The sequence below is a fragment of the Gavia stellata genome, chromosome 1 (genome assembly GCF_030936135.1).
Source record: "Gavia stellata isolate bGavSte3 chromosome 1, bGavSte3.hap2, whole genome shotgun sequence".
In the NCBI taxonomy this organism is placed as follows: domain Eukaryota; kingdom Metazoa; phylum Chordata; class Aves; order Gaviiformes; family Gaviidae; genus Gavia; species Gavia stellata.
This window is the reverse complement of record NC_082594.1, coordinates 21,408-93,068: the sequence shown is the minus strand read 5'-3', so window position 1 is coordinate 93,068 and position 71,661 is coordinate 21,408. Positions and strand designations below refer to the sequence as shown.

The window sequence follows — 71,661 nt, the reverse complement described above, 5'->3', positions numbered from 1 at the left end:
AGAAAGTAAGTTTGGTTTACGAGTCAACTTAATGATTCTTAAATATCTAAAATTAACTCAGGCCACTGTGAGGCACTGTAAGATGGAAGAAGGGACAGGTAACCCAGGAGGAATATAGAGATGTTATCCAAGCAAGCAGATACTGGGTAGGGAAAACGAAAGCCCACCTGGAGTCAAACCTGGCGAGAGATGTGAAGTGCAACAGGAGAGGCTTCTGCAGGTGTTTCAGCAGCAACAGGAAAACTAACGAAAATGTGGGTCCAGTGCTAAATGGGGCAAGCACACTGGTGACAAAGGACGTGGAAAAGCAGCCTTCAGGAATCCCAGGCCCCTAAGACCAAAGGGAAACTCTGGAGCAAAGAAGACTTACCCTCAGTGGCGGAGGGTCAGTTTAGGGACTACTTTGAGCAGACTGGGCTTCTACAAGTCCGTGGGACCTGAAAGAATGCACTCAAGTGGTGAGGGAGCTGGATGACATCACTGCGAGGCCACTCTCGATTATCTTTGAAAGGTCATGGTGACTGGGGAGGTTCCTGAGGACTGGAAGAAAGCAAGTATCACTCCTATCTTCAAGAAGGGCAAAAAGGAAGATGCAGGGAACTACAGGCCAGTCAGCCTCACCTCAGTTTTATCATAGACAGAGAATTATATAGACATGCCCCATTTTTTCCACCTTTCCTTATTGCATCACCTACCTTATTGACACTGTCAGTAGAGCACATCAGAGAGGTTTTATAGTATTGCCTAATGAACTTCTGGAAGGTGTTTAGATTTTGTAAGGAAAGCAGTTATAAACTCTATAAACTGGAAATTGTATCTTGTCTGCTTTGTGTGCCTGTGACCCAAAGGCAATTTAGTGGCTGCCAAAGACTTCCATCATCAATCACAGATAGGATCCTTTCACGTTCATCAAAGAGAATATCATAGAGGAGAAGAGGATCTTAAAATCTGAAATGTTAAATCTAAAATCACAGTGAGGCTTGTGAAAAAAAAATTGAAGGGGAAACTAACACTCTGGCTTTAAAATCTGTGACTCCATGCAACAGCTGTGGGACTAACATTGTCTGCAGTTACAGAAAGTATCATGCAATTTAAATGGAAGGATGAAAAAAACATCCTGTACAGGTGTTCTTAAAGGTGATGTGAGAAGTGTTTAACCCATCTGGTTGTTGGAAGTGTTCAACATCAGGTTGGATGGGGCTTTGAGCAACCTGATGTAGTGAAAGATGTCCCTGCCCATGACAAGGGGTGTTGGATTAGATGATTTTTAACACGTCCCATCCAATTCAAAACATTCTATGATTCTATGATTCTATGACCCTGTGATTATCCTCCCTGATGTTAGTGTACCGGATGACTTGTCCCCTTAGTGTTGGGTGACAATGACAGAGTGTCTTGTGCTGATGGAAAGACAGTAAGCAATCATAGAATCCTAGAATAATTGAGGTTGAAGGGGACATCTGAAGAACTAGTCAAATCCCTCCACTCAAGGCAGTGTCAACTACAGCAGGTTGCTCAGGACTGTGTCCAGTTTTGTTCTGAATATCTCCAAGACAGGAGACTACACAACATCCCTGAGCAACCTGATGCAGTGTTTCACCACACCCCCACCCCCACCGCCCCCCCCCAGGACACAGTCTTGTTGTATGTTTAACAGAATCTCGTGTTTCAATTTGACAGTGTCAATGAGGTGGAATACCTTAAGGAACAGTGGAAAAAGTGGGTTATGTCCATATAATAATTCTCTGTAATAAATGAAGAAGTGAAGGAAAAACAGGAAATAGAGAAGTGAAGGAAATAATGCTGAAAAATGAGGAAGTTCATAATAGTCTTCCGTTTTACTAAGATTTGTTTCATAAACTGGAATTGGGTACTTCCAAACCAGAATATATATTGTCTTCGTAAGAGGGACTGAATCATAAAATTAAAGTTGGAAGGGACACCTAGAGATCTAGTCCATCTCCCCTGCTCAAAGCAGGGACAACTAGAGCCTTACTAAAGTGGAGTCAAACAACATCCACTGCTCTCCCTTCCTACACCAAGTCATCTCATTGTAGAAGGCTCTCAGGTTAGTTAAGCATGATTTTCTCTTCATAAATCTTTGCTGACAAATCCTGATCACCTTCTTGCCTTCTTGTGTTTGGAAATGGTTTTCAAGAAGATTTGCTCCATCACCTTCCCAGGGACTGAGACGAGGCTGACCAGCCTGTAGTTCCCTGGATCCTCCTTTTTGCCCTTCTTGAAGACAGGAGTGATATTTGCTTTCTTCCAGTCCTTAGGAACCTCCCCCAGTCACCATGACCTTAGCGCAACATAGAGTATAACAACCAAGCAACCAATGAAATGAATGTTGAAGAGAGCAATGGGCTTTAGTTGGCTTCAACCCATGTATCCCTTCCCCAGCAATTGGAGATGCCCAGTATTGTGACAGTGAGCATATAGACTCTGGTAATGGGAATCATGTTTGTATTGAGATTCAACTGCACATTGCAATTGCTATATTATGCTTGTGTTGTGATTTCAGTACACTGCCGTACCACTCTGCTAAATCAAATCCCATGTAATGCCAAGTATCTTCAAATAAGTAAATATGCTACCAAACATTAAACCATCCTCATACGGAATTTCTAAAAGAACCTGGTCAGAGAGTATTGGACCCTGACAACTGACCAAACAAAACAGAAATGGTTTTCCTGAACTGATGGCCCAATATAAAGTAAGGGATATAAACAATGTGGATTGATCTGAAACCCCAAAGATATGCAGCATTTGCATTTCACCCTGCAGCAATGCAAGTTGGTAATACTAGCTTGAACTGCTACTTGTGCGTGAAGAGCACTCTCAGAAATCACAGTCTGTTGCTACTTGGGACCAGTAACAGACAAGAGCATTCCACATACATCCCATTATCCCAATTATCTACATGATGTGTTCTTGATTTCCAGCTTCCTCCTCATCTCAGATACAGAATCACTGAAATATCACCACAGCAGTTACCAACAGCCGTCTTACAGCCAATACTGCCCTCTCGAACATTGCAAGTTTTCACATTGTTGGTGGATTCTAGCATGTTAGCTAAGGTGTCTCTTGGTATAGTTTTTGAAGCTACAGCACTCTCTAATGCAGTGGTACAGTACTTCAGCACTCTGAATGCCATTCCATGTTGTAACAGTCTATAATTTCAATCAATGTTTTATGTTTGTTTTATTGTTTTTAAACTGAGGCCCAATATCATGCTTTCAGTGGCTAAGGCACCAGACTTCCCTGGATGAATAACTACTTGAAAAAGATAATAGAGATAAACTTAGAACCTATAGAAATGGAAAAGAGGCTGATTTCTACACCTGAGAAGCATGGTGTCAAAAGCACAGGTTCTAGTAGTAATAAGGATATGGAAATGCTCATTTCTCACATGGAAACAATTAGAATTTAATTTTAATTTGGTTCTTACATTGCCTCTGCATCCCAGAATGGAAAGAATGGGCATACATAACTGCAGCAATTGATAATGGAAGCAATTTTTAACCAATTCTACCACATTAGAGGTGAAATATTTGGTAAATATCTAATGCAGTACCTACATTTAGGAAGAGATTTCTTAAAAAGTATTTGAACAATTACAGGTCTGTTAGCTTGACTGTAACAGAATGCAAAACTGTCCTGGATGGAATCTTATAAAACAGAACAATTCAGCTCAAAAGCAGGATACAAACTTTTAACAGCCCAAGTAATTAACATTATGAACAACTTAACTTAACTAATGATGTTGTGAATTTCTGGTCATTGGTAACTCCTGCATCAAAATGTGTTTGTGTGTGGTTTTGCTTTGTTTTGGTTTTTTTTGCCAAATGCATGTTAGTAAGTCAAGGAAAAGATAATTCAGGGAATTTTTAAGGCATATGTTTTACAAGATGACAGACTGATTCACAGTACTGTTTTACGAATGCTAGTAACTGTATCCCAGATTAATTTGAATCCTACTTTTCTGAAGATAAAACCCATGGTTACACTGAAATTAGACTGTAGATCATATAACTGCAAGACATAATTAAACAAGAGGGTCAACAAGATTCAAGGATTGGAGGTTTTCAACGATAAGAATATTCAGTGTTACATTACCATGGATTGCAAAAAAAAAAAGCTTTACTTATGGGAACATGTCTGCTTTTGGCATAAGTCAAATGTGTATCCTGCAAATAGAAAAGGAGGCAATTGGGAAGGGGAAATAAATAGATAATTTCTAAGTGACATAATTCCTAGGTCATGTAAAACTGAAGCCAAGGGAAAAAGAAAGACTAAAAGCCTCTCAGCACTAAAGATAACAAAAATGGTACACTTTTGTTTTTGAAGCAAACTAAGAACAAAAGAAATCCAGCATAGGGCAGTCTGTTACATGGAGATAGTAAAACTGTTAATGATGCCAAGAAAGAATAGTTGGTCAAAATTCTCTTCTGTATGTGTGAGATACAAGATGAAAACATTAGAAGGTAATAAACAGTAGTCTAGCAATAATACCTGTTTTTTTCAAATCAACAGGCCAAATTGATTTGCACCTATGAGTCTAAAGAAGCTCACTGAGATCTATGGTTCACTGATCCTGCATGAGCATGAGGCTTGGACAAGATGACTTCCAAAGGCCCCTTCCAACCTCAACCATTCTGTGATTCTGTGGTTCTGTGGTTACTATAGAATGGTTTGGGTTGAAACGGACCTTTAAAGATCATCTAGCCCAGCCTCCTTGCCATAGGCAGGGACATCTTTCACTAGAACAGGTTGCTCAAAGCCCCATCCAACCTGACCTTGAACACTTCCAGGGATGGGGCATCCACAACTTCTTGGGGCAACCTGTTCCAGTGTCTCACCACTCATATAGTAAAGAATTTCTTCCTTATGTCCAATCTAGATCTGCCCTCTTTTAGTTTAAAACCATTACCCCTTGTCCTGTCACTACAGGCCGTGGTAAAAAGTGTCTCTCAGTAATTCTTATAAGCCCTCTCTAAGTATTGAAAGGCCACAGTAAGGTGTCCTTGGAGCCTTCTCCAGGCTAAACAACCCCAACTCTCTCAACCTTTCTTCATAGGAGAGGTGATCCAGCCCTCTAATCATTTTCGTGGCCCTCCTCTGGGCCCACTCTAACAGGTCCATGTCTGTCTTGTGCTGAGGACCCCAGAACTGGACGCACTACTCCAGGTGGGGTCTCACCAGAGCAGAGTAGACGGGGAAAATCACCCCCCTCAACCTGGATATTGTATCCTTGACCAGGATATGATTGGTTTTCTGGGCTGCAAGCACACATTGCCGGCTCATGTCCAATTTTTCATCCACCAGTATCCCCAAGTCCTTCTCTGCAGGGCTGCTGTCAATCCATTCATCCACCAGTCTGTATTGATACTGGTGACTGCCCCAACCCAGGTTACGTGGTTCTTTAATGAAGGCAAAATAAGATTTTAAGCAACTTAAGCATTCTCCATTCATCATGGATCTGACAAACCTGAAAAAGCGGTCAAAGTGAAAACATGTAAGCAGGGGTCACAATAGTAGAGCAATCAGAAAAGTCCAGATTTTTTTTGACTCTGTTAGATGATTACTCACCCCTGTAATTCCAATGGCAGTTTGAGTATAATTTCTAACTCTTCAGAAGTGTATTGCCATAGCAAGTGTAACTCAGTGAAGCTGTGCTGATTTCATTAAAACAAACATTTTGTCCAAGAAATGGTTGAAGCTTAACTTTCAGGGGTTCTTTCTCCCCCACCATCCTCAAAAATCAGTATTATTTCGACCGTGTAGGCCTATATTTACACAGTAAGCATCTTTCTGTGATTCAATACAGACATCTTTCTGGTTTTTTTCTGGAAGATGAGATGTCTTATGAAAGAAGAACTTCACAATGTTTCTCAGGAGCTCATGTGTTTGTGTTATACAAAAGGGATAGCTGGCAAACTCTTGGAGTGTCGCAAGTTCTTACATCTATCTATCTATTGCATTCTAAAATTGCAGGCAAAAAAAACCCACCAGTAAACCAACAATACAGAATCACAGAATCACAGAATTACTAAGGTTGGAAAAGACCTGTAAGATCATGAAGTCCAACCATAAAAAAAAAAAAAACCCAAAACCCACATACACCCACAAAAAACCAAAACCACCCACAAACCACAAAACACACCACAACCCACACCAAAACAACCCACCCACACCACACAGCACCATGCCCATCAAGCCACATCCCACAATGCCACATCCACACGCTCCTTGAATACCTCCAGGGAGGGTGACTCTACCACCTCCCTGGGCAGCCTGTTCCAATGTTTCACCACTCTCTCAGTAAAGAACTTTTTCCTAATATCACAGAGTCACAGAATCATTAAGGTTGGAAAAGACCTGTAAGATCATCAAGTCCAACCACCACCCCAACCCCACCATGCCCACTAAACCATGTCCCGCAGTGCCACGGCCACACGTTCCTGGAACACCTCCAGGGATGGTGACTCCACCACCTCCCTGGGCAGCCTCTGCCAGTGCTTCACCACTCTCTCAGGAAAGACATTTTTCCTAATATCCAGCCTGAACCTCCCCTGGTGCAACGTGAGGCCATTTCCTCTTGTCCTGTCACTAGTCACTTGGGAGAAGAGACCAACACCCACCTCTCTGCAACCTCATTTCAGGTAGTTGTAGAGAGCGATGAGGTCTCCCCTCAGCCTCCTCTTCTCCAGACTGAACACCCCCAGCTCCCTCAGCCGCTCCTCATCAGACTTGTGCTCCAGACCCCTCACCAGCTTCATCGCCCTTCTCTGGACACGCTCCAGCACCTCAATGTCCTTCTTGGAGTGAGGGGCCCAAAACTGAACACAGTATTCGAGGTGCAGCCTCACCAGAGCTGAGTACAGGGGCACAATGACCTCCCTACTGCTGCTGGCCACACTCCTTCTGATACAGGCCAGGATGCTGTTGGCCTTCTTGGCCACCTGGGCACACTGCTGGCTCATATTCAGCCGGCTGTCAATCAACACCCTCAGGTCCTTTTCTGCAGGGGAGCTTTCCAGCCACTCGTCCCCAAGCCTGTAGCGTTGTCTGGGGTTGTTGTGTCCAAAGTGTAGAACCCGGCACTTGGCCTTATTGAACCTCATACAACTGGCCTCGGCCCATCGATCCAGCCTGTCCAGATCCCTCTGCAGAGCCTTCCTATCCTCAAGCAGATCAACACTCCCTCCCAACTTGATGTCATCTGCAAACTTGCTGAGGGTGCACTCTATCCCCTCATCCAGATCATCAATAAAGATATTAAACAAGACCGGTCCCAAAACTGAGCCCTGGGGGACTCTGCTTGTGACCGGCCGCCAGCTGGATTTCACTCCATTCACCACAACTCTCCGGGCTCGGCCATCCAGCCAGTTTTTTACCCAGCGAAGAGTGTACCTGTCTAAACCACGGGCCGCCAGCTTCTCCAGGAGAATACTGTGGGGAACAGTGTCAAAGGCTTTGCTGAAGTCCAGGTAGACAACATCAACAGCCTTCCCCTCACCCACTCGGCGGGTCACCTGGCCATAGAAGGAGATCAGGTTGGTCAAGCAGGACCTGCCTTTCCTGAACCCGTGCTGGCTGGGCCTGATCCCTTGGGTATCCTGCACGTGTCCCGTGAGCGCCCTCAAGATGAGCCTCTCCATAATCTTCCCCGGCACCGAGGTCAGGCTGACAGGCCTGTAGTTCCCCAGATCCTCCTTCCGGCCCTTCTTATAGATGGGCGTCACATTGGCAATCTTCCAGTCCCCCCAAAGGGCTGTCATGTTCCCCATCAGCATCCAAAAGAGGAAAAAAAAGCCTTAGAAAAAGTACTGACAAAGCTAAGATATGTGTATACAGTGGTGGTGTGTACGTGTGTGTGTGTTTATATATAAAAATTATAAATGTATGTATACAAATGTATATTATTCTAATATATATTTTATGTATTATAACATATACATTAGAATAATCATGGTATGTTAGACGAAAGTTCCATCTAGCCTAGTATCCTCTCTTTGACAGCACATACCTAGAAAAACATGAGAAAAGAGGAAGCATATCATGACACTTCCCCAGAATGCCACTAGCAGCTTTGTAAACAGACTAGGACACCTTTTCTTGCTTTTATGAGAAAGTGAAATATAGTTTCGTTCTATCTTAATTTCTGAAACAACCAAATCACTGAGTATTTGGGCATAAATTTTCTCACATTGAAAGGTTTTCTTTCATTATTGTCATCAGTTTAAGAAATGCCCACTACATGTGTATAGAGGGGTGTGAAATTCATACCCCATAAATGAAGACATCAGTCCAAAAGGTAAAACATCCAATGGGTCTATTCTTGATCTGGAGGCTTTGAGCTGCTACTGTGCAGGGGGAGGGCAAGCTGTAATTTTGTGGGTATATCCTGATCATCACTGAGGGATGCTCAGCTAAACTCTGATGATGCTGCAGGTATTACAGTGGTTTCTTTGCAGCGGTTTACAGAAGCATTTGCTAGAGACAGAAAAATGCACACTGGCCAGCGAATGATGCTTACTGTTAATGTATGGCTTTGCTGTTGCCAGTTCAGATGCTTTTGAGCGTCATCCTGTAGCAAGTCACCTTCTGCTTCTCCACAGTCCTTCCCTTTGCAAGCGACTCTTCTCTAACACTCCTTGTTTCTCTCTCTGTTCTTGTGACCTAATTCCTCTTGTTATAATTCCTCTGTGAATCTTAACTGCATGGGTCTTTCTTTTTCTTAGAACGCAGCTCTCCAAAAGTTGCCTGTTAGCATGATGCAGAGTAAGGTTAATTTTTACATACTCGGGTATTGATCTACTGGGAGGCATGGCACTTAAGGGCTCTCCTGCTTCTCCTCTTACTAAGGCTGACTTGTGCACCTGACTTGAATATTATGTGCCACTGTTACAATTGTGAGGCTCTTCATCTAATGTGAGCGTGGCTGAGAAAATGGGTTGGTAGTAAGAAGGCAGAATAGTGGATGGCCGTCAGTGTTCATTTAGGATACATTTCTGTGTGAAGCATCTCTCTCCAGGCTTGGACACCCAGGGAGACAGCTTGCTTATGCTTTTGCTTCCTAAGATATGCTATGTAAGCTGGATGCTTCCTGATGTCATCGGGCCCCGGCATCCTCTACTTTTTTCTTCCATGCACATTGAAAAAGATGCTTGAGACTAGACTGAAGTCTTCAGCACTCTTCTTTCCTATTCTAGATAGGCATGTTTGCTGCACCAATCACCTTTAATGCTGAAAGAGGACTCACAAATGCTTTCAATGCTTTTTTTGCCTTAGTCTTTAATGCTAATGATAGACCTTGGGCTGCCTGGTCCTCTGAGTTGGAGGACCACGACCGTGGGAGCAGTGACTTTCTATTTCTGGACACTGAAATTGTAAGGTGCCAGTTGTATCAGCTGAATGTTTGTAAGCCCATGGGGCCTGATGGGATTCATCCCAGCGTACTGAAGGAGTTAGCAGATGTTACAGCAGGACCCCTCTCAATCATCTATCAAAGGTCTTGTGAGGCTGGGGAGGTCCCCACTGACTGGAAGCTAGACATTATTCCAGTTTACAAGAAGGGCATGAGGGAAGACCCAGGAAACGACAGACCTGTTAGTCTAACCTCAGTACCTGGAAAAATTACAGAGAAGAACATACTGGGTGCTACTGAAAGGCATTTAAAGGACAATGCAATTATCAGGCACAGTCAACATGGGTTCACAAAGCAAAAGTCCTGTCTAATTTGATACCCTTCTATGACAAGGTCACCCACCCAGTGGATGAAGGGAAGTAGATGTTGATGTAGTTTTGCTGGATTTTAGTAAGGCTTTTGATACTGTTCTTCACAGTATCCTTCTGGTCAAGTTGTCCAACTGTGAGATGAGCAAGTACACGGTGTGCTGGGTGATGAACTGGCTGGATGGCAGGACTCAAAGGGTTGTAGTGAATGGGGCTACATCTGGCTGGTGACCGGTCACCAGCGGTGTTCCTCAGGGCTCAATCCTAGGGCCAGTTCTGTTCAATATTTTTGAACATGAGTTTGAACATTTTTTTCAATGAGTTGAATGCACCATTAGCAAGTCTGCCGATGATACTAAACTGGGAGGTGCTGTTGAATTTCTTGAGGGACATGAAGCCTCGCAGAGGGATCTAGATAGATTGGAGCATTGGGCAAGCATCAATGGCATGAAATTTAACAAAAACAAAAGCCCGATTCTGCCGCTGGGATGGAGTAATGCTGGACACAAGTATAAACTGGGAGAGGAGTGGCTTGAGAGCAGCCCTGCAGGAAGGGACCTGAGGGTGCTGGCTGGCAGCAGGCTCAACAGGAGGCAGCAGGGTGCCCTCACAGCCAAGAGGGCAAACCGCATCCTAGGGCATCTCAAACACAGCATAATCAGCTGATCAGGAGAGGTGATTATCCTGCTGTATTTAGTGATGGTGCACCCTCACCTTGAGAACTTTGTGCAGTTCTGGGCCCCACAATTTAAGAAGGATGTGAAGGTACTCGAATGGGTCCGGAGGAGGGCATCAAAGCTGACGAAGGGCCTGGAAGACATGTCCTCTGAGGAGCGGCTAAGGCCTCTGGGTTTGTCTAGTTTGGAGAAAAGGAGTCTGAGGGGCAACTTCATTGCTCTCTACAGCTTCCTGAGGAGGGGATGTGGAGAAGGAGGTGCTGCTCTCTTCTTCCTGGTATCCAGAGACAGGACATGTGGGGACGGTTCCAAACTGCATCAGGGGAGGTTTAGACTGGACATTAGGAAGCATTTCTGTACGGAAAGGGTGGTCAAACACTGAAACAGATTTCCTAGAGAGGTGGTCAATGCCCCATGCTTGTCAGTGTTTAAGAGGCATTTGGACAATGCCCTTAATGCCTTAATGCTTTAACTTTTGGTTAGCCCTGAAGTGGTCAGGCAGTTGGACTAGATGATAGTCGTAGGTTCCTTCCAAGTAGGTCTATTCTATTCTAATATAGAATAAGAATAATATTTTCTGGTTTCATTACTCTCAAAGGTGAAAGACTCTTCTTAGCACTTACCCAGGTCTGTCCCATCCAGTGTCCCGATCTGCACTTAGAGAGACAACATATCCAACATCACTCACCTAAGAAACATTGGGACGTGCAGTGGCTTTAGCGTCCTCTGCCACAGCCATGTGACAGAATGAACAATATGCAGCTTTTAGAACTCTGTAATTCTGAGAAACGTTATCCCTCACCTACATTACACACAACTACAGGTCTTCTGTTTTATGCTTACTATTAAACCTTTATTTCTCAACTAAAGAAGCAAAATATAAGGTTTAAGCGTCATTTACAGAGAATTAACACATCTGACAGCACTTGCTTTGTGCCTGAGTGATTTTGTGCGTCGCAGGTTTTATGTCTCACTCACATTGTATGATGTAGCCTTGGAGTCTGAGGTCCAGAGCCCACTGTGCTGCAAACTCACTATTCATTGTAAAAATACCATCTACAAACTTCATCTTCCCTTCTAGAGCAAATGATGAAAGAGTCACATAAATTCTTTGAAATGCTGCACTTGAAATCCTCAGAACGTGTTACCTGGGATTACAATACCAGAATAAAGTAGGTAAGAAATCTCTGCATTTGTGATGGGGAGAAGAAAGAGGAGAAGAATGAAAGCAAGGCAAAGAGAAAGAAGAGGTTATTTCTTGTTCCTTTCCTGTGGGAGGAAGCAGAGAGCTCTTGGAAAGAAAGAACTGAAAGCAGGAGGAGGAAAGAGTTTGAGGAATGAGCTAAAACAGGCTAAAGAAACCTGAAATTGAGGACAAGGGAGTAAGTAAAACTTTGAACCTTCCCATTTTATCTAGGAAGATCGCAAAATGAAAGCAGGAGGAAAGGCAGTGAAGTGGCAGAATTCAGACTGTTTACTGGAGTTTTTTAATACCAGTGCAGGAGGTGAAAGAGATCTCGGGAATGTGTAAGTGCTGAGGACTTTCAGGGTTGAGCTTGTAATGGAAGAGAAGGGGAAAATGAATCAAGGGTAGAGGACAACGGAGTATGAAGAGAATTAGCCAGTGCAGAAGTGTAAGCGATGACTGTAAGCAGAAGAAGAGAAAGAGACAGAAGTTGAAAGAAGAGAGAAAGGCTGCCAGGGTGGACCTGGTGACAGCAACACTGAAAAGCACAACACAGCACTGCTCTGAAGAAGAAAAGGGAAGGAAGCAGAGTAGGGGAAGAGGGAGCAATGGAAAAGCAGCAGTGCAGCATTCCTCCACAGCCTGACCCGACTCAAGCAACATGATCCATCAGGAGTTTAGACCTTGAGAAATGGCATCGAAGTCTCTGAAGGACTCAGGACATAGACAGGGAGGCCATGAAGATGCCAGGGTCAGATCCATTTTTTTACAGAGGGCGTTTCAGAAACAGCAGGAGAAGGCAAGGTGATGTCAAAATCAGAAACATGACCTGGTGAGCAAGCAGACAAGATGGAAGGAAATATTAATCAAACTAAGGGGGAGGGAAGGAAGTAGCAGCTCTTGCAATAGGGATGCAAGGATTTAGATTTATGCTTACAATGGGAAAGCAAAAACAAGGCAGAGAAAGGATCTAGCAAATGTAATGTGAACCACTAACAGATAAGTGTAATGAAGATGGAGAATTAGCATCAGCAAGACAGGAGGAATAAAAAATTATGAATGGCACATAAACAAGAACTCTCCCTCAAAGCATTTGAAAAATGCTGAGCAGATAATTTTCATAGCAGGACCCCAAAGTGCTGGACTGTACCAGGCTTCTCTGGAGGAAAAGAGGATGATCACAAGGCAAGGCACAAAAATGAAGACAAGAACATCTTCCACATGTTTGTGACATTCCCTGCTAGGTTATGAACAGCAGTAGTCTAAGCTGTACATTAGTCCTTAGGACAGGTTAGAAGGACAAACCCAGAGTGCCATTCTCCTTAGTACAATGTCACCTCAAGCAGAGTTGAGAGATGGGACAAAGGTGAGAAAAGCCTATTGTGCTTCCCTTTCATTTCTAATTGGTATCTGCTTTACTCTATTGCTCCGAGTCTGGCAGAGGGAGTCCTCTTCTCTTGGGAAGAGCTCCATTCCGGATCTTGAAGAATTGGTCTCATCCTCCAACAAGGACCCCTTTCCCATGGGGTGAGAAGATGCTCCATTCCTGCAGCCCTTCTCACTGTAATAGACTGGACTGGGACTGCACTGTGCATCAACTCCTGCAACTGCAAGCCTGGCTGCTCTGCACTGATGGGAGATAATTAAAACCTTCCTTGGTACTGCTTTCTCCACTCAGAATAGAAAGTGCCTCCCTCTCCATTATGAAACCCATTCCCAGCCCAGAACAAAGGCTAGAAGTTTCTGGCAAGTTCAGCTCTCACCACAAGAAAGCAGGGGCCAGCATAATTTATATTGTTTCCTCCCTTGCCATCTATGTGTGGGGCCCCAAAGTGCTACAAACAAGGCCAAATTCATGGACCAGAGACTCCCTGGAGACTGGCTAGATGTCTGTGTTAGGTTATGAGTTCCTGGGAGCAGAAATAATAGCAGGATGAAGTTGAGAGAAGGGGAAGTTGCAGAACTGGGGGCTAGGACACTGGATAGATACGTTCCCTTTGCTAGTCATGTTCATCTGAGCCTCCTAGGAAGAAATTGGTGAATGTGATTCTGGTTTTAACATCATGTGGATGAGGAATTCTAACTTGGGGAAAGCAACACTATGTCTGCTGGCAAACATGGCAATATAATACTGGTCATCCTTGAAACATCAGGAAATTGGAAAGAAATAACGTCACCTGCCAGAGGAACACAGAAGGCATCACATACCTGGGACCCTGACAAAATTTACTCACAGTCCAAATACAGATTGGACTTCAATTTGTGTAAGTCCTGTTGTAGTTGCATACTGGTTAATGTTACAACCATTTTAAAACTGAAGAGACTCTGTGCCTTCAATCTCTGAATATAGGGGAGACCTCAAACCAGAACTCCTTTCAACTTGTAACCAGAATGGGTTTGAAATGCTGATACCAGAACACTGACATGCCAGTAATCATTATACTAATGAAATACACATATGTAATATCAATCCTTCTTTGCAGTTGGACTAGATGATTGTTGTAGGTCCCTTCCAACTGAACTATTCTACTCTGTTCTATTCTATTCTATGATACTTTCCTTTTCATATACTCTTCAAAATACCTTTTGGTCTAGCTATTTCATCAAACTGAGAACTGATACTCTATTGGTCATCTAACGCAATCAATAAATCCTTTAATTCCTGCTTTCCAGGACACAGCCACCAGTCTGTAACCATGAACTGCTCTGTGGAAGTCTCCTAGAAACAATCCTGCTGGCTGACAGTCATCCATTGTAAAATACAGCAACAGAGTTTAGGTCAAAAGTTGATGAATTACTGCTCAGTGTTTAACCAACTTTTAATGTACTACTGACAAATGCCTTACAGAAATCCCTTTTCTACCTCTGATGTGCCAAAATTCTTTTTTTTCCCTCATGCTTCCCCCCTTGGAGGTATGAAATTTGGTCTTATCCCCATTTTACAGACAGGGAATTGAGACAGAGATTTGAGGAGGAAATAATATAAGAGCCAGATTTTAGAAGGCTTTCAAGTCACCAAAGAAACTATGAAACAGCCAGCATACAATTTTTGCATTTGGAGAGAAGAGCAAGGCAGGGTCTTTATCTCTAAAAACAAAGGGACTTCTGAGAGGCTTGAGTCTGCTGATTAAAGCAGCTGGAGAAGCAGCACCCCCATACACAGGCAGAAATGTTACTTTTGAAACTTCCCTCAATGAAAGTTAAAGACTGCCATCTTGTTCATACCTCTGTGAAAAAAATCCACATTGGACAATAACTCAAACTGGGGTTCATTCAACCTGTTCAGAGAGAAAAAGCAAATTGAGATGGTGTGATAAGGTCTTTGACTAGCACAAACATAAGTGTAATACAGCATAAAGTGCCCTATCCGTTTATCAGAAGCATCATGGGTGCTTTATCCCAATCCATGCTTATTCACAAAATGTAGAGAATCACTGAATGTAAATGCAACAGGTACGTTTGGTAATGTGCTACTTAAAATGGGGAAAGCAGCAGGTAGTACAGGAAATCTGCGGTGGATAAGGAGATGAAGAGTACCTCCCACCAAGCAGATGAAAGGCAGAGTGGGGTTCGGTATCACTTGATGTGAAGCGTATGACCATCCTCCTGCAAGGAGATGACTTCAAGACATTTTTTGGAAAGCTCTGGTAGTTTTTCAGAAAGAGGTGATCATAGCAGTGCCTATAGTCAAACTCTTGTCCTTCAACATGGAATGGACAATGTAATTTAATGAAGTTCTGAATTATTAACAAGGAGATTTTAAAAGACCACAATATTACGTGCAAATAAAACAGGGAAGCAAACCTCCTAGGATAGCAACATATCTCCACTGGTGGTATTCCAAACAGACATATAATTATCTTGCTCAGAAATGTATATTGGTTGTATAGTTAATGGCAATTATCACCCTCTCTTACAATGTGTGGTCAACCCTTCCACTATTTTGCCCAGGGCTGATACTGCATTAAGTGTCCAACAATTTCACAAGACATGTCATTTTCATCCTATAAATACCAGTGCACTGGTAATTCCCCAAGATCCTTTGGTCCAAAATCTCTGCAAAACGGAAACAAAGGAAAAACAAAACCACACCTCAACATTCTTTGTCCTCACCTCTCCTCAGCTGGTTTTTTTCCCCCTGCATGTTGATTCACAAATCTAAGTTGATTATAATACCAGCGCAAATGTTATCCCTCCAGGTTAGTATTTTAGCCATATCCTTACCTCAGTTCCCCATTCTCTACTGCACAGTCTCTACAAGGCAATAAACCAAACCACTTCTTTTATCTTTTAAAAGTCCTCACAACTGTTTCCTGCACTTCCTAACTTCTGTGACAAGACATAGGATGATTGTTTCTTCTCTCCACTTCCAACATCACTGCCAGTAGTATCTAAGGATATCTTCTAAACTTCCTTTCCATCACTCTTTTTGAAGGAGAAAAGATGCCACTAAACACCAAAGAAAGAGAAAATCACAGTATCTTCCTTGACAGTGACGGATTTTTTTTGGAGATGTTTACATGCTTAACAATGACTAAGAATGTTCCCGCGAATGTGTTCAAAGTGTTCAAAGTCAGGTTGGATGGGGCTTTAAGCAACCTGATCTAGTGAAAAATGTCCCTGCCCATGGCAGGGTGGGTGGACTAGATGATCTTTAAGGGTCTCCCCCAACCCAAACCATTCTATGATTCTGTGATTGTATCTTCTTTTGTTAATCACAGCCTCTTTGATGACACAGATGTATTTTGTGAAGTATTTAGGTTGTACACTCAAGACTTCCGTGTGCATATGACTTACAAGTTTTGTTGTTTATCTCTAAATTTTGCTGCACTGGCCTTAGCCTGACAAGGCCTTGCCTGTCACTGAGGCCTCTCTGTGGTATTACATTACAATAAAATGATCAAGATCTGAGACTCATACCATATGTTCTCCTGGATCCAGTTCTTACCACATTGTCCTAGATTGGCAGATGAATCCACCCCTCCACTCTTGCAGTGACTGGGAGCAACAGGACAATATCAGTAGCATTAGAACCAAATATTTTGGGTAGCAATATTTTTAAGGCTCAATCCTACTGCTTAGCACCACACAGATCTGTAACCCTCTTATCATTCCTAGAACTGTTTCCCAGGTGCAAGCTGATACAGAGACCGTGCTTCAACTGATAACCTTCAGCATGCATTCAAGTGGTTAGGAAAGCAGAACAGGTAAGGGAAATGCTTGTAGTAGATCAGAAGCTCAGGTTTTGTGTTGCTGAGTCAGCCCACAGAAAGACACAAACTTCTTTGGCCCACCTTAAATTGAAGCCAGAGTCTTGATACTGTGGATACAGAGTACCCTTCTGTGGGAAACAATACCTCCCATTTCATCTCTTCTCTTGTTTAGTGGCGCAGGTGTCTCACCTTCCACGCTGGGTAGGCTGGCTGCGCTTCTTTCTCTGGAGCACTCCCTGTTGCTCATTTGGGGTTCTCTGACGTCAACTCTGAGGTCAGGCAGGCAGGGCCACGCCTGTCCCTTGCCGCTCCCAAACACAAAAGACTATAGATAGCTGCTGCAGCAAATGCTTTTCATTATGTTCTCCCCTCTCCTTAGACCGCCCGCCCAGTTGGGGGTGGGAGCAGCATGGGGCCCCTAGATGCCTGTGCTGCTCTGCTATGTGTTTTCTGTTATTTGGGGTGAGTTGTGCATTCCTCACAAGCTTTGAATGTCGTGCAGAGCCCCAGGGGAATCCTCAGAGGAGTGGGAGGAGAGACCAGGAAGGGGAAGGTTGCCCATGCACACCAGGGAAGAGGCATCCCCTCCCCCATGTCAGCCTGTGAAGATGTCCAAACCAGAGGGAAGTGCCGGGTCTATGACAGCATGCCCTCCGCACACAGCATGCATCCCCTCTCAGAAATGTATTTAAAAGCTTTCTACTTCCCACTAGCAGAACTTGCTTAGCTAGCCTTAGTTTGGCGAAACACAGACCAAGAGGTGATAAATCTGTCTGCTTGTACACTTGGAGTCAGTGCCAGAAAGGTAGAGGAACAATTTCAGATTAAGACTAACTGTGAATCAAGGATAAATGGATATAAATTGGCCATTAATACATGCGACAAGAAATCTGGAGGAGATTTCTATTACAGCCAGCAGGCTCCAAAACATCCTTCCAAACTGAGAAGGACAAAACCCCATCTGCTTCTAAACTACAGCGTGATAAAATTATGAGTGATTACAGGATTTTATATCTGTGACAGCTAGGGACTGGACACGCAGACCCAAGAATAGCCGCACAACACCTTCTCATCCTTTACCAAGGAAATCCGATATAGAGACCTCCTTCCTGCAGCACACATGCGGTGCCTTGTACCAAGGACAGGAAACTAACCTCCCAGCCCCATGCCCTTCGCTCCCCAAACTATTTGGGTCTGTGTTATTGTGTTAAATCCAAGATGCCCAGTTCATGTTTCAGTGACTTCTCACAGAGTTTGCGCAGAAGAGTTATGGATATAGAAACATAGGACTGGAAAGGATTTCCTGGGACGGCTGGATGCAGTGAGTTCAGAGGCCACCCTCCAACTTGCTGCATGTGTTTTGTTCCACCATAATTCTCAGGATGGTAGTATAATTGGAAATCCTGCAGGATCTGAAGTGCCAACAGGATGGGCTAGCATTTCCTGTAAGTCTTAACCTGTAACTAAATCAAAACATCATTTCCAGATCCCAGAGACGTGACAAGATCAACAAAATGATGAAGAAGCAGCTAAGAAAAGGGAACCTCGAGGAAAAAGAAGCCTTGGTCTCTGCAGAAACTGTGCATACATCTAGAATACAAATAGAAACATAGGAGCTACTATAATGTACTGTATCCTGCTCTATAACTGCAGCAGCTAGGACTTCAGGTATGCCAGGAATCACCTAAAAGGCAACCCTAATAAAACACACCTCAGAGAAAAAATTTCATGTGGTTGTTGATAAAATGCTAGCACTGGGCTGAGGATTGAGCTTTACGGGTCCCAGTTAGAAATATGCATACTGACCATTCTCCAAAAAAGTGACATTTTGAGATTGCAACTTCTTTAATGCACAATATAATCATTTGTGGCGTGCCAGATGTGTAGAGACACTGAACAGGAAGTAAGCGTAGTGCTCGTGACATCTTACATAGCTCAGGCTACCACGGCTCCTCTACAACTCCTAGTACAAATCCTAAAGAGAAATAATGTGGACCATTCACCTCCTCTATCACAGATACTCCCATGGCCCTGCCTGTTTGTCCTCAACACCACCAGCTGGTGAACCCCCAAGCAGCCATGTCCCAAAACGCACGCAGTCACCAGTGCCAGCTCTGCTCTAAACTGCAGAACAGGGAACAGAGGATGGGCAGAACTACTGTGGGTCCTGCCGCACAGAGCTCTGCACCGCTCCACTGAGCTCTGCACCCCGCCGGGGAACTCTGCGTCATGCCCCGGGCAGCTCCGCACCCCGCCAGGGAGATGGGCACCCTGCCCCGGGGAGCCCCGCACCCTCCGGGCAGCTCCGCACCCTGCTCCTGACGCAGCGCTTCTCCCCCCGCCCCTCCGCTTACCGCGCAGAGGCTGCCCGTTGCCATGGCGACGTGGTCCTGGCTCTGCCCCGCAACCGGGCCCAGGTGCAGGACTGCGCTCGCGGGTCCGCCGGGTGCCGCGGCGGCAGCGCTGGGAGCGGGGCGGCCAGGACGGGACCCCGGGGACCGGGATCCCAGGGGCGGCCAGGCCGGGGTCCCACGCCGGGGCGGCCAGTCCAGGCCGGTCGCCCGGGGGCGGGACCAGCATTGAGGGGGCGGGCGGAGCGGGCCCGCCAGGGGGCGCGCTCCGCTGGTAGCGCCCCGCCGCTGACGCTCCCCGGCCGGGCGTCGCGCGTCACTGCCTGTGCCCGGCGGTGCGCTCTCGCTTCCCGTCGCTGCGGCACGGCGACCCGGTGCGCGGAGGATGGGCCGCGGGCGTCCGGGCGCCCCGCGCCCCGCCGCCGTGAGTGATCCCCGGCGGGGCACCACCGCCCCTCCGCGCGGGAGACCCGCCGGGTGCCTCTGCGCAGGCGGGGCCCCGGTCCGGGTGGCGGGGCCTGGGTGGGCTTCGGGGGACGAGGGGAGGCAAACGCGTGGGCGGAGGCTGGGACGCGAACGGGGTTCGGCGGCGCCGACGGGAACTGCCCTTCCTTCCCCTCGGAGCCCCCTGGGCGCTGCCTGGCCCCGCCGTCCCACGCCGGTAGGCCCGGGCGCCTCTCGGCCCGCGGTGGCGGCTGGAAGCGCCGGCGCCGCGGCCTTGCGCCAGCGCTGTCTCCTTGTCCCGGCAGGTCCAGGGCACCGGCGGCAGCAGCGCCGTCAGCAAGTGCTCGGCGGCGGCGCGTGGCTACATCCAGGACCGGTTCCTGCGGCTCCTGGTGGGGCCGCGGCGGCGACGGCGAGCGCCGCTTGTCCACCGGTGAGGAGCGGGTGCTGCGCGGGGCCCGTGGCTCCTGTGGCTGTCGAGCCCCGGTGCCTCCGCCTCCTCTCAGGCTGCAGAAGGACCCTGGTGATTCCCCGGGCCTCTTGAGTTGTCTCTTCTGTTTAAGGCACAGCTTTTTAAAATGCGTTTTAAGGAAAGTATGCATAGTGACTGAGTGGCAACTTGCAGAGCACTGTCTCTCAGTAATGTAACCTTTTTAGACCATTAGTGTCATTTTACATGGCTTATGGGCAAAAATTGTAAGCTTTGTCCCAAGTACGTCACCAGCCTGGTTCCTGACTCCAGTATTCAATGCTGCTGAAAACTACTGTAGATAAGACTTGAAAACTAGCATACTAAAAATGATAGCACGTCAATAGTTTTCTCATTAATTGTCAAGAACATTGCAATTTCAGTAAGGTATTTGGTGGCTCAGGGAAATAATACTATCTTTTGAATCAGGTGTCTGACCAGTAGGTCTTCTCTGGAGCTTTGCAGGACACAAGCGTGAATGTTTTAATGTGTATGTGTAGAGGGTTGTATGCTGATATGGTAGTGGAGTTTACATAATATGAGGCTAATAGTTTAATGCAATCAGAATGACTGTGAATTGCCAAAGAAATTTCACTGAGGAAAAAAACAAGCGGTATTCAAGCAGAAGCTCTTGCAGGCCTACGAAGGCAAGTGTTGCTCATCAGGTCAGGAAGCTAAGCCCGTGTTGACTTGTCACATGACATTGGCATGCCAAACTAAATTCATAGAGTTATGTATTGCAGTCGTCAACACCGTAATAATGAATTTTGGGACATCTTAGAATGTCTAGTGAAATCTGTAGTCCCTGTGAGACATGGGGATGATAACATGCTTGTTAAAGAGGGTGATAGGAACTGGTAAGCCTGTTGGGGACATGATGAAACTAACTAAAAGAGAATGCCAAGGAAAAAGACACCAGTCCCTGCCAGGCTAGGCAAATGATAAACACTTTCCAGGAGTTAGACTGACTTAGTTCCATTCATTCAAAAAACAGAGAATGAAATTCCTCTCCTGACTTTGCTTCTCTTCCCTTTTTCATTCCCCTCTCACTGCATTTGCACACCCTGTCATTCATTTTGTTATACCCAATAGCCCCTTGTAAGTAAAGGAGTTAATTTCATATTGTTATGGCATGTGATTTGGGGCAGGAACTCAGGTATTGGCCACCCACATTGCAGGGGAGCATCCTAACTGTCTGGATTCATACTTTTTCATCCAGTGAATATTTATTTATGCAAAACGGAACAGGTCCAGCTAGGATATCTACACATTTTCTCTGGGTTATCCATAGTCTTGTTGGTTAATACACTTACTGAATACAGGAGATCTGTATTTAGTAACAAGCTCTAGATATGACAAAATCATCAGACATCTCCCAGTGCAGGTCTATAAATGTGGGGTTGTTGGATAGAAGCTGAGAGAGAAAAAATAAGTTTTTAGAAATGTGGGATGCCAGTGCTAGAGAAATAGGGTTCCTGCACAGTGATTACAACTGAATTTCATTCCACAGGGGTTATTACATCCGCGCCCGTGCTGTAGATCACTGTGTTCAAGACTTTCTGCTGAAGACCCAGAGCCACCCTAGAACACAGGTGCATTTTCTTTGTCTGGGTGTACTGGCAGTTTCAACTATATGTGTGAAAAGTCCTTTTGGTATCTTGGCACTGCAGTAGCTTATTAGTGCATCTGTTGTGATCCTTTCCTATAAGAGCACCGAGAATCTGACTGGCACTACTGTGGCTGTCCATTTGTCACTTTGACAGAAATGTCTGTGAGGGGGGCGATACCTACACAAAATTCTTCTACCTCTTGCAGGAGATTGCCTGATTTTGTCACTCTACAGATGATGTTATTGAATATTTTTCACACCTAGATGCTCAGGATGCTGCTAGAGTTGATTATAACTTTTTCTGATACTTTCTCTGCAGATGCTGTCTTTAGGTGCTGGCTTTGACTCCTTATACTTCCGTTTGAAGGACATGGGTCTTCTGCATCACACTGTGGTATATGAGGTGGATTTCCCAAATGTGGCATGCCAGAAAGCTACTCTGATCAAAAGAACGAAAGAGTTGTCAGCACTGGTGGGAGATACTGGAGGGGAAGGATTAGGTATGATATGTATGGAAGGTTTTCTAGATACTAAATGTTTAGAAGAAGCAAGCATAGCTTCAGCCTTTAAAAAGTGAGATATGATAGTAGAGGAACTACTGTAGATAAAAAGCATGTTCATTTTCTGAAAAATTTTGGAACAAATAAATCATTAGTAAGCAGTGGGAGATAACAAGATGATGTATAGCTGCCAGAATGGATTTTTTTCAGGAGCAGATTGAATCAAACCAAGTTCAGTTTCTTTCTGTTACAATTTCTGAAGTACTGTGACCAGCTTTGGGCTCAGTAGTACAAAGACAGTGGCAAACTGCAGCATGTCCAGTGAGAGGTCACAAGAATGATGTAGTGGTGGAGCACATAGCATAGGAGGGGAGGCTGAGAGAACTGCGTTTGTTCAGCCTTAAGAAGAGGAGGTTGGGAGGGAGGTGAGTCTTACTGCAGTCTTCAACTACCTAATGGGAGAGTGTAGAAAAGATGGAGCCAGACTTTTCTTGGAGGCACTAAGCAAACAGTCAAGGGGCAATGGTTTCAAGTTGCAACAAAAGAAATTCCAGTTACGTATAATGAAAATGTTGGGGTTTTTTTCCTGCCATGTGAATAGTTAAAAATGGGAACAGATTGCCCAGAAAGGGGGTGGAATCTCCAGCCTTGGAGATAGTTGGAGCTTGACTGGACAAAGTCTTGAGCAACTTGATACAGGTAACTCTGTTGTGAGCAAGGAGTTGGACTAGATGACCTTCAAAGGCCCCTTTCAACCTAAATTATACTGTGATTTATGGGCTTTATGGGTAGGAGAGAAGGTGTGACTCTTAGGTGTCTTGACTGTAATAAAACATTAGGTTACCTGACTTTTTTTTCCTCTCCAAGGTAGGAAGAAATGAGCTTTATGAAACTGCTGTAGAATATAAGCAGAGGTGAAAGGATTATTACGCCAACTAAGTACTAAGGGGCAGTTCAGTGGCAAGATAGAGGAATGTAAAGTATGGGATTCACTAGAGGTTTCTCCTGCATCTGATTTCCTTCAAGGTTTCCATTAATGTCTTAGATGATATGCTATAGAAGGTGAAAATGTAAAAAAAACAGCAGGAAACTGGGAGAGTTGCAATATGGTGGATGAGAGTAGGTTTTTGACAAAGTACATGAACGGTCTGGAAAATGTGAAATGAAATACTCTAGGGACATATGTAAGTCGCTACATTTAGACTGTAATAATCAATTTAAATACAGATGGAAGACAGCTACAGAACTAGGTGCAGAGCACAAGTCCCTGGCTCTTGTGAGCCATTGAACAAATCTTAGTGAGTAGCTCTTCCATGAGCTTGTTCAGTTTCCTCTTGAATCCATCCATGTTTTTAGTATTGGCAGCATCCTGTGGCAAAGAATTTTATCCATACCAATAATCTTCAAGTACTTCACTTAACAGGCATGTGTCAAAAAGTTGGGAATACCCTATTCTCTGTGTCCAGATGGCAGGAAGTGATGGATAGACAAGTTAGTTGTTAGAAGCAATTAACAGGGAACACTGGGATGGGCTTCTGAAGAAGGCCATTTTGCCTCCAGTAATGGGTGCCTTTGAGAACAGTGTAGATTAACAGTACTCAGGACAGGTATAATTGTTGGATTGCACTGGTACAGAGACATAGAGTAGGTGATTTCTAAAGGTACTTCACTGTTTTCTTTGTTTAGGATTTGGTTTTGGTTGAAACAGGTCAACAAGCTATAGCTTATGATATTCCTATGGAGTACAGAGGTATGCCATGATAATGCTTGCAAATCATAAATTGGAACTTATTTCTGAGAACGGTGATCTGTGAGGCTTGTCCTGGTGTTTGCAGAGAGCTAGCATGTGCTGGTTCAGGATTCAATGCCCTATTACAGAAATGAAATCTATTTAAAAAACAAGCAAACAAACCAGCCCCAAAATACTTGAGAATGGTTTTATGGTTGTGAGGCAAACCATTCAGATTCTATCAAAGCAATGGTTCTTTCTTAGCTTAAACTGAAAGTTCTATAAATGAGACCCCTTAAAATTTGATTCTGAATTATAGTGGTGGTTCTATAAAAATGTTGTTAAAGTAAACATAAAGTTTTGTTGTTATAGTAAATGTGATAATTCTATGAGAAATCTGTAGGTGAAATTTGCATTAGGAATAATGGAGTTTTAGATCCGCATTTAATGGGTTGCTTCTTGACACTATCCCTTTATGTTCATTTAGTGATGGGGATTTTCTTGTACATGTCCTAAAGAAATTGAGTTGATGGGCACAGACTTGTGAGTGATTGCCTGTGGGGTTGATTTTCCTGTTTGCCCCTTTTGGTCTCAGTATTGCATCAGCACTGTAGTGAGATTGTATAACTTTTGTCTCCCAGGAGTCATTACCTTTTCTGGAGAGGATTATAAATTACTGGGAGTGGATTTATCAGAACTGTCTGAGCTGGAGAGAGCCCTGGAGGAAGCAGGACTGGACAATGAAATCCCTACCCTCTTCATAGCAGAGGTCGTGCTCACCTACATGGAAAATAGCAGGTCAGTTGAATTATCCTGTGTTAGCTAGGTGGTAAAATGAAAAGAACAAGTTTCTTTGTATGTACGTCACCTGGAGCTGGGAGACCTGCTGTCTTATAACTAAAGCCTCGGGAATTCTGTGGAAGTCCCAAACAGCTTCTTACATAGTAATTGTGATGGGGTAATTGATGTCCACATGACATCCTAAAAGGAAGGAAAAAAAGAAGAAGAAGAAAAACCTCAAAGGAGTGATTTTGATTTTTTTGTTCTTCTCATTCTTCTCATCCCCTGAATCCTCTGCACAGATCGGGTAGGTGATGTTCGTAACTCACCAGCACAGGATTCTCTTTTGCGTATTACCTCTGTCAGGATGCCTTAATGGTTTTAATGATGTTGCAGGAAGATGCATTGCATCTGCCATATGGTAGGTGGGCCCTCAGTTATTTAATTTCTTACGCACAATCTGCCTGACAGGTCAGATGCCTTGATTCAGTGGGCAGCAGAGCATTTCTCTCAGGCATGCTTTCTGCTGTATGAGCAGATGCACCCAGAGGACCCCTTTGGACGTGTCATGCAGCAGCATTTTAGCCAGCTGAACTCTGCACTTCGTTCTTTGGCACACTACCCTGATTGTGAGGCACAGCAGAGGCGCTTTTTTGAAAAGGTAAGTACCTGCAGCTCTAGGACACACAGGAAGCATGATTTACCTGGGAAAGACTGTAGTAGTAAATAATTTTGGAAGTCATCAGCTGTGTCAGTTGCGGGTTGAAGCAAACAGGCCCAAGGCTGAGACACTGCCTTCTCTAGTAGTGTGACTAGTCATTTGAAGGTCCTTCCAACTAACTTGCAGACTACTTTCTGGTATGGGATTAAGGCAAGACGGGTTCCTCTGAGACTTTTGATATAATAAATTAAGTTCTTAAGAGCTTTACAGGTAAGAGATCTATCCTCACCAGATTCTGGGCTGCTGTTGTTCCAGCTAGACAGTCTTAAAGACTCATGCGGGTGTTTAATTTAGGGTCTTTGTTTTCTTGTGGGAAGTGAGTCTCTATCCTTCTAGAGGCAATAATTTTGAGGGATTTCTGTTTTAGGGCTGGACTGAGTGCAGTGTCATGGATATGAATGAGTTTTTCACCTGTTGTACTCCAGAAGATGAGCAGCAAAGAGTGCAGGCTCTGGAGCCTTTTGATGAATATGAGGTAACCCTCCTTTATTCTGAACACCAGTGACCTGGCTTTGATATGATAAGGTATCTGCAGTTTCCTATGGTCACAGTTCTGTACAAGAGCTGCTGAGGCATAGGTGTTCATGTAGGCAGAAAGAATCTTCAATCAGACTTAGTCAATGCAGAGCCTGCAGGGAGCTCCATGTGAAGCTGGGGCAAGTAGCACTGGAAGAAGATTCTCTTTGGTGTTAAAAAAGCTTCTTGTTCCTTCCTCAGTGAGTGGTCTCTCAGGGAGACAGTCTTAGTATAGCAAACTAGCTGGTGGTGTAAAAGATGTTGTAGGTGCTGAAAGTTTGCATGGGTTCAAGGGGCAATTATTTTAATGAAAGAGAAGTCCATTGAGGATTACTGAATATATAAAAATACACCTGATGCAAGGTTCCTGACTGCAAATGGTTGGGAGCATTCCTGGGGGACGTAGATGCACTTGTCCTGCTCTCTTGCATTTTCGTGGGCTATTACTGTTTGTCATTGTTGGATATGGGTTACTAGTTACAGATATTTTTTGGTCTGACTTTGTACAGCCATTCCTACATTAACAATTGAAATTTAACTATGATTCTATTCTTTGCCTTTTTAATGTTAGATGCTGGCAAAGTTTGCAACTATTTGAAGTCTAGAAGAGAAGATAAGTCAAAGATACTGAGTAACTTTGAGATAAATATCGTGTAGGATACTAGCTAGAAGTTTCCCTTTCAATTTTGTGGTTTTCTGTGTATAATTCTCTCTAGAAATCTACCAGTACTACCTGCAGTATGAAAATAATTTAATGTGCTTGCATTTATTTTGCCAACATGCAGGATCTGCTCTGCTACATGAATGCAGAAGTGATGACGGAAAGATGCTGACAGATTTGCAAAGTGGTGTAGAAATGTCTATGAGAGTTATTGTAGATCAAGGCAATTGCTCATACAGTGAGAAAGTAAAGACTTTTTATCATTTGCCTTATAGAGGAGTTTAACAGGTACACAAGTCCAAGCTGAAAAATGTGGATAGGAGTAAGATATGTGATAACAGAGAGCTCTACAATTAGACTTTGAGATTAAGATAAAGTAAGATCCAGGTCTTACTGGAAACAAGCTTGATCGAATTAGATAAGAAATATAAAATACACACTTAGTGCTGAGGGCGACTAATTTTTAGAATAATTTGCCTAGGGACAAATAGTGGATTCTTCCATTTTCAGTATTTACATTAATTTTTGGATATCACTTTTCAAAAGATGCTTTTTACTTCTGGTAGAAGTTGGGGCAATGATGCTAATATTGTGGTTTCTTGTGCCTTTTAAATTCATGTTTATGCCTTCTAGTCACGTAGTTCCCTGAGTATTTCCCACCCCATGGGAATGAACATACTCAATTCCCTAATGTCCATAAAAGCCAGGGTGGACTGTAGTATTGCTGCTGACTTCCTATATAGTCCTCTTGCCTGTGCTTCTGCCTCTGAGTGATTCCAAGGCCAGACTGGGAATCATACTTGGATCATCGGCCAGCAAAGACAGTGTTGCACCTTTGAGTATTTGCAATTTCTTTGGGATCACTTATATTCCATGACCTTTAAGAAACCTTAATCCCCCTGGTATACAGCCCTCCCTCTTTTCTATGATCAGAACTGGGAAGCATAAAGGGAAGCTGATTAAAAAAAAAAAAAAGTTCCTCATTCAACATATAATTAAGCTATGGAACTCCTTGCCACAGCATGTTAGAGATGATGAAGGTTTATGTGAGTTAAAAGAGCAACTGGATAGGTTCATGGATGAGAAATCCATCAACGATTGTTCAATACAAAGACACAGTTTCTTGCTTAGAAAATCCCTGAGCTGTAAATTTTTGAATGTTGGGGTGAGGAAGGTATTTACATACTTACTGTTTCTCAGATTCAACTTTAGTCTTCTGATTTTGGCCACTGTTGGAAACAGTGCTAGGCTAGATTGGTCTTTGATTTGATCACCCTGGCCATTCCTTACTACTGCTTGCTCTAAGATTTTAAGTGGGATTGATTGTTTTTGTTTTTTTATTTTGGGCTTGCTACAGGAATGGCATCTGAAATGTTCTCATTACTTTGTCTTGACTGCATCGAAGGGGATGGAACCTTCCTGGACTCCATTGTTATCCAATATGACAGGTACATACTGACTAGTTTTCGTAGTAGTCTTTTTATCTCATGCAGGCTTCTCTGAGAGATTTTAGGAGACGGTAAAACCCTGGAAGGGACAGATGGGATACTCCATCCTTCTAACAATGGTTCTGCTGTCCATAGCGAGGCCAGGGCCACGTCCTGACTCTGGTGGTTCAGATCAGTTTTATTCTTTCAGTTTATTGAACCTTCCAGTCTGAACAGCTCTTCCTTCTGTTTATACATGGGGCCTTCCAGTGCATGGCTGCAATGCCAGTCTACCCTGCTCCTCCTCCTCTTTTTGGGATCCCACAGGCTCTCCCTTTTCAATTTATTCCCGCTTGCCTCTGTATGTGGCTATCTGAGTCATTCTATCCTTCCAGCTCCCAAAAGGTTGTTACGTTTTACTTACTGCACTATCAAAATACTGTCCAGCAGAGCACTCAGGAGCGTGTCACAAAGTTTGTGCTTTGTTTTGTTATCCCCTGTGGGTGGAATTGTACATGTAGTATTTCTGTTTCTGAAATGCTTTTAAACTGTATGTCGCTTTTTTTAGATGGGAGAAAAGTGTTTTTAGATGGGAGAAAAGTGGTACAGCTGGGGAAAAGCCAAGACCGAGGCTGTGTTTCCGTGATAAGGACTTGGTGGCAGTAGTAGTCTAAGAAATTCCTTCTTTTGGCTGCTTGCTTCCTTTTTCAGAGTGGAAAGCAGAAGGTTATTTTTAACCTGTTTCACATCACTAGTCTTGTTCACAGTATAGCACCACAAGTAGTTCTTTCTGCAATTGAAAGTCAAAATCTGTGTTCTGGGGAGCAGAAAAAGCAGCTGGAAAAGGATAAGGGAGGATGGCATTCCATAAGCCAACAAGACCACTGAATGCATTGTGTGTGTCTTGATTAGACCTGAAAACATGTAGTGAAATCAAAGCTAAATGACTGTGGGTGTGGTTAAATATATTGTGTGATTGTCACTGGTCCTTATGGTCCTAAACCTTAAAGGCTCCTAAACACGAAGGATCTATCCTTAAGTTTTAAAAAAAATCTGACATTTGCTTAACTGACATGAATACAGTGAAGACACTTCATTCTTTGGAGACAGGAACAGGGTCATTCTGCTGCTCTCTCTGTTGTACTCAAAACTGATAGCAAGAGCCTTCAAAGTCTGGTAAATTATCCATGCTTAGATAATTTTTTACTGGAAATGGCAAAAGGTATGTCTCAAATACCAGTATGTGCCCCCAACTATCCTTTTAAATAGATTTGGGTCCCTGTTCAAGAGAGTGCAAGTACTAAATCTTCCAAACAGAGCATCGTAAGTATATTTTCTGAAATGAAAACAACTCCTCCGTCTTAAAAAGATCCATCTGTAGGAAGACATTTAAGCCCAAGGAGATGAAGTTTTTGACTTCATCAAGCACTAGAAAGTAGGGTCTTTTACTAAACAACATTCAGTACAGGCAATTTTCCTGGGTATGCCATACAGAAAACAGCGTGAGAGCTGCTTCTCCTCCACCTCATCATGCCTTATAACCCAAGAATGAGGCACCCAATTAAAACAAAGAAGGCGCAAATTCAAAACTGATTAAAAGAAACAATTTGTACAGCACGTAGAGCCCTGTGTTGAAAGCTTGTTTCATACTAAGGTTAGAGAGAAGATATTTAGATAACTGAAAATATTCTCTTACAGTAGGACTGTTTGAATTAATAGAGATTATTCATCATGCTTTAGAACTTCATTTCAATGCTTTTGTGAAGGTAGGATCAAAGTCTAGCAAGAAACTTTGAAATCCAACTTCCATGTGTTTGTCCTTTTTCTGCTGTTCTTTGCTATTTAAGTAGCCAAATACTGTCTTTGTCAGAAAGGTACTCCTTTTAAAGGTATTCCAGTGATTCCTATCTTGCTACAGCAGTTTAGGACACTGCAGTCTCTTAGCCAGTTTTACTTCACCCCATTAAAGCACTCTCAGAACTGTGTCAGGAGTTGAGGGAGCAATAAGCAGAAGTTGAAAGTTGGCACAGGGGTAGTTTAAACCATTACAGCTTGATTTCTAGGGCATGTCAGATTGTCTGTGTGCTCTGTCAACTTGCTTCACAATTTGTTCTTCTTGAAAAGCTGAACACACTTGCTTAATCTCATTTAAAGTGCAGTCTTTGGTTCTTGTTTGTGTGTAAGTTCTTTGGTTCTCTTTGGCTTACAGTTCCTCATCGTGATGGTCCTGTCAGGATGGCTGGGAGTATCACTGCAGCAGTGTGTGCAATGCAGTCTGAAATTTGTGGCCTGAGACGTTACGGTCACCACTCTGTTCTTATAAAACCCAATGTGATTCTCACCACTGGAGGCTTTGGGGAGGAGGATGGACAGCACTGCCGTATGAGAAATTCTCATGTGCTAATTAAGCATGCAGGCTCCTGGAAAGCTGGCTGTGTGAAAAAGGAAAATCCTGATAAAAGATGGGGTGAGTTCCCATACTGACGTCAAGCGTAAGGAAGACGTTCTTGTGCTAACAACAAAATAATGTCTAGTGGAAAAGTGATGTCATGGTGCAATTATGCTGGCAAAGAGATTTGAAGGTTCTGAGTGCTAAGTGCCAGGTCCTGCACTCGGGTCACAACAACCCCATGCAACGCTATAGGCTTGGAGAAGAGTGGCTGGAAAGCTGACCAATGGAAAAGGACCTGGGGGTATTGGTAAACAGCCAGCTGACAATGAGCTGGCAGTGTGCCCAGGTGGCCAAGAAGGCCAACGGCATCCTGGCTTGTATCAGAAATAGTGTGGCCAGCAGCACTACGGAAGTGATCATCCTCCTGTACTCGGCACTGGAGAGGCCGCACCTCAAATACTGTGTTCAGTTTTGGGCCCCTCGCTACAAGAAGGACATTGAGGTACTGGAGCGTGTCCAGAGAAGGGCAATGAAGCTGGTGAAGGGTCCAGAGAACAAGTCTTATGAGGAGCAGCTGAGGAAACTGGGGTTGTTCAGTCTGGAGAAAAGGAGGCTGAGGGGAGACCTTATCGCTCTCTACAGCTACCTGAAAGGAGGTTGTGGTGAGGTGGGTGTCAGGCTCTTTTCCCAAGTAACAAGTGATATGAGGAAATGGCCTCAAGTTGCGCCATTGGAGGTTTAAGTTGAATACTAGGAAAAAGTTCTTCACTGAAAGGGTTGTCAGGCATTGGAACATGCTGCCCAGGGAAGTGGTTGAGTCACCATGCCTGGAGGTGTTTAAAAGATGTGTAGACATGGTGCTTAGGGACATGGTTTAGTGGCGGACTTGGCAGTGTTAGGGTTACGGTTGGACTCGATGATCTTAAACGTCTTTTCCAACCTGAATGATTCTATGATTCTATAAATTTCCTGGGAGAAAGATTGGCGTGAACCGTGATGTTTTGTATCTCTGCAGATGAGCGGTTGTACCATACTGTGTCACGTCTCTCGAACAGTCTGGCCCTGGTGGTAGGAGGACGAACATCCCCATCAAGTGCAGGCTTGGGAATGTTGTGGGTAAAGTTAACTGAAACCTGTAATGCCTCGGACCCAGATGACATTACAGTGGAGCTTGTAAGTCTGCAGCCTGCTGCTGAACCAGCTGCTTTGCGCTGGAGACACACTACAACTGAAGTAATATTCAAAGGTAAAAAGCCTGGAAAGAGTGCAAATGGCTGTAGGTTCGCGGAGGTATACAAATTCCATAATATATGAGGCAGTCCTGTCCAGACAGTGAGTTCTAAAAGGCAAATCGTCATGATACAGCCTTACTTTTTATGTAGTACAGGCTACACAGTTAATATTGGTGCATTGTATTCCTTTGTCTGAAATAATAGCTTTTTGCTGAACATTTTGGAAGGTATATGATCTTGATAGATTCATTATCACTTTAGAGAATCCAATTACATTTTGTAAAGATTTTGTTCCAGTGGTGATCATTTTCCCCCTGGCGTAAAGACTTAAGGCTTAAACTTCATTTGAATGTGTTTTTCTTATCGTATCTACCCAGTTCTTGTTGTGCCTTTTTTGTTTGTCAAGTCCAAAAGTATTTATGAGAGGCTTTACTAAATCTGACAAAAGGGAAAGATGGAGCAGTCTCAGCTGAGTTTCCTGAACTGAGCAACTGAATTGGTTGATCCAACAATTGAGCAGGATTTCAATTATCTGTGCCATTAATACATGGTCGATTCGTTACAGAACCTATACAACAGATACCTTGTGATAATAACTTTTAGTATAGATGAGCTGCGACCTTGTTAGTTTTCTAGATGCAGGGCAGGAATCAAAAAAAATATATGATTGTATAGTGCCGAAAAAAGCTCATAATGCATTTTTGAAAGTGCTACAATATACACTTGCAACTGCAATTTGGTTGGCTCCCCTCTCACAAACACACCTACCAACAAATGAAAAGAATTGTTTTCAGCTGTTCCTATTTAAGGTGCAAGATGTGGCCAGACAGGCATACTGACCAGCAACCTGTTTACATGTGACTAACCCTTTTTATCCTTTTATCCTTCTCTCTTCCTGTGTTTGTACCTCCCCAAATCACCTAAATCCATCGGTTTTCTTGCCTCTGGTTCCTCTCCTGAGCATCCCATAAGAAGTGTTATGCAAACGCCAAATGCTTTTCCCCTTATGATGTGTCACATACCCCTAAGCAGTATCCCCTCGAAGGTGCTCCAGAGAGTTGCTCCTGTTCGCTCATTTTGATGGGTTTCACAGCTGGACAACAGGGCTGACAGTTCTCCTGGGACAGCCCTGGGAGGAGCCGGGACAGATTGTCTGATTCTATAAGCAAGTAATTGGGGTTCTCTTGCCTGCACACCTGCCACTGCCTCTCTGAGCTCCTCATGTGCATGAGGAAATGAGCCTTTTATAGCTTGATTGCTGTCCTGGGATGGGTCTGGAAGTAGCTGAGGCTAGATATTATTTGGGTTCTCCTACCTTGTTTCACCTCTGTGCTCCTCTGTAGGTGTGCAGGTGAGCTTTCTAGTACATAACCTAGCACTGCTAGTGAGTGAAGCTTTGTAATGATAAACAGATGCTTAAAAGAAAAGCAAAGCAAATGTTAAGAAGTCTTAGTGTTAAGAATTACTAGTAAAGGAACAAAAAACAGAATGGAGAATACTGTTCTGCCATTATGTAAATCATAGAATCATAGGATGGTTTGGGTTGGAAGGGACCTTTAAAGATCATCTAGCTCCAACCCCCCTGCCATGGGCAGGGACATCTTTCACTAGATCAGGTTGCTCAAAGCCCCATCCAACCTGACATTGAACACTTCCAGGGATGGGGCATCCACAACTTCTCTGGACAACCTGCTTCTGTGTCTCACCACTCATATAGTAAAGAATTTCTTCCTTACGTCCAATCTAAATCTACCCTCTTTTAGTTTAAAACCATTACCCCTTCTCTTGTCACTAAAGGACCTGGTAAAAAGTCTCTCTCAGTCTTATAAGACCCGTCTAAGTATTGAAAGGCCACAGTAAGGTCTCCCTGAAGCCTTCTCTTTCTTCTCCAGGCTAAACAATTCCAAGTGTTCCAGGCTTTCCTCATAGGAGAGGTGTTCCAGCCCTCTGATAATTTTCATGGACTTCCTCTGGGCCCACTCTAACAGGTCCATGTCTGTCTTGTGCTGGGGACCCCAGAGCTGGACGGAGTACTCCAGGTGGGGTCTCACCAGAGTCCCTTGACCTGCTGGCCACACTTCTTTTTTTGCAGCTCAGGATATGATTTGCTTTCTGGGCTGCAAGTGCAACATTGCTGGCTCATATCTAATTTTTCATCTACCAGTATCCCCAAGTCCTTCTCTGCATGGTTGCTCTCAATCCCTTCATCCTCCAGTCTGTACTGATACTGGGGATTGCCCCGACCCGGGTGCAGGACCTTGCACTTGGCCTTGTTGAACTTCATGAGTTTCATATTGGCCCACTTCTCAAGCCTGTCAGTAGAAAAGAAATCAAAAGAAGCTTTGAGATCTCTTCTTGACACTTGAAATATGATAATTTCCAATTTCGTATACCACATAATCCCCAGTGGTAAGTAGAATTGAAACCTAGGGACATAATCTGTTCTAGAAGACTGATTATTTGAGATAGTTTATGGCTAAAGTTACTCATGCTTGATCACACCAGAACGTAGTTTCACAACTTCCTCTCTGAAGGATAATATTTTAATTATGCAGCATTATGGAGCAGGATCCCTAGCTCTTTATCCAGGAGAAGTGCCCCAGAACAAACGTTACTTTTCTAGTAGCAATTGACAAATATTCAGTAGTTCTGAGTAGGTGTAGAATCAAGCCCTGCAGTGGCACGATGAAGGTTTGTCTAGTAAAAGACATTGACTGTAAGGGGCAAAAACTTCAGCAGTTGTTAGCAAGTCAGTGGTGGGACTTAGTGCAATTCAGAAGGTGAAAGCTGTCCTTTCTTAAGCTGTTTCATTCTCCACTAGCTGGCAGGGAGATATTGAAGGGGAACACCAGGGGAATTGTTAAACAATTGCTAGTCTAGTCTGGAGCATACTTTGAATTTGTGGAGCAGTGTTTAATTAACGCCATAATGTAGTTTAGAGTTCAGTCTCCCAGTCTAAATTTTATATCAAAGAAGCAAATGCTAAATGGGTAAATAAATTTTTATAAGTAATACATTGGTTTTTGTCTTTGTCAGACTGTATTGTATCATCTTACTTTTGCCTTGATTTTGCTTTGTAGCTGAGGTAAGTGACCAACGCTTGTGTTATTTGCACAGTCCATTATGAAGCAATGACATGACAGGGGACAGTGCAGTTAATTCCCAGCCCTGACATCTACCCGAAGTACTTTTGCATCTTTTGTACCTCCTTTTTGAGGCTTCTCCAGATTAACTCCTACACACTTAAATTACTGTTATCTCCCTTTTGTATGAACAAATACACAGTCTTGTTGTCTTACAAGGATTTATCTGTTTTCTTGGGATAAATAGGTGTCATTGTGTTGCTATGATTTATATACTTAGGGTTTTCTCGGTTTATTAGTTTTACAGGTGTAATCTTTCCATTGCCTAAATTTTCATTCCTTAAGTCCATTAGGTATATTAAAAAACCATGTTTTCTCCTTTGGCTTTTGAGACTATAGGGTGTGATTTCTATTCAGACCTTAAACATTCAGAAACTACATAATATAAATGGATGATGGGGGTCTTCTGAATGACCACAAACCTGAAGAATACTGCTTCTTAGTAAAAATATTTAGTCTTCTGTGTGTCTTATAAAAGATCTAGATACAAGAGTAATTCCTGTATCTATGAAACAATTTCTTGCATTTATTGCTAAAGTCTGGAAATGTTCGTCAGGTTGCAGGATGTCTTAATATAAATAGTGCATAAAACGTCTGCCTGACTGCATTAATTTCTGTCTTTGGTCAGCTTCCCTTATATGCAAACAGAAATTTTTGCTTTTGTGACATACCAAATTCTGACTTCTCTTTCACCTGGTTGTCTTTTTCTGTAGGTGAGAAGTACCTGTTCCTGTATGGTGGCCGCTCTGCTATGGAGCCTGTGCTAGGGGATTGGTATTTCCTGCACACTCAAGAACTTTCCTGTACTGTGGTAAGAATTTAGGGAGGCCCTGGGGAATAGAAATGGCCTTCACTTCATAGGTGCATGCTGCTGTATTGGAAGCCCAACTAAATCACAGTGGAATTACCGTATTGAAGCGGGTGGCATTGGCAGTACTGTCATACTCTACGGTGATTAGAGTTAGAGCTAACTTCTAAACACCTTGCTATTTAGTGGAATACAGTCTTCACAGAAGAGTTGGGGTTGGGCAGGACATCTGGAGATCATCTAGTCCAGCACCCTTGCTTAAAGCAGGTCTAACTAGAACAGGTTGTTTAGGACATTGTCCAGTTGGATTTTGAATATCTCCAAAGATGGAAACTCCACAACCTCTTTGGGCAACCTATTCCAGTGCTTGACCACCCTCATAGTAAAATGTGAGGGGTTTTTATGTTTAAGTGGATTTTTTTGTATTTCAATTTGTTCCCATTGCCTCTTGTCCTGTCGCTGGATACTACGGAGAACATTCTGTTTCTGTCTTCTTTCATCTCTCCCATTAGGCATTTATACATGTTGATAAGATTTCCCTGTGAGTATTCGCAGCTACTGAGGCAAGCAGCTCTGGTGCAGGCACGATCCGCAGCGGAGGCTCTAGCGCCGTGTACAGGGGGGTTTCGTGAGCCAGGGAAACCTCAGGGGAGTGCAGAGGTGGGGCCAGGAGCAGCCATGGCCAAGCCCCCCCACCTATAAAAGAAACCCCTAAGGAGCGCTGGTGACCAGGAGCTCTGCGACCAGGGCAGGCAAACAGGACATGGCATGTCAGCCAGGGCATGGCACGGCCCTTTGCGTGGCAGTTTGTGCAGAAGGGTGCTGTAAGTTTGCTGGCTCGAACAGGGAGCAATGGTATCTACCTAGCAGAAGGCTATATCCACAACTGGTGAAGCTTCCCAGGCAGATCTCTGATGAGAACATGCTGCTAGCCAGGTGTCAGGCTGCAGGGTGTACCCTACTTCTATACCAGTACCGGACAGCCGTAGTGAGTACACCTGTGGGAGGTGCGCCCAGGTAGAGAAACTCTTGAACTTAGTGGCAGAGCTCTGGGAGGAGGTCAGTAGGTTGAGAAGCATCAGGGAGTCTGAGAAGGAGATTGTCTACTGGAACCACACCCTACCTTCCATGGAACAGACCTGTCAGGCAGACAGGACACATGATACGGAGGATTCACTATCCTCTCTCTGCCCAGCAGAACACAGTTACTTAAGGGATAGAGGAGAATTGCGACAAGTTCCTGGCCGGTGCAGCAGGTGCATCTCCGTAACTACCTCACCTTCCCAGGTGCCCTTGTACAATGGGTATGAGGCTCTGGAAGTGGAACCAAACAATGAGGATGATGGTCCATCTAGGTTGGACGTGTCACTAAGGTTAAGTCATCCTACGCCCTGTGTGAAAACAACTTCCATTAAGAAAAAAAGATGGGTCATTGTCATAGGAGACTCTCTTCTGAGGGGAACAGAAGGCTCAATAAGCTGACCAGACCCACTTCTTAGGGAAGTCTGCTGCCTCCATGGGGCCTGGGTCAACGATGTTAACAAGAAAACCTCCTACACTGGTAATGCCCTTGGATTATTATCCATTGCTGCTTTTTCATGTAGGCAGCAATGAAGTTGCAATAAGTTGTCCAAGGGCAATCAAAAGAGACTTAGGGCGACTGGTTAAGGGTTCAGGAGCACAAGCAGTGTTATTCTCTATCCTTTCAGTTGCAGGGAATGATGTTGGAAGAAACAGGAAGACCCAGCTGATCAATAACTGGCACCATGACTGGTGTCACTGGCAGAATTTTGGGTTTTTTGATCACGGGTCAGTCTACACAACACCAGGCCTGCTGGTGACAGATGGGGTGCACCTTTCTCAAAGGGGGAAAAGGGTCTCTGCACAGGAGTTAGCAGGGCTCATTGAAAGAGCTTTAAACTAGATTTGAAGGGGGAAAGGGATAAAACCAGGCTCTCTAGAGATTAGCCACAGGATGGCATGCCAGTGTTTGAGGGACAGTGTGCTAGTGACGTCCTTCAGTCTGCTTCACGATGTGCTGAGTACACCGAAGCACATTTGAAATGTCTCTTATACTAATGCGCACAGTATGAGGAATAAACAAGAGGAGCTAGAAGCTTTGGCCCAGTCCCAGAGCTATGACATCATTGGCATAAGAGAAGCCTTGCGGGATGAATCCTGTGACTGGTGTGCTGTCATGGACGGTTATAGGCTCTTCAGGAGGGATAGGCAGGGCAGGTGAGGCAGGTGTGGTGGCACTGTATATAAGGAAGGGGTTGGATTGTATGGCACTTGCAGTTGGCAATGACACAGGTCAAAGCCTCCAGGTAAGGATTAAAGGGAAAGCAAATAAAGTGGATGATGTTGTGAGAGCCTACTATTGACCACCCAGCCAGGACGATGACACCGATGAATTATTCTGTAAGGAATTAAAGGATATCTCTAGATCAGCTGCCCTTGTCCTTATGGGTGATTTTTAACTTCCCAGACGTCAAGTGGAAACATCATACAGCAGACACAAACAGGTCCAGGAAATTCCTGAAGCACGTTGAAACACTTCTTGGTGCAGGTACTAAAAGGAGCCAACTAGGAAGGGTGCCCTGCTAGATTTGTTTGTAAACATCGAAGGGCTTGTGGGCAAAGTGGTGATTGGTGGCTGTCTTGGTCACAGTGACCATGAAGTAGTTGAGTTTCAAGTCATTGGTGGTAGGAGAAGAACTGACAGCAAAACTTCAACCCTGGATATGGGGACTTCGGGCTGCTGAAGGAACTAGTTAGTAAGGTCCCCTGGGAGTCTGCAATTGAAGGTATTGAGGTCCATGAATTCTGGTCACTTTTTAAGAGCTGGTCACTTTTTAAGAGCTCTTAAGAGCACAGGAGCAGGCAATTCCAAAGTGTCAGAAGTCAAGCAAGTGGGGCCGAAGGCTGGCTTGGCTGAGCAGGGATCTTCTAGAACTTAGGCAGAAAAGAAAAGTGTACTGACATTGGAAGCAAGGACATGCAACATGGGATGCTGTTTGCCACTGTAGGGAGAAAATTTGTGCAGCCAAAGCTCGATTAGAGTTCAAGCTGGCCGGTACTGAAGGACAACAAAAAGTGCTTTTTTAAATATGTTAACAGCAAAAGGCGGATCAGAGATTAACATTGGTCTGTTACTTGATGAGGTCGGTCATCTCACAAATAGGGACATAGAAAAAGTGGAGACTTTAATGCCTTCTTTGCCTCTGTCTCTTTGCTCTGGGGCCCCCGGAGCCCACTGCTGGAAGACCGTGACTGGGATAATGATAAACTCCCAGCTGACTCTGAACTTGTTGGAGGCTTGCTGCTCCAGCTGGATGCACGTAAATCTATGAGGCCTGATGGGATTCATACCAGGGTACTGAAAGAGCTGGCTGATGTTATCGCAGGACGTCTTTCCATTATTTTTCAAAGGTCTTTGGAGTCTGGGGAGGTCCCAGTCAACTGGAAGCTGACAAATGTCCCAATTTTCAAGAAGGAGAAGAAGGAAGATGCTGGTAATTACACGCCTGTCAGTCTCACTTCAGTGCCTGGTAAAATTATGGAGAAGGCTATTCTGGGAGGTACTGAAAAGCAGCTGAGAGACAATGCAGTCATTGGTTATAGCCAACACGGGTTCACAAGGGGAAAGTCCTGTTTACCTAACTTAATTTCCTTTTATGACAAGGTTACTCATCTAGTTGACCAAGGGAGGCCAGTAGATGTGTTTTTTCTGGATTTTAGAAAAGCTTTCGATACTGTCTCTCACAGTATCCTTCGGGACAAAATGTCCAGCATACAGCTAGACAAGACCATAATATGATGGGTGAACAATTGGCTGACAGGTTGGGCTCAAAGAGTTATAGTAAATGGGGTTACATCAGGCTGGCAGCCAGTCACCAGTGGGGTTCCGCAGGGCTCAATTATAGGGCCAGTGCTCTTTAATGTTTTTATAAATGATCTGGATGCAGGAGTCGAATGTACATTAAGTAAGTTTGCTGATGGTACTAAATTAGGAGGAGCTGTGGACTCCCTCGAGGGTGGAGAGGCCTTACAGAGAGATCTAGAGAGCTGGGCCGTCACCAACCGTATGAAGTTTAACAAGAGCAAGTCCCAGATTTTCCACTTGGGATGGGGTAGTCCTGGTTATACATACAAATTGGGGGATGAGAGGCTGGAGAGCAGCCCCGCGGAAAGAGATCTGCGGATTTGGGTTGATGGCAAGTTGAATATCAGTCAACAGTGTGCCCTGGCAGCCGAAAGGGCCAACCGTGTCCTGGGGTGCATCAAGCACAGCATAGCTAGCTGGTCAAGGGAGGTGATTGTCCCACTCTACACTGTACTGGTGCAGCCCCACCTTGAGTACTGTGTGCAGTTTGGGGTGCCTCAATATAAGAAGGACATCACAGAATCATTAAGGTTGACCTTAATGATCATCTCTCTGATGACCAGCAATAGGACACGAGGAAATGTAATGAAGCTGCATCAGGAGGAGTTCAGATTGGACATTAGGAAAAGGTTCTTCACTGAGAAAGTGGTCGGTCCCTGGAACAGGCTCTGCAGGGAAGTGGTCATAGCACCAAGCCTGTGAGTTCGAGCAGCGTCTGGACAATGCTCTTAGTCATATAGTTTAGTTTTAGGTAGTCCTGCGAGGAGCAGGGAGTTGGACTCAATGATCCTTATGGGTCCCTTCCAACTCAAGATATTCTCTGATTCTGTGATTCTATGATTCTCTTCTCGAGAGCAACCAAGATGGTGAAAGGTCTTGAGAGCAAGACTAGGAAATGCACAGTCACATACACACAAGGTTCAGGGAAGATACAAATGCACTGGTCCCCCCTCCAGCAGCTGGCATCCAGGCACATGGGTGCCGTGACCCATGGTCTATTCCAGCTGCTGGTGCTGAGATTCTCTCTTGATTGAGTTGCCCTGGTCACCGAAGTAGTTGCATCTGGGACATGCACAGGTCCTGTGACCTGTGGTGGTCTTGTCGTAGTTGTCTGCCACTGAGACTCCCACTCACACCGCACCACAGGCCCAGGGGTGCTTATATCCCCAGTCTGACTCCAGTTTATTGTCCCAAATTCACTCACACTGGCCCCCCCAGTAGCTGGTACTCTGAACACAAAGTCTTTGAGAGCCACGAAGATGTGCCCAAGATCTGTGGCCCCTCCAGCTCCTAATGCTGAGACCCTCACTTGCTCCAGTTGCTGACACAAAAGGCCCAGGAATGCCTCCCCCCCCCGCTCTGATTCTTACTTGCTGGCTCCATATTCAATAATGCTTGTCTCTGCAGTTGCAGGCGCACCTAGTCTTTGCATCACTCAAATGCATGGGGTAGAGAGCGATATTACACAGAGATAGTTAAGAAAGGATTTAATCAATAGGATAGATTGATCAGGCGCAGAGCTCAGTCAGACAAGTGTACTGACCAGTGACTGCCTTTATACCCTTTTCTCTTCGCTCCCCCCTCTTTGTCCCTGATGATCCCCTTCTCCTAAACATTCCGTGATAAGTAAGTTTTGTTTAGTCCTACAGGCCCTCCCTTGAGTCTTCTGAATCCTCTTGTTCCTCACTTCCCCCTTTTTATCAGTTGCAAAGTCCAGGTTGGCCCTCTCCAGAGCTATGCCTGGAGTTTCTTAATGGCCGATCAAGTAGTGATTGGAGACTTTTGATCTTTGGCATTGTCTCCGTTATCCTTGTCTATCAGGTTTGTGTCTCTGTGTGGTTTTCTTTATCAATTCCCCCTTTACTTATTATTCCATTTCATTGAAAGTGTGATTCAGTAAACTTAATGAAACAGATGCTGTCACCCTCCACATATGCTTTGAACTTCTTTTATGGAAGCCAAATCAACTTCATCTTAGGTCCTCAAAAATACAGAAACTAATAGTAACAGACTATAAATATCTGGAAGATAATTGGGAGATAAGTGACCACCAACAAGAGTTCAAGAAGGAATTTGTTTAACATTATTTATTTTTCTATGGCATGGCAGTAGATTTTGTCCTGAAGAAAGGGCATGTATCATGACTTTAGTAGGACTTCAACACATTTTGTGTGATGCTTTCATAACATACTAAGAAAACATGATTTAAACATGACTGTTGCAGGGTAGTGTAAAATTATTTGGAAATCAGACTCTGAGAATATTTAGAAATCATGCTCTGTGGAAATGGTGGTGTCCCACAGGATCAGTCCTGGGGTCCAATTATTAATGACAAGAATGATGAAGTGAAGAGTATTTATATTATATAGGCACTTAACATCAGGCAGAGTAGGCTCAATAGTACATTAGTGAACGAGATGAAAATTCAAAATTACTTTGACTTGGAAGAAATATTTGTGGAAAAACAAACTGCAGTTTATTAAAGATAGACTGAGTTTTAAAAATAGTGCATAGTACAATTATAGGTTGAGAGATGCATAATTACAGGAGACAGCAAGCTAAACATGAGTAAGCAATATCATGCTGTTATGGAAGGCCAAAACTGTGTTTTAAATTATATAACCAGGAATGTTATCTCCAAGACATATTAACTGGTCCTTCTATTCTCTTCAGTGCTCTTAATCTCAGCAGGACCTTTGTAAAATACCCAAAGCTGATTCCTGAGAAAAAGAGGTGGACAGGATGCAGTACAGTTCTATAGAGGTATGCAACGAGAATGACCAGACCACATACCTTACAGGGGAATATTTTGAAGGACTTGTAGCTATTGAGTCTGGAGAAGATTCAAGATAGAAATAAATCTTCAAATTTGTAAAATACAGCTGCAGAGAGGATGAACAAATTACTCTTCATGTTTACTTTGGGTAGTACAAGTAATCTACATAAAGGGCAACTTCAGTTGTACACTAGTAAAAGCTATTAATTGTGAAGATAGTAAAGTGCTGCAATAGACTGCCTAAAGAGGTGAGAAATTCTTGTCACTGCAGACTTTCAGAAACTACTAAATAACCATCTCTCCAGATGATAATAGATATAGTTGAATTTGCTTTAGGAGAAAGGGATGGACCAGATGGCCTCCAAAATTTTCACCACAGCTTGTTTGCTATGATACTCCTTTAAACTCCTCTTCTTACAGTTTTTCCTTTAGTGCTTGCACTAAAGGTTTTGCTTCTGCATATTAGTACTGCAGTTCAGCGTTTTATCTTGCTCTGTGGTTTGAGCCACTGATCACCTGCTTTGCTCGTCACTGCATTAGTCCATGTGTTTGTAAACTTGAGGTTCTCAGGTGCATGTCTTGAACAGAAAGCAGCATGCAAGAATGCAAATAAAGTTACCTCTAATAAACATACAGAAATAAAACCCTCCAAAGACTGAATGATATTAAATATACTGAGGGCCAGAGAAATACTGGAGATAGTGTAAATGGAAACACTTCTACTTAGCCATCCCTAGAGGAACATGTTGGGTTTTTTTGATTGTTCCCTATCATGCTTACTCTGTTCTGCTCCAGCAACTCTTCCTATCCTATGGCAGGAAAAGAACGTTACATCCCACAGGACATGCAACAGGAAGAGATCATTGAAGAGCCTGGACACAAATAAGACACTTAGATTGGCAAACTTCAGCCTTGGACTTATGTTTTCGTAGATTCCTGTTGAAGGTGCAATACCAGAAGGCCGTCACTCCCACAGTGCCTGTAGCTGGAAAGGAGGGGTGATAATTGCAGGAGGTCTGGGAGCCGCTGAACAGCCCTTAGGTTCAGTTTTCTTTCTGAGGGAGCTTGAACATGGCTTTCAGTGGCAGAGAGTAGAGACACACCCTCCTCTTATCCCAAGGTGAGTGGAAGGCATTCAGCAGTGAATCTTCGGCCTGTCTCTACTTACCTCTCTTACTAATGGAGTTCAATCTCATTTTGAACTCGCAGGTATTCACATACTGCACATGTGCATGATGGAAAACTTCTGCTTGTTGGTGGAGTGTGGTTTCACTCATCCTCTGTGCCAGGCATCACTGTCATTGACTTAATGACTGGTCTCTGCTTGGATTATACGATTAATGTGGTAAGTAGTGAAATTTTTCTTTCAGGGTAAACAGTGTTGTGTGAAGGAACGTGGTAACTTTAGGGCTATTCCCTGAAACGGAGTAGGGAATGCAAAGTAGGCAAATTTGTGAGTGGAATAAACATTTCCTGTTTGAGGTGGAATCTAATTTTGAAGTGCTTTTACCAGCCCAGAGAACATAATAGTGTTATGAGAGGGAGAATCTGAGTGCGCAGAAGACTGGAGGGCACGGAGCTGCTGTATTCCAGACAGGAGGAGCAGAACTGAGATGGGCACAAGCATAGTAATTTCAGTATGTCTATGGAAGAAAAGAACAGATCAAACCAGAGCCTCAGTTAGTCTTTATGGAGGTCTGTAGTATAATTTCATTAAAAACTTCATGGTGGAAATTGCTCTGTGCTATAGCTGCTGCCTGAAGTACAAGAAGAAAACAGCGTGGAAATAGTGGAAACACCACTTAAACATAAGAAAACGTTTTACCATAAGGGTGATTGAGCATTGAACAGTTGCTCAGAGAGGCTATGGTGTCTCCATCATTGGAGATACTCAAAACCTGACTGGGCAAGGTACTGAGCAACCTGCTGTAGTTGAGCCTGCTTTGAACAGGGGTGGTTGGACTAGATGATACTCCGAGGTCCCTTCCAACCTCAACTATTCTGTGATTCTGTTCCATGATTCAGTGAAGAACAACCATACAGGTGATGTCACATAGCAGGATTTTGGCATACTCTGGGCAAAATTTAGTCTAAATCTGTGAGTAGCCCTCATCTGTGATAATACTGCCTGGAGTACTAGACAGACATGGACCTGTTGGAGTGGGTCCAGAGCAGGGCCACAAAAATGATCAGAGGCTTGGAACACCTCTCCTGTGTGGATAGGCTGAGAGAGAGTTGAGGTTGTTTAGCCTGGAGAAGAGCAGGCTCCGGGGAGACCTTATTGTGGCCTTTCAATATATGAAGGGGGCTTATAAGAAAGATGGGGACAGACTTTTTAGTAGTGCCTGTAGTGATAGGACAAGGGGAAATGTTTTTACTATAAAGGGAAGTAGATTCAGACTAAAGAAGAATTTTTTTATAATGAGGGTAGTGAAACACTGGCACAGGTTGCCCAAAGAGGTGGTAGATGCCCCATCCCTGGACACATTCAAGGTCTGGCTGGATGGGGCTCTGAGCAACCTGATCTAGGTGAAGATGTGCCTGCTTATCGCAGCGGGGGTTGGACTAGATGACCTTTAAAGGTCCCTTCCAACCCAAACCATTCTATGAGAAAGCTTCTGTTGTTTCACAAGTTTTTATTTATCTTTTATGTAAAGAAACAAATTTCTTCAGATATCTGTACATATGGATCCTGTCCTTGACGAAACTGGAATTTGTGACCGGTCTGGTTTTTATAATAGGTAGTATGTGTGCATCTGGCTGACCTTGCAGCATTTTCCTGGGGGCATAAAGCATGAAGTATGCTTAAATGTAGTTTACTTTTTTCTTACTCTCTATAGCAGAAGTTATATGTGGCCTAGTATTCTTTAGATAAAATAGGCTAGTCTTGTTGGATAGCGGTGAGGATGGGTACAGTGATAATAAAGATGTATCTAAAAGAATAGAACTTTTTTATTTACACTGAATAAGTGGATGTAGATGGATTGGTAGGTGCCTTTGCTTATGAGCTGTTTGCTTTGACTTAGGCAAAACTCTGTAGGCTTTTGAACCTACCGGTACTGTGCTAAAGTACTGATAGTTCTGTACAGTGTATGTGGATTTGTCCCAAGTTTTGAAAGACTGGAATTGTCAGTGATTTTCTGTGCAGTACTGGATACTATTAGTATTACTGCTTTGATACATGCATTAGAAGGTGATAGCAGCAAAACCATTGGGTGGCAGCTTTCTCTGTGCTTGAAAAAGCCATGGAACAGTTATGATGGGCAGATATATCTCCCTTAATCACTATCCCTTAACCTTTCTCCAAGAATATAGATGAGGGTACCCTCATAAAAGTTGCCTTCTGTCTTGAGCATTTTACAAGGGAAACCTCTACAACCTGTCCTCTTCAGATTACAGTGGCCCCAACAATAATTGAATTGCCAACACACCAGTTTTGTAACTGCTACAGTCTGTTACCTGCAACAAGTGGGTCTCCAAGGTTCACTTTCCTGAGCTTTCGAATATTGGAGGTCATCATGGAAGAGCTTCTCTTCAGATTGTCAGATATACAGGTTAAAAATCACATGTTTCTTGGACCTCAGATGTGTAACTATATACTTTAGGCTGTCTCCTTTGTGGTGAAGAGGGCATGACTGTTCACTGCCTCTTCTGATGTAGGAACTAGGAGATGTTTAGAGAAGCTAGCAGTCAATATGCTTCAAAAGTGTGCTTCGTATGAAACATAGTTAAGCTCTGGAACTCCTTGCCACAGGACATGAATGCCAAAGGTTTGCATAGATTCAAAAAGTGACTGGCTATGTTCTTGGAAGGAAAAACATAAAGGTTCAGGGAGTACAAAGACATTCTCTCTCATTAAAAATCACTGAACTGCAAGTTGTTAGGTGGGTGTAGTATACTAGAGGAGTATATCATGTTTTCCTTGTGCCTGTGTTATGTAGCTATCTATTTTTGCCCACATTTGTGGGTGGTAGAGTGGACTAAATGATCCTAGATAGGACTAGATGTGGCTGTTCTTAACTTTCTAATGAAGGGACCATATGACATATCCCTACAGCACTGTATGAGTTACACATGTGTTGAAGTCCTGTATGTTCAAAATCTCCTTTCCTTTTTTAGGAGCATCTGGAGTGGCCATTAATGCTACATAATCATAGTAGTGTCTTTCTGCCAAATGAGAAGGAGTTGTTGCTTATTGGCGGTGGTGGGAACTGCTTCTCCTTTGGGACACACCTGAACCCAGAGCCTGTCTCACTGAGCCTCAGCAACATCCTGACCAGCCACTGACTGGGACCAAACAGGACTGAACCCTGCTGCTGTACTGTGGTGAGATATTTATTCACTTGTAGGTCCAAGAGCAGCAGAATGTTTCCACAAAGGTTTTGTATCCAAAATTTTGTAAAGGTGGGATTACAAGGGACAGTTATGACAAGGGGTTGCATACCTCATCTGTCTTTTTTTTGTACTGCTTTTTGTGTTGCTGTAAATAAAGTATCTCAAAAGTAGTTCTGTGATGATAGCAGTAGTCCTTAGAGGGGAAATGGGGAACAGTGCTGTGTTCAGAAGGGACATGACTTTGCATAATGCTGCCTTGGAGGTACAGTGAGGTCACTTAGTCAAAAAGCCATTGGAAATGTTCATTCAAGCATAGTGAAAGGAAGTGTATCATAGGTCATACTTGAACGTTTCAAAAGGTCTAGTCTAGATACGACAAACTCATGCTCCTCTGATTCTTGTTGCCAGCAGCTCAGGCCCTGCTAGCTGTAGCCCTTGCTTGTTTCCTGGGAAGGTAATGACATACCAATAAAAGAGGGGCGGGGGGGATGCTATGTGAAATCATGACTCAGCCTCATTGCTAACACTTGAACTCTTCTTCTATGACTGGGAAGGTGCCATGGTGAGGAGGCTGTGCTTGGAACACAGTGTTTGAGCACAATGTTCAAACCAGGATGATGTTCTTGAGAAGACACATACACTTCTGTCTATATGTGTTTTATACAAGATGACCAAATTAGTTCAGGGAGGTTTTCGTTTTGGGGAAAGCCCCATGGAAAACTACTAGAGAGAGACTCCTTGGAGTATAACCTAGAAAATGAGAAAGGGAGATTTCTAAAGCAGTACCAAAATTGGTTGAGGCTGCTGATTGGGATCACATCTGTAGGCATCCAAAAATCAGATTGCCTTCTGAATTCCTCAATGAGAAGAGGTGTCTATAAACCTGTGAAATTAAGAAGATGGAATAACCTCAGTGGCTCATCATGGCATCTACTGGCTGTGATAAGGAAAGGGATACACAAAGCAAAGTGCCTTTGAGAGCACCTGCAGGGCCTGGAGTGTATCCAAGTAGCTGGCAGTCACTGGAGCAGGAGCAGGCCCTGCAGTCACTCGGCTCTGTTTCCCATCAAGCTCCCTCCTCCTGCAGTTGTGAATGGCCAGTGTCCAGGATCTGGATGAGACCGGGGAGGTCCTGTGACTCGGCAGGGCCTCAAGGTGGGGAGTGTGTAAATAAAAAAGATAAGTGCAATTCACTGAGGCGTTTGCGAGGAGCCAGAAGAGGAATGGCAACCTGATGCACTTGAGCATTATCTTCCTGCTGCAGAATGCACATGAATCAGGTGATGGTAGGAACTGCATTATGAATCCATGAAGGACTTCCCAGTTTACATCCCCAGCAGGCTATGAAATTAACTCACATTATAAGCTGCATCACCTATATTCCTTGTTGCCCTTTTCTTATGATAGAGGTCCTGCTGCTTTGTGTCAGGACAGGATGCAAAGGTAAGTAAACAACAGGTGCAGAATGGGTTCACAGATGTAGTGCACTGGAGCTGGTTTTCTTTGTGATCCCAGGAAGAAAAGCACTCCGACTATGTAAGGTATTGATGAAAGTGCCATTTATTGAAACTAAGACCAGAAGGAAAAAGAAGATAATATAGATAATCTTAATGTCCCTTCAGATGCTGGGAACATGGAGTTGTGCTGAGTTACAGGGACCTCCAGTCAGGGCACGGCATGCAGTGCAGATCCTGCCTATGGAGAAGTTCCACTGACAACTTGGTCTCTTGAGCTCTTACTTTGTTAACAAAATAATACAATTCATAATTTCTACTGTCAAACAAAAAAATGTTCACTTGAGCACCTGCTGCTTTACTTTATGATAAAGAGAAGGACATGTAGGTGATGTAATTGCCAGTGCCAAGTGGGAGCTGTCTGCAGGTTCCTTTGCTACCATTATTAGGTGGCTAACGTTATCCTGTGAGCAAGGGATATGTGCAGCACAACACAGGCTTAAGGGCAAGCTTTATTTGCCGCATAGCACAGCACCAGGCCCACACCTTCTCATGGTTAACTGTTAAATGGATCACTAACTCCTGTACAATATTCTTCTGGTTAGGATCACTACTGTAACCTCCCCCTTTGACAGCCAGCATTTGTCTGTGTGTTCAGATCTTAGGTCTTGGTTCGGTAAGAGTGCTGGCACGACCCATTCAGTCACGCTGCTGAGGTGGTGAATGACCAGGGAGGTGTGACATTTTCTTGCAGGGCATTAGTCTTAGGGGTAGGGGAGAAATGCAGACAAGTGTGAGCAGGATTTTTCTCTCAAACATAAGATCTGAATCCTACCCCCAAAGGGAAAAGTGTTTGGAGGGTGTAGGGGGGGTGGCTGACAGCTACTCAGTGACTTGCTACACCACAGGCAGCAGCAGGAGTCAGCCCTTCCTCACCAGACATGAATGCTGGTCCATTAATGACTCTTAAGGTGTTGCAAGAGAAGGGGCAGTGTATTGGCACTGAGCCCCATGGCAGACTTACCACCAGATGTTGTTTATGTGCATTAATAAACAATTGCTTAATTCTTTGTGCTCTTGTCTCTGGTTCCTGCAGTCCCTTTAGCCTTGATAGAAACTCTGAACACCTCAATTCACATTTTTGGGTTGCCATGAGGCCGCCATGTGCCTTTCTGCATACCCCTGGGCCATGGGTTTGTATTGCCGTGTGCCACAAAGTTTTCCTGTTTAACTATCTTCCCTGTCCCAAGATTTTTCAAGTGCTTTTTTGTGAGCTCCGGGGTCATTGTTTTCCTTTTGGTGTGCTCCCGCCGCACCCCCCCCCACCCCCACCCCCGCACTTTACCTTTCTGTGCCCCCAGAGTCCTCCACTTCCCTGTCATCCCCTGGTGGTTTACTTTGCTTTCCTTTTGTTGCACAGCAGTGCTCTGAATTTACTCATGTCACCTTTAATACTGCTTTTCCCTTTTTGTGCATTCCAGGGCTCTCCCTTTAACTTTCAGCAAACTGATCTCAAGAGCTGGGACACACCTCTGCTACCCACCTCTCGGTAGTCCCAGCTCGGGGGGGGGGGGGGGGGTAATGGTGATGGCCCCCTGTTCCCCATGGGCTACAGCTGTGGGCCATGGGGACTGGTTGTACCAGCTGCATCTGAGGGTGGGCATGGGGGACTGTGCTGCTCACAGAGGCCATGTGCTGGATGGGGCTGTTCTGCTTGGAGACCGTGGCCGAAACCACAGAGAAGGTGAAAAGGGGTCTGTGTTTGTGGCTGCAGGTCTTGCAGGGCATCCCTGCAACCAGGAATGTCCCAGGCAAGGTGATACATGGTGGGGGAGCCCAGGAATGCACCAGGACAGGGCCCAGGGAGAACCACACTGGGGCTGGAGGAGGATGCAGCACTGGGGTGGTGGGCAGCTAGGGGCCATGGTGGGGGAAGGTGGTGCAACGGGGCAGTGCAAGGGCCACACCCAGGCGTGCAGGGATGTCTGGGCACTGGAGGAAGTCCAGGGTGGGGTAGGGAGACTAATGGGCCATAGTAGTGCTGCAGGGAAGCCTGGGTCAGGTCGGGGACATGTCAAAGTGGAGGGGGACCGCTAGGAAAAGGATGCCCTGGAGAAGGTTGTGAAGCATGTGCAGGGGGCCTGAGGCAGGTCGGGACCATGCCAGAGGCTGGGCTCAGACCTCTGTGGCAGCTTCCGCGTCCCATACAGGGGTGGGAGGAAAGCATAGCAACCCCAGCCAGCTATAAATCACACCACCCTGGGGCCTGTGGCATGCTGGGAGATAAAGCCTTCCAGCACTGGGCTTCCAGGTAGCCATGTTGTTTGCTTGGCATACTGGGAGGTGTAGTCTTTGAGCACTGGGCTTCCTAGCAGCCATGTTGAGCCATGCACTATGCCACGAGGTGTATTTTAATACTAATGAGGTTCAGGTCAAAGATGTATACCAGCACAGCCTAGAATGCCACGAAGTCCTCCCTAAACCACAGAAGTGCCCGTTAGTCCTCTGAAAGTGTAACTCTATGGACCGTAGGACCTCCCAAAACACTGAAAGTGCATGTTAGTTTAATGGCAGTCGTTTTCTAGGGGCCAGAAGTCTTCCCATTAACCCAGAAGTGTCTGTTAGTCCTCTGAAACTGGAACTCTGTGGGCTGTATGTTGGTCTGGGAAACCAGAAGTGCCTGTTAGTCCTACAGAAGTCAGTCACTAGTGGCCAGAAGACCTGAAAAACCACCAGAAGTGGTCCAATCTAAACTGGAAGTTGCACTAGCAACATGAGAAACTACATAATGACACTGGAACTGAGTTCTATAGGAATGGAAGTTGTCCATAATAGTCACTAAGTGGTCTGAAATCCACCGGAATGGAGTTGGATAGAAACACAAATCATACATGATGCCTGGAAGTCAGCCACATATAACTGGAAATGATGTTTAAAGGGCTGCAAACACAACCTAAACCAACAGAACAGCCAAAAAAACCCATCCAGAAAACATATCTTATGCAGACCCAAACCTACTATTCTAGTCCTAAAATAGACCGCAAGCTAAAATTGGACCCCCTGAAAAAGAAACTAAAAAATGCAAGATAAACAAAAATACCCCCCAAAACCCCAGAACCCTAAATCTCTCCATAACACTAACACTCTTCAGCCAATCCTGTCTTAACCCTAGCACCCCAAAAGCCTGGCACAATGTAATCCTAGCACACCATAACCCTTGCTCATAGTAACCATAGGCTTTTAAGTGATTGGGGTTAGTGGGAAAAAGAGTCCAGGGACTTGCCTTTAAGGTCAGTGGTAGGGGTTAGGAATTAAAGGAAGGAGTTAGGTTTAGGTTTACTGGGTCAGGGGTTAGGGTTACGGTTAGGGTTCAGGTCATTAGAGTTACGGGTTAGGATTAGATTCATTAGGTTTAGGGTAAGAGTTAGGGGCTAGGGCCATAAAGGTTAGAGGTTAGGGTTAGAGTTAGGATAAGGGTTAGAGTTAGGGTTAAGTTAAGGTTAGAGGGTTAGGGTCCCTGCTTCTCTCCAGAGTATTCCAGGGCTTTTGCTGGGCTTTGCTGATGTTCGGACAGGGTCTGCTGCCTTCCAGAGTGTCTGATGGCTTTTGCTGGGCTTTGCCGACGCCCACAAAGAACCCTGCTTCTCTCCAGAGTGCCCCAGGGCTTCTGCTGGTCTTTGCCGATGTCTGAACAGCGTTCTGGTTCATTCCAGAGCATCTGATGGCTTTAGCCAGGCTTTGCTGAAGACCGCAAGGGGCCCTGCTACCTTCCAGAGTTTCTGATGGCTTTTGCTGGGCTTTGCCAATGTCTGTGTGGGGCTCTGTGGCGTTCAGAGTGTCTGACAGCTTTTGCTGGGCTTTGCTGAGGCCCATGTGGGGCTCTGCTGCCTTCCAGAGTGTCTGATGGCTTTTGCCGGGCTTTGCTGAGGCCTGCAAGGGGCCTTGCTTCTTTCCAGAGTGCCCTGGGGCTTTTGCCGGGCTTTGCTGATGTCTGGACAGGGTTCTGCTTCATTCCAGAGCGTCTGATGGCTTTAGCTGGGCTTTGCTGAAGACCGCAAGGGGCCCTGCTGCCTTCCAGGGTCTCTGACAGCTTTTGCCAGACTTTGCTGAGACCCGTGTGGGGCCCTGCTTCTCTGCAGAGTGCCCCAGAGCTTTTGCTGGGCTTTGCCTAGGCTCGCAAGGCATCCTGCTACCTTACAGAGTCTCTGACGGCTTTTGCTGGGCTTTTCCGAGGCCCATGTGGGGCTCTGTGGCCTTCCAGAGTGTCTGATGGCTTTTGCCAGGCTCTGTCAATTCAAGTCACTCTTGAATTCCTCATTGTGTCCCCAAGACTTCTTTGGTCACTCTGGCCCCTTCAGGACCTCTCTAATCCCTGTGATAATGTCTCTTGTTCTGTCAGAATGTTTTCCGAAGCCATATTTGTGCTCCAGAGCAGTCTTTTTATTCTCTATGTCTTATAGTATGTTTGTCTTCGGTATCTGGTACCGCAAAGATGTCTATTGTCGGCTCAGATCTCCTCTTGAATATTTCAGAGACGGCAATAGCCTTCATCTATTTTTATCGACACATGTCCCATAGTGTTTTTTTGTGTTTTGCAGTTTATTTTTATTCTAGCCGCTTAGGTGTTAATTAGGCTGCTTCATACAGTTTCTGATGAATTTCTTGTATTTCCATTCTTTTTTGCTGTTTTCTGTCCTTTGGGACTCATCTATTTCTGTTAAGGGAGTCAGTCAGAGAGATCATTGAGGAGACTCTGTGACTTGGAATTGGTGATTTACCGTAAATAACTTACTTTGCAACCAGAGATATTTTTGATAAGGGATTCTTATGGGATCTATTCCTGCTTTGTCATTCAGTCATATCCAGAGTGTAGTTCTGGTAGAAGCTAGGTAATATGTATAATCCTGCTAGAAATGAATTGTAATTGCATAGCATTTTGCTTTTTCTATAGGAAAATGAAGCTCATAGTTTCTGCTGACAATGTTGTTATTATATTTAATTAACTACTTTCCCACATAGTCTAGTATGCTCTTAACCTGGTTCTATCTATTTAAAGGGAGATTAGCATTTGTCCCAGTAAAATTAAGTTTAATTACCTACCCAGTCATGTTGCTGGCATGATAGACAAAGTTGTAGTAAAAGAGCAGATACTGTTATTTCTAGTAAGGGTCAATTTCTCTGTTCTGTGCTTTTCTTGCTGTAAACTTAAGGCAGATCAGAACACTTACTGCTGCTCCTCCGGCCATCTTTAGGCTTTCCAGTGGTTCGCCCCTCCCCTTTCCCAGGTGGCGGGCGGGGCCCAGGGGTATATGAGCCACAGGGCTCTCATCAAGGAGCTCATTCCCTTTGTGGTCATCTTTGGTGTCAGAGTTCTGCTGTTCTTTCAGTTAATTGCAGCTTTTGAGCTGGCTAAGCTATTTGGGCAGATTTTATTTGGATGTTCAGAGAAGCAGAGGTGTCTGTTTGAGGTAAGAGCTTCTGGACAAATCAAGGCTAAGCAGCATGTATAGTAGAAAGTACATTTGTTGTATGCAGGGGTTTTTTTAGGTCAACAATTTTGTATTGGCTGTTCAGGGGTGGCAAGATGGTTTAATAGTTTGCTTTTTTTTATTTTATTTTATTCTAGGTGCCTTGTGTTTACCTGGAATTTCAGGTTATGGGATGGTTCACTGCCTTTCCTGACTGCCTGTGTTGCCCCTAGGGCTTTACAGTTAGCAGCGTGACCCTTGTAGGTTATAAGTGTCTGAAATTCACTTACTTTGTGGACTTATAGCAGGGCCTGGAGCCTGTGGGAAGACAGAAGGTAGGAGGTGCTGGCAGAATGCAGGGCAGGGTGCAGAAATGCAGCTCCCAAGGAGCGGCCAATGCAGAAGATTCAGGGGTGCAAATACAGGGCAGAAGCTGTCAGGAAGGAGTAGGGTTCCTTCCCTGACAATTCAGGAGAAGAGGTTTCTAGGGTTTAGGGATTGGGGGATGGTTGGGAAAGGGAGGTGGGTTCATCAATCTTTCTCAGGTTGGTTTTGCAGTCGTATTTGAGTGTCAATGAGGTTTGTTCGGTTTTAGTCTCTCTGCAGGATACATGCAATGTAAACCATCTGGGCCTTCCCATCACAATTCCCAGGGCTGAACATCAGATGAGTCTCATCTTGGAAAGCATTAGGTACATTAAAATATACCCTCCACAACTCTGATATTTCTGCTCCCCTGTGCTTTTTACTTACTGCATTCCCTGACTGAATTTTTGCATCCATCTTGTAACCATCCATCTGAATGTCATGGTCATCTCTACTTAAGAGGGATAGACTAGTCCTTATTTCCAATGCAGGTTTCTGTCACTATCTTCCCTGGAATTTCTTGGAGAAGGGGATGCATATTATTTGTGCTTGTACCAATCTCCAGCCAGGGGACTTTTCTTTATTGTGGTCCCTGGGCATGTAAGCCTTTTCTGCTATCCCAGTTTTGCCTTTTTCCTTAACTGTCAAATGAGGTTTGCTTTAGTATTAGTCATGTTATGTTCTGTTGTCCTTGTTTATCCATTGTGTTTTTAACACCCGTTTCTATAGTCATAAGGTGTCCGTTTTAGATCTTTGAGTTGCCACATCATGCCGTTGTGGGTTTCTCCATCAGCTGACTGCCTCTGAAATTCCCTAGGGATCTTTGTAGGTAATTGGGCTCGGGTGTCTCTTGCCACTTTTGCGTTGGGCCTCTTATCTTCTTGGCTTCATCCCTTGGGCTGTCTCAATCACTGCATGGTATGGGTGTCCTGTGTTTTTGAGCATTCTGTGCTTTTAATCTTTTCTGGTTTTTGGTTAGAATTTTCTTGTCGCGGTTTTTCTGTTTATTTCTGCAGGTGAAGTCAGGTCATCTCTTGACATCCAGGTCCCCATGGCTTGCTTTCTCTCTCTCTTTTTTTTTTTTTTTTCTTTTCCAGGTATCCTTACCAGCATTTTCCCATGATGGGAGTGGCGGAGAGGCAAGGGAAGCAGAGTGCTCAGAATTCCAGGGTATTGGGGAGGTAATGTCGGGCCTTCTCTCATCATTGCAGGGCTGACTGAGGAGGAAGTCAAGTATGTCGGTTGATTGTCCAACTATGGATTATGTAGGTACACTAATCCGTTTCAGAGTGTCAGAGAGCAAGGTTTTTGTTCTGTTTGATGTAATGAAGTTCTGTTCTGCATAGTTAAGATGTATATTTTGTGTTGGAGGAAGCCAGCTATCTGTCTGGTTTTGGGATAAGGTGGGGTACACCTATGTTTTTAGGTCATATCTTATTTGACAGATGTTTTGAACTACTTGTATCTGATTCTTCTGGTGACTCACAAAGGGTTTTGGGACACCCCAATGACAGGTGCCATCACTGAAAGGCAAAGTGGGGTTGTAGCAGAGTTTTTCTCTTATGGGGGTGGGCTCAGTCATCTACTGTGCAAAGTTCTTTTATGTAGCGATTGGGATGGTAACTTCCTTTATATTTCTTGAAGAACAAGAGGATGATGGAGCAGGCTATCGGAGCATAATCATTTTTATTTCCTTTGGCAGTACAGACATCCAAGGGCCAGTCTGCATTCGAGAAGTGGCATGAGGATATCTGTGTTTGTCAGTGGATGAATCAAGCATCTTCAGGAGGCCAAGGTGATGGAGCAGAGTCCTTAATTGTTCTGTTTGATTTTTTTTTTTCATCATGGGGTGGGTGGGTGGGCAGGCTTGGACATGCAAAACATAGTTCAGGATGGGGGAACCTTTAATACTTCTGAGGTGTGAGGGATATCATGAATACCACTTGACAGGCATTACAACCAGGCACCCCGGTTGGATCCACCTGGCAGAACTGTCCCGCAAACTGAAGTAATGAATACTTTTGTACATAGTTTTTAATAGCTCAGTCCACACTGCCTTCAATTTTTCCTCCTCAAGCGCATATTTTGGCAAGAAGTGGTTCTCATCAAGCTTTCAGGTCGGAGGGGTCTCCATTAATTTTGGCACCCATCTCCATTTTGTGAGCATCTAGTCATATTCAGGATCTGTCTGAAGGCAGGTCTCCTGTAACTACTATGCAGTTTTGGCTTAAGACTTTATATGCAATGTTATTTAACAGCAGCATTCTGTACAGAAGTGGCTTCCAGCAGCCCACTGTCATGTCCTGTTTATGTTGGTACTTTCATTTGAGCATACTGTCTACTGAGGGGTTCTCTGTGCTGCAATTCATGGAGTCATTTAAGGGTTATTTATCCATAAAGGGAAAGTTTGTTGTTACACCAGCAACAGTAATTTGCTATCCATACCTCCTTTGGCATCTGCTGGCCTAAGTTTTTTGAACTCCATTGGTCTCTGCCTATACTTGAGTCATCTGACAGTAACTGTGACTTTTGTGTGTTGGTGGGTGGTTTGACTTATTCTTGCAGTTTAAGTAATAAGTCTAGGCTAAGCAGGACAGTTGAGTGAGGCACAACAGCAAAAGTGAGCAGACAGTGTTGCAGTCCGCAATGAGGGAGGTGAGGTCCATTGCTTGTGTTTTGTACTTTTGGGGTCTCTGTGTTGCCTGAGTATGTAAGTCAAAGGGATTTGTTAGTCTGTTTTGCATGGCAGGGTCTCTCTTCTGGAAAGCAGTATATAACATCTTTGTGCCCTTCTGCAGTTTCCTGAGGCGGGCCCGGCATTGAAAGTCACAGTTCCTGAGACATTGGAGATGGACCAGCTACACAACTGGGCACCTGATGCAGCCACTGACCCCAGAGGTGCAGCACAGGAGGAGAGCAGAGCTGTGTTAGCCTGCTGGGGGAAAGAGTGAGTCTGGGACGTGGCTGTTGGGGTGGGGGAAACAAGAGGGATGGGTGTGTACTTATGGGTATTACTTTTTTCTTGAACTAACTGACGTACCTGACTCAGCATGGCAGATTGGAGTGCAAAGCACAGATCAACAAGGTTAGTGGAGCGCAGGAGTCAGAATGGGGATGGCTTACTGTTTTTAGGGTATTTGTCAGCATCTGGTTGGCTTGGTTTTATTTTGTTGCTACAGATGCACAGCAGGGAGCTGGACACTGAAGGGAGATGGTGCATGGAGCACCATAAGAAGGTCAGTTGGCACACAACAATGGAGGGAACAGTTCCATTGTTGGTGCCTATATGACCTGTTAACGCTCTATGTTTTGAAGGTGCAAAACAACTCACCAATCACATGTATAGTGGGGTGTCCATCCCCAAGCATGTCAGGCAAGGTGTGACACCAAACTGTAGTGGCGGTTATTTTCGAGCCATGAAGTTGTTTGCAAGTGGGTGACTGCTTCTAGGCACAATGGTCACTTTGTCTCTTTGGTTTTCTAGGTGCCACAGGTGATGCTGGCCACAACACCCAATGTTAGACTGGGAACAAGTGAGTGGAACACGACTATGCTTTTGAGGAGGCTATCATTACAGAAGATATCAGCATTGGAAGGCATGAAACTGACTGATGGTGCTCTGTTTGCAGATGATGAAGTGGAACCGGGTGCGATTGCAGCAACATCCTAGTTAGCCTATGCAGTCTTTGTCAAGGATGGATTCTGACCCCCAGCCCTCTAAAAGCTGGAGGGTCAACAGTATCTTTGCGAAGGGTGGCAGGGAAGGGTTTTAAATTCAGTGTAGTAGAAAGGACAGGTCAGGGTAGGACATGTTTGGGCAGAGAGGGTCTGGGGTCCTTTATGCAAAAGGCAAGCATGTGCCGGGCAGGGAATCTAGATGATATTCCTAAATGGAAACAAGACCTCTGGATTTGTTAACCTGTTGCTTCCCTATCCAGGTGACTTGTTCAATATTGCTTTTGCAGATGCGGAGGGATGAGCCATGCGCCAAAGGGCAAAGCGGGATATCTGCACCAGAGCTGGCTCAGGCAAGGTGAGGCATGACTAGTGGGCTGAAGTAGCAGTTATTTTTCAGGTGTTGTATTGTATTGTTGGTGAAGTAGAAGCATCCCTTGTTTGTGTCTTACAGGTGGCACCCGAGCCTCAACATGGCAACCTGTAAATGGCAGAGGCCAGATGGGTGAGCGGCCAAGGTAAAGGAGTATGAGATGGGAATTGGTGCGGGCAGGCTGTGGTTTTGGGTAGTATCTCGGCCTGTGCCTTTTGCTTTGTTTTTTTTCAGGTGCCACAAGCAGGCTTGGAGAGGTGAAGCTGCATGCCAATGAGCGGTATGAGAAGGTGAGGTGGGTGTCAGCTGGGTCGGTGTCTAAGAGCGGAGAATCATGTGGCAGTTCCATTAAGTGTTTCTCTTTAGTTTTGCAGATGCTGTGCGGGCCACCTTTAGAATTGGATGAGCATTTGATGTAACCTGGGTAGTAGTGAGGAGGAGCATGGGGCTGGTGATTTCTCAAAGTGCACCATCCTCTGGCACACTACCTATCCCTGTGGGGCAGCTGTTAGCCTGTGGTATGGACTGAGGGGGCTGCAACCATTTTGGGAGGCTGCCCCTCTTTTATTTTTCTAGCAGAGCCCCCCTTTTGGGGGTGTCTTTTACATATGTAAATGGCATTATTAAAGTAACGAGCTGATGGTTGGGGGCAGTTTCCCTTGTTTTGTGCCTTTTGGGGGGGATGAATAAAAAGGGGGGGTTGAAGGGGTCTGGGGGATGTGATGAAAATAATTGAGGCACCCCACCAGGGGAGTGATGGGGGGTGTGACGGGGGGGTCCCCCAGAAAAGGGGGGGTCACAGCCAAAATATGCCTGAAAATTCATGGGGGAGGTTTTTTTTAAAAAAAAATATTAAAAGCTGCAAATATGGGGGTGAGGTGTTGAAATATATATAAAAAAGATATTTTTCTCTATATTGAAAAATGACATTCACTTTATATATATATATATAAGGATTTAAAAATAAACTGCTATATCTACTATATTATATAAAAGACTTCAGAATATAAAAAAATTCTAAATGGAGATATATAGGGTTTTAAATTACAGAAATAACTCATGTGTATATATTAAAAATAAAGGACTTTAAAATGTAAAAAATGATATATTTTATGTATGAAGGAATTTAAAATAGAAAAAAGCTTAGATAGTAAGTGTAGATAGTAAGTCTAAATGGATATTGTATGTAATCTATGTAACACATCTAGATGTAAATAGAGATAATAGCTCTCTATTTAGTAGATATCTAAAAGTGTAAATAGAGAAGTCCAGAAAGATATTCGAGTGTCAAAATGCATAAGTGTAAACAGATATACAGTCTAAAAAGGTATTATATAGAATAAGTGTTGACAGGTAAGCAGAAATTTATAGATAGGGGTCTGCCTCTCCCCCTGCCCCATGTCCTCATCTGTCTCCTGTACCCCTCCCCATGTCTCTCTGCCCCCCAAATGCTTTCCACCAAAATGTACTCTGGGCAAGTTTTTTCACCATATGATGTGCCCCCCTACATCCCTGCCCTCTTATCTCATGCCCCCCCTCCATATTCCACACTGCTCCCCATAACCCATCTTCTACTACCTCCCTGGGGTGCTGCATGCACCTGCCCATTGCCCCCCACACACACTTCCCTGCACCCCACTCCCACCCCACTCTCCCTCCTCCTATGTTTTGGATTTGTGCTGAAAACACTGCTGATAACACAGGGAGGTGTTAGTGGCTGCTGAGCAGTGGTTGCTCAGCATCAAGGGCTGTTCTACTTCTCACCCTGCCCTCCCACTGAGCAGGCTGGGGCTGCACAAGGACTTGGGAGGTGACACAGCTGGGACAGCTGACCCCAATCCACCAAAGGGATATTCCAGACCATATGATGTCATGCTCAGCAATAAAACTGGAGGTGGAGGTTGGTGGGGCAGGGCTGCTGCTCAGGACTGGCTGGGCCTTGGTCAGTTGGTGGTGAGCAATTGTTTTAATTTGCATTGCTTGTCTGTCTTGTGTTTTATTTTTCTGTTATTCCCCCTTCTTTTCCTTACAATTTATTGTTATTGCTTTTTAATTATTAAGCTTTTTCTCAACCCATGAGTTTCTCACTCTTGCACTTCCCATTATAGTGAGCAGTTGTGTGCTACTTAGTTGCCATCGGGGATTAAACCACAACACAAGGTTAGTTGCTTTAGGCTAATGCTTTAGGCTCTCCTTGTTATTCCCACCATCTTGATAGGCCATCCTTGTTCTTCATTGCTGCTTTATAGTGCCTTTTGCTTTGTAAGCAGCAGTACTCAGGTCCTGCAAGCACACCTCTCCCCTAACCCCTGGGAAGTAACTCTGCCAAAGACTAAGAGCAAAACAGCCACAGCACAATCTACAGCACTTCTGCCTCTCAAGACACCTGCCAGGCCCCTTTCTCTTGCCTCTTACTCTGTCTAGCTAGGCTGGGAAGTACAGTTGTTGCAGAAACTGCTACATGCTGTGACTCCTCAGGCTGTTAGCTTGGCCCTGTGTATAGGCTGCCGAGGTCATCGACTCTGCACGGGATACAGGATCCCTGGGGAGCTTTACACCACGTCCTTCCTTTCCCCTTTGGGCAGGCTGCAGTGCCTGCGAGGTGATGCCTCCCTTCAAGTAAGCGCTGCTGCCACCCCATGTGCGCCGTTTCTTCTCCCAAGTGACTCTTCTCCCAAGTGACTAGTGACAGGACTAGAGGAAATGGCCTCAAGTTGCGCCAGGGGAGGTTCAGGCTGGATATTAGGAAAAAGTTCTTTACCGAGAGAGTAGTGAAAATTGGAATAGGCTGCCCAGGGAGGTGGTAGAGTCACCCTCCCTGGAGGTATTCAAGGAGCGTGTGGATGTGGCATTGTGGGATGTAGCTTGATGGACATGGTGCTGTGTGGCGTTGGGTGGGTTGGTTTTTGGTGTGTTGTACCTTGTTGTTGTTGTTGTGTGGTGGTTGGCTTGCGTGGGTTGTTTGTGTGGGGGTTTTTTTTTTTTTTCAGGTTGGACTTGATGATCTTACAGGTCTTTTCCAACCGTAGTGATTCTGTGATTCTGTTTCGGCAGACCTGCAGCGCCGGCGCTGCCCATGGGCAAGCGCTGCCTGCCTGGTGCTCGCTGCTGCTGCCACCTTGCAGCCGAAGCGCGGTACTGCAGTGCTGGCGCTGCACAGGTGCGCAGCGGTGCTGCTGCTACCTTTGCTGCTGCTGCAGCATGGCGGTGTCTCGGGCACGATTCCCGGTGGGTGAGGGCCAGGACCACCGGTGAGACAAGTGAGCCTCTTTGGCGGGTGCAGGGTGTCTCCTGGCCACCCGGGGGCGGTGGGATGGGAAGTTTCAAACTGCCTGCTGTGGCAGGCTCCCGGTCAGCTGGAGGCAAGCTGGCTCAGGGTAGCTCCAGGGAGTTACCCGAGAGCTGATAGAAGGGAAGAGGCGAAGGAGGTGGACACCCTCCCAGGCACAGATGCAGGCACCTCTCTTAACTTGCCAAACCTCCCCTTGAGCCTGCTCACCTTGTGCAGCTGCTCCCAGCTCCAGCCCCTCCTCTGAAGCCTGTCCCATATCCTCAGGCTGCCCCCAAGCCCTGTTGTGAAGGTGGCAAGCTGGCCCTCAAATGCACTTGATTCTTCCTTAATGCAGCTGCTGCTAGCACCTGTGCAGGGAAAGAGCAGCATCTCCAGAAGTCCCTGCAGGAGGGGCTCTAGCTGGGGAGGAGCTAGAGTAATAAGGGTTGCTGCTTCTTCCCTAAACTGGAAGACAAGGATAGAGAGCAAAATAAACTCCCCATGATCCAGGAGGATGCAGTTAACAACCTGCTAAGCCACCTGGACACTCACAGGTCTAGGAGGCCTGATGGCATCCACCCAAGGGTACTGAGGGAGCTGGAAGAGGAGCTTGCCAATCCACTCTCCATCATTTATCAACAGTCCCAGTTAACAGGGGAGGTCCCGGGCGACCGGAGCTTGCCAATGTGATGCCCATCTACAAGAAGGGCCGGAAGGAGGATCTGGGGAACTACAGGCCTGTCAGCCTGACCTCAGTGCTGGGGAAGATTATGGAGAGGTTCATCCTGAGGGAGCTCACAGGGCATGTGCAGGATAATCAAGGGATCAGGCCCCAGGGTTCATGAAAGGCAGGTCCTGCTTGACCAACCTGATCTCCTTCTATGACCAGGTGACCTGCCTAGTGGATGAGGGAAAGGCTGTGGATGTTGCCTACCTGGACTTTAGTAAAGCCTTTGACACTGTCTCCCATAGCATTCTCCTGGAGAAGCTGGCGGCTCGTGGCCTAGACAGGTGAACTCTTCACTGGGTAAAGAAACTGGCTGGACGGCCGAGCCCAGAGAGTTGAGGTGAATGGAGCGAAATCCAGCTGGCGGCCGGTCACAAGCAGAGTCCCCCAGGGCTCAGTTTTGGGGCTGGTCTTTTTTAATATATTTATCAATGATCTAGATGAGGGGATTGAGTGCACTCTCAGCAAGTTTGCAGACGACACCAAGTTGGGTGGGAGTGTTGATCTGCTCGAGTGTTGGAAGGCTCTGCAGAGGGATCTGGACAGGCTCGATCGATGGGCCAAGGCCAATTGGATGAAGTTCAACAAGGCCAAGGGCCGGGTCCTGCACTTCGGTCACAACAACCCCAGGCAATGCTACAGGCTTGGGGACAAGTGGCTGGAAAGCTCCCCTGCAGAAAAGGACCTGAGCCAGCAGTGTGCCCAGGTGGCCAAGAAGGCCAACGGCATCCTGGCCTGTATCAGAAATAGTGTGGCCAGCAGGAGTAGGGAGGTGATTGTGCCCCTGTACTCAGTGCTGGTGAGGCTGCACCTCAAATACTGTGTTCAGTTTTGGGCCCCTCACTACAAGAAGGACATTGAGGTGCTGGAGCGTGTCCAGAGAAGGGCAACGGAGCTGGTGAAGGGTCTGGACCACAAGTCTGATGAGGAGTGGCTGAGGGAGCTGGGGTTGTTCAGTCTGGAGAAGAGGAGGCTGAGGGGAGACCTTATCACTCTCTACAACTACCTGAAATGAGGTTGCAGAGAGGTGGGTGTTGGTCTCTTCTCCCAAGTGACTAGTGATAGGACAAGAGGAAATGGCCTCAAGTTGCACCAGGGGTGGTTCAGGCTGGATATTAGGAAAAATTTCTTTACTGAGAGAGTGGTGAAGCACTGGAACAGGCTGCCCAGGCAGGTGCAGGTGGTGGAGTCACCATCCCTGGAGGTGTTCAAGGAACATGTGGACGAGGCATTGTGGGACACGGTTTATTGGGCATGGTGGTGTTGGTTGATGGTTGGACTTGATGATCTTACAGGTCGTTCCCAACCGTAGTGATTCTGTGGTAAAAGCTTGGTTCTCAAGGCCAGAGACTGGGCATAATGAGATGAGAAGGAACTGCGCAGGCGCAAGTAGAAAGTTCAACTAGCGGACACTAGAAAACGACTACCAGAGACCGCAAAGACCCCCTCAAGAATTCTAAACCGCATGCATAAAGACTATGTAAATATGTTAATAAGATGAATATGTATAACAATTCTGGGAAATCAAATGCATATGTATGTTATAGGCCAATATAAGCTACAAGCTAACACTGTTTGGGTGCGCACGCTAGGTGGAATTATCCCCCCGTGCATCTGGCACCACAATAAAGAATGCCTGGTTTCTAACATACAAACAAGTGCTAGAGAGTTCTTTTACGACCGACTTTTCCAGTAACAATCACTTTAGAATTTTTCCCCATCCCTTGTCTTGTCTCTATCTTGTTGTCCTGCTGGTCCCTCTGCCTCTCTCATGCTCCCTGTCTCTCTTATGTATTCCTCTATCTCTCTGTCCCTGTTTGTTTGCTCAATCTCTCTGCTCTCCTCTCTCTACATTGTTGTCCTGCTCCCTGTCCCTTTCTTGTTCACGGCATCCTGTTTTCTGGCTCCCTGTTCCACACCTCTTCTCTATGTCCCTCTGTCCTTCCTCCTGCTTTTCTCTTCCCTTTTCTCCCTCTGTCCTGCTGCATTTGGGCACTGAGCCTTGTAGCCAGCTCACTGCTGGGTTTTCTTACATGCATTAGTCTTTCCTTAGTGCTGTCGCTTTTTAAATTTTCTTTCTACGTCTGTTTTAGTGTGCTGTTCCGGTTTTGTAATATTTTCCTTTATTTCTCTAATGCCTACCGCGTTTGGCAAGTTGTTTCTATGCCTGCTTTTATTCCCTTTGCTGTCTTTTTTTACTATTTCTTCTCTTTCTTATGTGCTATCGCTGTATAGGTTTTCTTTCTAGGCCTCTGTTGTAGTTTGCCGTCGCTATTTTTAAATCTTTTTCCTTATTTCCTTAATCACCGTTGCTTTTAAAATACGCTGTCTACTTTCATCCCATTTGCAGTCTTTTTTTTGTCTACCTTTTTTTTAATCATTTCTTGTCTTTCCTTCGTGCCCTCGCTTTTTGTATTTTCTCTCTATGTCTATATGTCACCATGATTTAGTCTTTTCCTTTATTTCCTCAATCTTTTTGCTTTTTAAATTTTTTTCTACGTTTGCTTTCATACAGTTCCTGTCCCTATTTTTAAATTCTCTCTTGTCTTTTGGGTACTCTCTCAATTTTTCAATTTTCTTTCTATGTCGCTGTTTATTTAGTTGTTTGTCCCTATTTTTTAACTTTTTCCTCCTTTAATGCCTTCATTTTTCAATTTTTTTTCTATGCCTACTTTTATCTAGCTTTCTGTCCCTATTTTTACATTTTTTTCTCCTCTGCCTTGTCCCATTTTGCTTTTAAAATTTTCTTTCTATGTCTACCTTTAACAAACTGTACATCCCTGGCTTTTCATTCTTTTTTGTTTGTCACATACCTTGTCGCCTTTTAAATTTTCTTTGTGTCTTATTTTTTTTCTCTTCTCTCAGTTCATCCCGAGGCTTTAGATGGTCTCCTCGGCACGCTTTTATTTCAGGAGTGTAATTCGTACCCCCTTGGTTTGTTAGAACATCTCAGGTTACCCTTCTTCCTCAGAGTAGTGTTTTTGTCCTCTCCTCCATCTCTACGGCCTCCAATGGGTCAGTGTCTCCCTCACAACATCTGTACTCTGTTCAAATCCCCTCCCGAGTCCCTTTGTGCCCTCGAGCCTTCTCTCTGGCCACCTCAGCACCCCTCTATCTCTGTCACAATGCTTCCTGTGAGCGTCCTTGCACTCCATGGCCATCCTTCAGTTCTGCAGCAGGCGTTGTCTTTCTTATCCAGAGACAACTCCTCCTCAGGCTTTCATTTTGCCCCAGAGCACTTTCTCACCTTCCCCTCTGCCATGTCCGATGCCTCCGTTTGGTCCCCTGAGTACATCTGTACTCTGTTCAGATCCCCTCTGGAGTACCTCATTGTGTCAGCAATCCTTTGCTTGTCTCTCTGTCCGTGCTCAGCCGCGCCCCCAGCCCTCTCGTTCCTGTCACGACGCCTCCCGAGACTGTCCTCGTGCCCCACGGCACCCCTGGAGCTCTGCAGCCCTCTTTGTATCTCTCCTGTTCAGACAGAACCCCTCCTCAGGCTGTCTGTGCCCCACAGCTCTCTTACCTTATTCACCATCTAGGATGTCTCCATTCTGTCACTTATCCATTGAGGATCTCTGTACGTTGCTGGGACACCTTCTTAAGTTTGGCATCGTGTCCCACAGCTGCCTTCTGTCTCTCTTTCACTCTCGGCACCCTTCTCCTGCCGTCATCGTGTCTCCCAAGCACAGCCTCGTGCCCCACAGCTCTCTTTTGGCTCTGTAGCGCACTTTGCACCTTCTCGCTTGTCACATTAAAGGACCAAGCAATTCGGCAGAAAATCAACCCCCGTGCGTTCCAGCTTGTCCTCGGATATCAGAGGGGCTGGGGGCGGCTAGGCTTAGATTCTGAGTGATGCCCAGTTTCCTGTATTAGAAATCCAATCATGTTCAATATATATATACGTGTGTATATATATAATCTCAGCAATTACGGATGCACTTGTAACTCCATACACTTTCAGTCCAGCCATGTTGCATGAACTAGCATGGCCACCCTTAAGGAATTTGGTCACGTTCAGTGAGAACTCTTACGGCTAGATTAATGGATAGTGTAGTTTATTAAAGCAACAGATGCACAAGTTCTTTTGGATTGCTGGTGATAGAACTACTGCCCACAAAGGTGGTACAAATAGCAAGAATATGAATAATATAGCCTGGCTACAAGCACGCTAGATCACAAAACAACTCTATAGAGGTTTCTAAATCTCCCGGGGAAACACTAGGTATAGCCAAGTGTTAATATGAGAAATATAGCCAGCTACAAGCACATTAAATCACAAAACAACTCTATAGAGGTTGCTAAATCTCCCGTGGGGGACACTCGATATAGCCAAGTGTCCAATCTTACCCGAAGGCGTCCCTATTGGGGGTGGAAGAGAGATTCAGCCCGTCAACAGATCCCAGATGCCAGAGCAGACCTGCAATGGTATCTTCCCTAACACCCCTCCTCCCAAGCCTTTTAATACTATTTTTACTTTACAGGTGGAGCTTGAGTGACTCTAGTCATATATGTCTTTGTTGTAATTGGCGTAAAAGTTTCTCGCTTTGCTTTTAAAGGTATAGACCAAGAAGAATTCAGAGCACAGGCTCAGTGAGGGGTGGTCGCACCTTGGAGGAGGGTAGCTTTGGGATGGAGGTGTGTTTTTTAGTATTATAATGAGATTATAATGAGTATTTTGTCAAAAGGTGGCAGACTGTGGGCCCATTCCCAGGTACTCCTCTACACACCATTATACACACTAAATAGGTTATTATATCTTTGTACAATAGCATTGTCTTTGACCAGGTACGCATCCTAGTTATCAGGGTGAGTCTCCATCTCATTGTTCCATAGTACCTTCCAGTTCCCGTCTTATCACAGAGCCTGGCCGCGGTGTCTCCACTCCGCTCCACCCTCCGTGCAGTTTCTCTTAGACTCAGTGCACCAAACTCCCCTGGCTTTGCCAACACCTAAGGTTGCCTAGGGAACTTCTGTGGGGTGGAACCCTTGCATGACCACCATACTCCACCTTGAAAGTTGCTTCAGTGCTGTACCTTTCCTATAAAATGCAAATATAGATTTAACTTCTAAGTCACCTCCAGCAATAATTCCACATCCCTCCCTGAGAACCTTTCCTGATGCCATTTTTCATCTCCAGAACACTCATGTCATCATCTATGCTAGCTAGGATACCTCTGCTCAGTCCCTGGTCCCCTGAGGACATCTGTAGTCTGTTCAGATCCCCTCTGGATGACTTCATCATGTCCTTGAGCCTTCTTTTGTCTGTCCCTCTCAGAACCCCTCTGCTACTGTCACGATGCCTCCTGAGGTCTTAGATGTTTTCTGCAGCACACTTTGAGCTCTGTAAGCCCTCTTTGGACTCATTTTGTCGCAATCGCACCTTTCCTAAGATGTCCCTTCCCAAAACAGAACATTCTTTTTCTTCTCTATGCCATGTAGGATGCCTCCTGAGACTTGCCTTGTGCTCCATGGCATTTTGGTAGCACTTTACCTCCCTTTCAATCTCTCTTATCCCTCCAAGCCTTTCATGACCCCTCCGCTCCTAGTCACTGTGCCTCCCGAGATGTTCTTTGTGTACCACAGCCCTGTTTTAGCTCTGTCGCAGACTTTGATCCTCTCTCGTTCCCTCAGAAAGCCGTCCTCCGGTTTGTTTGTGCCACAGAGCGCTCTTATCATCCTCTCCACCATGTAGGGTGCCTCCATTTGGTCCCTGGCCTCCCGAGGACATCTGTACTCTGTTCAGATTCCCTCCAGACTTCCTCCTTGCATCCCTGAGCCTTCTTTGGCACCTTTGGCCCAATCGGGACCCCTCTAATGGTGTCACAATGCCTTCGAGGTTGCCCTTAGCACACTTTTAGCTTTGTGGTGGACTTAACATCCTTCTCATTCCCTCAGAAGACTTCCTGAGTCAGTATCTGTGACCCAGCCTGGTCATTCTCTCCTCTCTTCCCTCTAGCCATGCCTCTACTTGCTCCCTGGCTGTCTGATGACACATTTACTCGGCTGAGATCCCCTCTGGATTTAATTGTTGATTCCCCAGTCTTTTTTCTGGCTCCCTCGGGACATTTTTTCTCCCAGTCACGATGCCTCCAGAGACCTTCCTTGTGCTCCACATCCATCTTTTAACACTTTAGATGGGGCCATCTTTGAGCCACAGAACACTCATTTGTTCCTCTACGCTATCTAGGATTTCTGTGTTCAGTCCCTTACCACCCGAGACCGTCTGTACCCTGCTCAGATGATCACCCGAGTTCCTCCTTGTCATCCCCAAGCCTTGTCTTGTCCATTAGCACCCCTCCACACCCCTCTCCTCACAGTCACGAAGCCTACGGAGACCTTCCTCGATCTCCACGGCACCTCGTGGCACTTTATCGCCCTTTCTATCTCTCTTGCTCCATCAGCGTCTACCTTTTTTCTTTGCTATGCAGCGCTCCTTTATCTTTCTCTCTGACATCGAGGGTGTCTCTGTTTGGTTCCTGTCTCTCTGTCACCTGTAGTTTTCCTAGATGCCCTCCTGAGACTCCAAGGCCCTCACTGTATCTCCAAGTCTTCCTTTCTCACCGTGCCCCCTCATAATTCTTCCACTGTCTATGTCTTCTGAGTCCTTTCTTGTTCTCCACAGCACTCTTGTAGCACTTTAGCTCCCTTTCAATTTTATTTTTGTGCACTCTTCAGAGAGCTCTTATCCTACTCTTTGCCATTTAGGATGCCTTCATTCAGCCCCCGGCCCCCTGACGACATCCGTACTTTGTTGGAATCCCCTTCAGAGTTCCTCATTGCTATCTCTGAGGCTTCTTTGGTCTCTCAGGCCCCCTCGGGATTCCTCCGCTCCCTTTGCCGAGCTCTTGCGAGACATTCCCTATGCCCTAGAGCCCTGTTTTAGCTCAGGAGGGTGCTTTGCAGAACACTTCCTGAGTCCGCACGTGTTACTCCGGTCAGTCTTTCTGTCCTCTCATCTGTTCGGTGCGCCTCCATGCAGTCCCCGGTCCCCTGAGGACATCTGTACTTTGTTCAATTCCCTTTTGAGCTCGTTGCATCCCCAAGAATTCTTTGGTCCCTCTGGCCCCTTCGGGACTTCTCTAATCCCTGTGACGATGCCTCTTGTTCTGTCAAAACCTCTTCTGAAGCCATCTTTGTGCTCCAGAGCCGTCTTTTTATTTCCCATCTTATAGTATGTTTCTGTGTGGTAACTGGTACCCTAAAGAAGTCTATCATCACATAAGATCCCCTCTTGAGTTTTTCAGAGAAGGCAATAGCCTTCCTCTATTTTTATCAACACATCTCCTGTGGTGTTTTCTGTTGTGCTTTGCAATTTATTTTTGTTCTAGCTGCTTAGGTGCTAATTAGGCTGTTTCGGTGCTAATTAGGCTGCTTCATACAGCTTGATATATTTCTTGTATTTTGATTTTTTTTTTGGTGTTTTCTGTCCCTTGGGACTCATCTAAATCTCTTAAGGGAGTCAGTCAAAGAGACTATCAAGGTGACTCTGACTCATCAATGATTTACAGTAAATAATTTACTTTGCAACCAGAGATGTTTTTGAGTAGGAATTCTAACAGGTTCTAATTCTGCTTTGTCATTCCGTCCTACCCAGAACATAGTTCTGGTAGAAGTTAGGTAGCATGCATGGTCTTGCTGGAAATAAAGTGTAACCCTAGAGCATTTTGGGTTTTTTATAGGAAATTAAACCACATCATTTTTTTATAATAATATAATTATTGCATTTAACAAACTACTTTCTTACATAGCTTAATAAGACATCTATCTTTTTCTATCTACGCCCCAGAAAAATTGTTTCATTCCCTACCCGGTCACGTTGCTGATGCAATAGATGTAGATGTAGTAAAAGAGCAGGTGTTGTCATTTCCAGTAAGGTTTGCTTTCTCCATCCAGCATCTTACATGCTATAAACTTAAGGCAGATGAGCAAACTCGCTGCTGCTCCTCCGGCTGCCTTTATGCCTTCAGGCAATTCACCCCTCCCCTTCCCCAGCTGGTTGTAGGAAGGGCGGTGGGCGAGGCCCGGGGTATATGAGCCACAGCCTGTCAGCAGGGAGCTCATTCTGCTCCTGGCTTCTCTGGTATCAGTGCTCTGCTGTTCCTTCAGTCAATTGTGGCTTTTGAGCTCTTGAAGCTGTTTCAGCAGATGTCTTTTGACATTTAGAGAAGCGGAGGTGTCTGTCTGAGGTAAGAGTTTCAGGAGCAGTCAAGGTTCAGCAGCATATGTACGAGAAAGTACACCTCTATGCAGTGGAGTTTTTTTCAAGTCAGTAATTTTGTGTTGAGGGGCAGCAAGATTGTTTGATTGTATGTAGGGATTTTTTTTTTTCTAGGTGTGTTGCATTTTTCTGGAATTTGTGACTTTATTGGTGGTGGAACCTTGTTTTTTTTCACTAGTTGTGCTGTGTGTTGTGTATGTTGCAGGTATAATCTCTACTAATAGGACCAATGGTGAGATTTTTAAGCAGGGGTTAGGGTGAGTGTTTTGTATGCACCTGTATATAGACATTTAGCATTTCTTCAGAAAGCAGCTGGTACATGATTCATAGTGTCTTTCAGGGTACAGGGCAGCTAGTTACCTAGTTGCCCACAGAGTACTAATTTGTTCTTAAACCTTTACAGCTTGCAGCAGGCCCCTCATAGATTATAAGTACCAGGACTGAGTAGCTTACAGGTTTGGGATTTCTTATTTTGAAGGTGGAAGCAATGAGTAAATCAGGCTATTGGCACTGGGGGTAACTCAGGCAAGGCGAGCTGTGACTAGTAGACTCAAGTAGCAGTTATTTTTCAGGTGTTGTACTCTTGGTGAAGTTAGAAGCATCCCTTGTTTGTGTTTGGCAGGTGAGCCACCAAGGTAAAGAATGAAAGACTGGAGAGCTGTGGTTTCAGGCAGTATCTCAGCATGTGCCTTTTGCTTTGGTTTCTTCAGATGCTGCAAACAGGCTCAGAGAGGTGAAGCTGCAGGCCGATGAGCTGTCTGAGAAGGTGAGGTGGTTGTCGTCTGGGTTGGTGTCTAAGAGCAGATAATCATGTGGCAGCTTGGCTAGGTGTTTCTCTTTGGTTTTGCAGGAGCCATTCAGGCTGCCTGTGGAATTGGATTTGAGGTGAGCTGGGGTAGTAGTGAGGAGGAGTACGGGGCTGGTGACTTCTCACAAGTGCAAGGGTAGCTTTCTGTCTCTTGGTATCTTAGGTGCCAGAAGCGATGATGGCCACAGCGTCTGACTTCGGAATCAGTACAGAGCAGGTGAGTGGAAGGCCACCTTGCTTTTGGTGGGGGGGGGGGGGGCGGGGGGCAGGGTGTGTGTCTTGTGCAAGAGGTCAATGTTGACTGATGTGGTACTTACTGCTGGCACTGTTTTTGTGAAGATGGTGAAGAAGAATCTGGCAACTGCAGGAATATCCCAGTTAGCTGATGTGGTTTTTACGTAGGATGGATTCAGAACTCTGGCCCTCTGAAAGCCAAGTGGAAGGACCAGGACTGGAGAGGGGGCTCTGGGGCAAGGGGACAAGGTTGGGGATTGCAGGGAGGTTATTTAAGTTAGTGTAGGGGAGAGGGATGTCCAGTAAGAGCCACCTTTGGGCAGGTAAAGGGAGTGGGTTACTTCTCAGCACAAGACTAGTGCTTGTCAGGCAGGGCAGTTCCAGCCTGTGTTGGTGTGGTGTTGTGTAGTTTGTGTGGTCTGTCTTCTGTGTCTTAGACATTCCTGAAGTCTCTGTATCATCTTTGCACTC

General features: G+C 45.0%; 1 protein-coding gene across 1 annotated transcript; it reads left to right on the top strand.

Annotated features, from left to right (window-relative positions):
* Positions 1-21,989: 21,989 nt before the first annotated feature.
* Positions 21,990-54,141, top strand: LCMT2 (leucine carboxyl methyltransferase 2). The gene is made up of 12 exons (XM_059820095.1): positions 21,990-22,190; positions 24,561-24,717; positions 25,171-25,360; positions 25,788-25,895; positions 27,955-28,045; positions 30,234-30,491; positions 31,432-31,662; positions 35,505-35,602; positions 43,194-43,381; positions 43,471-43,606; positions 46,381-46,587; positions 54,114-54,141. The coding sequence occupies exons 1-11, from the start codon at positions 22,010-22,012 to the stop codon at positions 46,546-46,548; spliced, it is 1,806 nt and encodes a 601-aa protein (XP_059676078.1). The 5' UTR covers positions 21,990-22,009; the 3' UTR covers positions 46,549-46,587; positions 54,114-54,141.
* Positions 54,142-71,661: the final 17,520 nt, after the last annotated feature.

Excerpts from the sequence above, each read along its gene's own strand:
- LCMT2 (XM_059820095.1), top strand. The coding sequence starts at position 22,010 with ATGCTGTCTTTAGGTGCTGGCTTTGACTCCTTATACTTCCGTTTGAAG. Across the intron at positions 22,191-24,560 it reads TACTGGAGGGGAAGGATTAG|GAGTCATTACCTTTTCTGGA; the intron begins GTATGATATGTA and ends TTTGTCTCCCAG. Across the intron at positions 43,382-43,470 it reads CACCCTCCTCTTATCCCAAG|GTATTCACATACTGCACATG; the intron begins GTGAGTGGAAGG and ends TTGAACTCGCAG.